The following is a 72,089-nucleotide window of genomic DNA, read 5'->3' on the forward strand; positions in this document are numbered from 1 at the left end:
GTTTAAATGGGTCACTAAATAACAAACTGGTCAAGATATTGAATTGGTTTAGAGGATGACCGAGTATTATGGAGGAGATTATGGGAAAGTGAACGTTGAAAGTTGTCTCTGAGACCTTTAAATCTGAACAAAATAAATCAAGAAATAAATAAAATTAAATGTATGTCAATTACCCATAGCGATAATCAGTAAAAATATTTCAAAAAAGGAAGCAAGTCAAGAATATTACGCAAATGAAATATGTTCATAAGATGTGTATAAATTTTAGCTTGCTCATCATAAAGCAAACCTAGATATGGTTAGTAAGCGATTTTCTTTTGAATATTCGGTTGTTCTTAATTTTGGTTTCTTATTTGTAATAGGTTGCTGGTTTTTGCTGTCTCATTTGGATTGTTGACGAACGGAGGTCTGAGGAACGGTCAGAATGTGGGAGATTGGTTCTGCATTGTTGGTCGGTATGTGTTTTAGGCATGCTTTATTGATTTAGAAGACCATCGTTGTTTCGTTTTTGTTGCAGTCTTGCATCATCGATTTAGAAGATTTGGATGTATGGCCTTTGGATTCTGTTTTCAATTTTGGTTTCGTGAATGTTAATTCATGAGTTATGTATGTATTTTTGTAGTTTATCGATCATAGAACGAAGGGATGAAGGAGGGTGCCTCAGAGGTTTTATGTCTTCTTATCAAGCTCTGTTACTAAATTTTATAAAGGGTAGAAGTGGCTAGAGGATCATGGGTATGAAAAAATACAGGTGAATACGATATATTTATATATGATACTTTGACCTTTATTAAACGAAAATTGAGCTTGGGTTTTTTTATCAGATTTTTTAACCTGATTATGCTCTTAATTGTGACCCACACAAAATGGTATATTTTAAACCAAATTATATTTTCACATCCTTTTCATGCTTATTTCTTAATCACGACCTGCAAGTGGTCGCGAACTATTTATTACATTCAGATCAGATATAGTAACTGAATGCATTACTGTTAGGAAGTTAGTCTGGTTGGGTAATGGGTCAAATTGGATTGGATGTGAAAATCGATTATTTTTTAGAATTTGGAAGATTCATTAGCTAATATTAGCCTAATTGCTACCATCTTGATTTTATGACTATATTTTACCCTGCTTTTGCCTTTTCTTAATAATAAATATATTAAAATGAAAATATTTAAAGTTATTTTACTTCAATTTGCAGGAGAGGAGAGAAACTTCGCATTCTAATCGCGATTATAAGGTTGACAATGTTGAGTTGAATGTTAAACGATCTGGTGATAGGGATTCTGATACTGGTGAAGATAATAGTAGTAGCAGGAATCATAGTTGGAGATAACAATACAACAATTGATTTCATAATTAAAGAACTGAGGTCTGCAAATTCTCTAAATCTTATAATCTGTTATTTATTTATCATTTTTTAAAGTTTTGTATTACTACTTAAGCAATTAAATTATTAATATTCTTTCACCTTTTATCTGTAATAAATTTATAATTAAAAAAAAGAAATTAACGTTGCAAAGGGACCCAAGCAAGCATCTTTCTTTTGGTTGTGTGGAATTTGATTGGGTTTGATAGGGTGGTTGGACCCATTAGGCTGCTAAGTTTTGATTCATTGAAACTTGCTGCAGCTATACAGCTACAATTTGTCTATGCACAAGGGCAATTTGTCTATACCAATTGCCAAATTTTAACGATACTTAAGCTTTTATGCATGTTATATATAAGTGTCAACTGGAGTTATGTAAGTTAAGTTGTTATTTTTGCAGCTGACCTTGGTGGTTGGAATCAAATTATTGTTAAGAAGCCGTTTGGTAAGGACTTGGCTTCTGCTGAAGAACACAGTTCTTAGATCAGAGAACTATTTGCTGAACCACAAATTTACCGTCTTGATCATTATTTACTTTAGTCTAAATGGGTTTGGGCCAGTTTCTGGTTGAACCCGCTAACCCGTTTAACTAAATGGGTCAGGTTATGGTCAACCCGATTGGGTTGGTGGGTTCACCCGTTTAACCCATTTATATTATATTATATTATATTTTTTACAATATGTTTTTTTTTTCATAAATTAAATTGACAGTTTATTTTACGTCATAATTATAACTTAGAATGAGAAATTGACATAAGATTTTATAATTTCAATGTAAGTTTTTTTAGTAAATTTTAATTTCAATATGTTAATTTTCTGGAAAAATTAATATATTGAAAAAGTACGGGTTGAACGGGTTGTGAATCTACAAATATTCGGGTTCATATGTATGACACAATTTTCGGGTTCGGATCGTGCTTGGACTCATCCAAAATTTTCGTTTTCAGCTTAGCTTAAATCCGCCAACCTGTGAACACGACCCGTTTATCATGTGGATTAGTTTTGGAAGTTTTGTGATTGTGATCAGGCGATCTTGAAAGATTTGTGAAATTAGTGGTTGTGTTGCTGATGAACACATGTATCTATTTGTATGCATTTAGATTCTCGATTTTGGGTGGAGGGGGTGAATAGGTAGCGGAAATCTTGAAGATTTACGTGATTAGGGTTTTGGGTTGCTTGATTCATTATATTTTATATTATACCTTAAAAGGTATTTTGCTCAGGGCACGACTCAAAACGGACCGTGGATCGAATGGCAGTCGTGGAGACAGACCATGGATCTAACAGCGTAGGAATAACCGGCGAGGGAAGGGAAGTTTTAATCGGAACTCTAACGGCACTTGCAAGGCATGCAGTGGCATCAAATGTGATTTCGCAGGTTTTAATTCATGGCATGAGGGCTCAGGGAACGTCTTAGCTACCATGGGATAACGGTTCTACCACTTTTTTTTCTTTTGTAATTTGAATTTTGAACTTTTAATATTTGTTTTATTAGTTCAATAGCATGTCATAAATCTGATCCATTCTTTAGGTTGCACTTCCAATGGAGACAAACAACTACATGAATGATTTAAAGGTTTTGGAGTAGATGTTGTGTAAGGTTCATGCTTTATGGCTTCTTTTTCTTTGGATTCGAGGACCTGTTGAAGTTTTATAAGCAAGCTATCTGAGAGTTTATTAATACATGGTTCATGCTTTATGGCTTCTTTTTCTTTGGATTCAAGGACCTGTTGAAGTTTTATAAGCAAGCGAGAGGCTCTATGAAGTGGAGAAAGGTTCTCTAATCCATTATTCTAACGGTCGTGTGGTGCATTTGGTGAAGTCAAAACAATGTTATCTTCCACCATAAACAACCTAAGGTGGAGAGTTTAAAGTAGGAAATTAGAGTTTTGGCGTACCTATGGGTTAAACATCAGTCAAAAGCCGTTGGTTTATCATGGGAAAACTGACGAAATTTCGTATTAATTTTTTGGGTCCATGATGTTGTTTGTTGTCTGGTTGTTTTTGGACGTGGATTAGCACAATGCTAATCTGCTTTTTTTTTAATAAAATTTGATTTGTTGGCTGTTTAAAAAAGGAAATATATATCAATTATCTTCTTTTAACGTGTTTAAAAGTTTTGTTGTGGAAAGTTTGATGTGGAAAGTTTTTGTTATGTTTTTACTTAGGTCATGTGTGGCTTCATGTACAATTGTATTAAATACTCGGTTTAGGTAGTATTGGGTCAGGTTTGGTAATCGGGTTTCGGTTAAAAAAGGTAAAAACATAAGTGCCTTTATTTCTTTGAGATTATGGTAAAAAAAAAGTGGTTTGGCTCAACTCATTTCTTCATAAGTGCTTTGGCTTAACCGGTACCATATCGCATAGCATAGGGGTGCACATGTAAAGAAAAGGAAGGAGGCGCCCCATGGAAAAAAAAGTGTTATTTTACGGCAAATAACGTTTGAAAACATGTCTTTTAATTTCAACATTGGTACCGCACAGTATCGACACCAAATTTTAACTTATTTATTTAAACACTTAATAATGTTTGAAAACATGTCTTTTAATTTATTTAATGACATAATTAGATTATAAATTGATTTTTTCTGCCTAGGAAGTTCCCGCGTTATAAAGATTCACAACTACATGGTATATTTTTATTTATTAATATGTATATGTATATTTATTTTTTAGATATAAAGATTCACAAGTCGTGAGTATTCACGGGTTATAACCTAGTCTAATTCTATAACTGATACATGCAGAAGAAGGATATCAATTCAACAGATGAGGTAAGGTGATGAGGATAGAGAAAAAAAGCATATTGTAGAGGTTTCACAAGATTGTGGTTCACGATCGATTCCTCTACGATTTGTTTGTTATTGGGTTTATTACAATATGAAATTTACAACATGTGATGTATGATGTGACTAGTGTAAGATTGCAAGATGGGCACAAAGCCGTTGATCTCTCCTACTTTAAGACTTTGTGCTAGATACGTCTATTCTTGAAACTCAAGTAGGCAGGTCTCTATCTCTCTAAGTCGCTCCATGTATACATGTATAGTATTTGTATACCTATATGCATATATACGCTAAACAATAGTATTTTGAAATGAATCAATATTGTGTATTTTATTGTATAAAATTCTTAAACATCTTGGATGTTAAATAAAGGTTGAAGCAAATTGATGGGATTCTCTATGCTTTTTAGTATGCATATATAATACCTAAGACTTTGGTTTGGGAAATATGGGTTGCTGATGTGAGAAAGCTTGAAGTTAAAATGGCTTTGTTGGTCAATTTTACTGTCTTTGCCTAAACCCATCTATCTTTAGATGTATGATTTAGTAATTTAGAAGCTTTCTCGTTCTTATCAAATCCTTGGTGGGGTGGAAATTCCTAACACTTTAGAATAAATAATAAAATACTTGTATCATTATATCATTGATACGTCCGTTCACCGGACGGGTATAGAACTATTTACAATGACACAATTGACTCTGTACATAATTAAGTTGTACAATCAATCGACATTAACGGCTACCATGATGCAACCAACTTAGACAGAGCCACACGAGAAGACCCACCATCACTCATTGCAATCGCGGCCTGCTCTTTTCTCGTCTTCGCCACCTCCCTAATAACAATACCTTCCTCCCCCTCCATCAACTCTCTAACCCGCTTCTCCACCTCCATCGCAGTCACCAACCCACCTTCTGACTCATCCATAGGTAGCGCCAACTTCATTTCATCCCTCAACACCACCCTATTGAACCTTTGTTCTGCATACAATGGCCACGCTACCATCGGAACCCCAGCACATACCGCTTCTAAGATCGAGTTCCACCCGCAGTGTGTCACAAACCCACCCACAGACTTGTGGTTGAGTATAGCCACTTGCGGCGCCCACTTCTTCACAACGAGCCCTCTATCTTTTGTACGCTCCAAGAAACCTTCTGGAAGAAGTAAATCCAAGTCTGGCTCTGGCAGTGGCAGAAACCGGTCTTCAACTCTGTCTGACGGTGGGCTTCTAACCACCCATAGAAATCGAACTCCACTCATCTCCAGCCCTTTTGCAATCTCCTTTAACTGCTCACTAGAAAACACACCCAAACTCCCAAAACACAAATACACAACACTTCCACTTGGTTGCAAATCAAGCCAACCAAAGCACTCATGAGAACCGTCACCAGCACTCGCCACCAACGGTCCCACGCAGTAGATAGGTGGCGTAGGCCGATCTGGAACACAAACTCCATTATTTATTGCTGTAATCGCTTTTGTCTCCAGCGAATCAAACGTATTAATTATGATTCCAGCTGATTTCGGAAACAACTCGCATGTTGCCACAAAAGCCGAATAATGGATAGTAGTTCTATCAAGAAGTGGAGCAATCATATCCGAAGATGGTATTGGAGGCAGGCCGGGCGAATGGATGAGTGTATGCATATCTTTAAAACTTTCAGTAGTGGTTTTATCAAGTGTCGGCATGTATAGGAACTGTGCAAGGCAGCATGCACCTGAAGTAAAGAAGTAGTAAACAGGCAGGTTAAAATTCTCAGCCACAGGGATCACCGGCATGCAAAAATGGTCTATAACGAACGCAGAGATTTTAGAAGATAAAGAAATTGATTGAAGAGCGTGATCGACATTAGGGTTGCTACGTTGAATAAGCTCAAAGATGATGGCTTCCATTATAGGGAAAAGAAGGGGGTCAAGAGGGATGTCAGGGAGGTGGTGGAAAGTGATGGCGGGGAAGGTGGCGGAGATGTGACGGACATAGGCGGCGGTGGAGCCGGTGTTGAAAGATGGGATGAGAGTGAGGACAATGATAGAGAAAGAAGGGTGGTGTTTGGTGATAAGTTTTCCGAGCTCCACCATTGAGATTAGGTGGCCCATAGCGGGAGATGGGTACAAAACTATAGTCCCCATTTTTGTGATTGCTTAAGAGAGAAATTATTGAATTAATGGAGTGATGAAGTTATAAGGTGAGGTTATGAAAACAAGTAAACAACAGCAATGCCGGCGTACAACCCAAGAAGCCACGGATTTTTTCTAATAACAAGCAACCAAACGGGTGATATATTGAATTGTCCGCATCTTTTCATAACCCCAATTTTTTGCATATACGTGAAAAAATAGATAAAATGTATTAGCTTTTAATTAGCACCCTTTTTTATTGGATAAATGTCTAAAATGTAATTTAGATCCAATCACAACTTCCTCGAGAAATTACTTTTCTTTTTTACTACCAAGAAAGACTTTATTCTCTAAGGGGGTAGCGGTAGTCATCACTCATCACTCAATCACAACTTACAATCAAGTTCTACCATGTCATCAATCATTATTCTATCGTTAGGGATGAATTTTAGTGGAAATGCGCATCACTCACCACAACACCCAACAATTTCCCTCAAATAATTAAAACAATCACTCGTTAACAATACAACACGTTTTATGTTTAACGCGTGATACAATTGAATGGCGGTGGTGTTTGGGATTCTATCACTCATTATAAAAAATCATCACGGGCTAAAACCCAACCACCCGGGTGGCTTAATAACTGTTGACAAAGTGACCTTAACACGAAGAAAGACTTTATGCTCTAATAATCATTTTTCTGTTGACAAAGTGGCCATATCTAGTTCCGCTCATGCGTTTTATTTAAACATACGCATCCTTATATAAAAAAATAGAGAAAAGAGAGAAAAAAACACAAATGACACCAAAAGGTCTTTACCGTAGAGGTATCAAGGTCTATTAAAGGTATTTCCACTTATTATGGTGGATGATGAGGTAACACCCACCAACTCATAGCATCACCATTTGCACCACTAAAACTATTTGGGGTCGTTTTCATCATCATGATACTCACTAAATCAATCTCAAGAATAGTAAAATAAAGGTAGGGTTTTAGGAGAGTAAGATGTAGACAGCCTTACCTTTACCATGTAAGAATAGAGAAGCTGCTTACAGTGAGACCCCCGGCTCGATAGTAGTTTTGCATTAAGCCTTGGACGTAAGGCACATAACAATCAGCATGTACCCTTTTGTCTTTCAGCTATCAACGCCACCACATGATACATGATTAACCATCCTCAGCTTTTAACGTCATTTTCATGAAATTAGTAAAATAACGTTAAAATTAGTGCACTTTCACTTTTGCCCCCTGATGGCCCACACATATATACATTATATGCACTTTCACTTTTGCAACACGAAAACTTTTGGGTCGTAGTAAAATTTCCAAACGTCGCTAGGCCACAACATGAAACCCATAAACATCGTCAGGCCGGCCACGACACAAGCTCAAGCCGTAACATAAGGCTCTGACACAAGCCCAAGTAGGGTTAGGGCGACCCTTCAGTAACATCACAAACACATAACAAAACTTGGAAAGAAATCATGACACGGGCCTAAACAGCGACACGGAGGTAAGGTCATGGCATGGGGCAGAATACCACAACATTAGCTAAGGTCATGGCACGGGACAGAATACCACGACATAGAGTCAACTTGTGCCTTGGGTCAAAATACTGCAACAGAGTGTCAGGTCGCGACTAGCACCCATGATTATATTCATATGGAGCCACCTTTTTTATAGTCAAATTTACTCGCAACCAAAGGTTAAAATTTTCATAGCATGTCAGATTACTAGGTTGAAACGGGGGAAAGGTTTCACATATTTATAAAATCACAGATTCACTCGTTCCGCAGGTGAGCAAGTCATAGATCCCATGTCATATTCATATATCATAACACAATAAATTAAAAATAGGAATGAGTGTTGCAATTTGGGGTGTGCTTGGATTCGCATATTGGAATTTGATTAGAAGAATATTAAGTCATAATGATCAATTGTACCAGATTTTCACAAAATCACAAATTATAGGTTCATCATTCACAACCTCAAAAATGTTGTTGCGTTTGAATATGTACGAGATGAGCGATTTGTTACGTCTGCTTTTGGAGGCAATGATGTACGAATGAACAAGATGGGAAACATGGTAGGCGTGAGGCCTCTAATTGTTCAATAACTAGTGAAGGAGATTCAAGATTGAACGAGATGATGGATTTTGATGAACGAGTTGGTCACATATGGGCATACAACGTGTAGCATGCGTTGTTGTGAAGGACCGAATGAGTAAATCCTAAAGTTGGGATGCATTTAAAATAAATAATATATAAAACCTGAAAAACCGGCCCTTTGTGCTTTGAAGTCTTGAAATCATAAATGTGAGAGAGTGATTCTGATAGTGACATGTGATATTTTTTTTTTTAAATCATTTGTAATAATAGAGATATTTATTATTTTCGAAATAATCATAAACCATTGTTAGTGATTTAAATTTTTTTGTACAAACTAAACCGATAATGCAATTGGTTCAGCCGACTTACTCAACCACACCGGTCCGGCTTTCCGTTTCCTAAAATGGTACTTAGCTCGGTGTATAATCTTCATTAAAATTTTTTGAAAACGAACCTTAAACACACTAACATAAGACATCATGAATCCAACCTTAGAAAAGTGAAATGAAATATGATAATATAATAGTTTAATATGTGGAAAAGACTACGAAAAGATAGTCGTTCTATGTTTTATTTTATTCTATTTTTCTAAAATCCATTTGTGCTTTGATAATTATAATTTCTTTTCATCAATGGTTAATTTAGGTGTCGCTCTGTAGAAGATGTCAACATTATTGTGTACTTAGTCAAAGAAATATTTTATTAATAATAAAACAATATGTATGTATGTGTATTGGAATTTAAAATCTTATATAAACCTTAAGACAAAATAATAAAACAAATTCCTAACATAAAATTAATGATAAAAAAATAAGTATATATGTGTATTGGAAATTTAAAATCTTTTGTATAAACCCTTGAGACAAAATAATAAAACAAATTTCTATCATAAAAAAAGAGAGACGGAAAGGAAACCATGCATGAAACAAAAGAATTTGGATAAATTTAAATCTAACTAATGGAAAGGTTAACGGTCTGTTCAATGTACATGACTAGATCCAAATTTTGGACCATTAAATCATCAAAATCAAAACGTAAATCGAACCTATTAGACTTGATGCATTGACGAACTTGCGTTGCTTTGGTTGGTTTCAACGGTTTACGAACACCCACAGGTTTGGCTTGATTATACTCTGATGAGTTGTTTCTCCAATTCCAAAATAACAACCAAAAACTTACCTTGTTATTACAGGGGTGAACTAGCTCTCTACTGGTTCATTGATGATCACTAAAAATTTAGCACTTTGAATTGTTTACCAATGTGTCTAATTCGCATCACGAAGGCCAAAAATTTATCTTTTTATGATAACTTGAGTTGTATTTCTAATTCATCGTGATTAGAAACTTACCTCGGCATAGGTTGGATCCATATTTTTAAGGTTCTTAATATTAATACATGGCAAAAACTTATTTACACATAGTGTATACGGACCGTATACAGTTATACGGCCCGTATAGAATGAAATAAAACTAACAAAGTCTGTGCCATCAGACTTTGTCAATTTTTTTCATTCCATACGGGCCGTATAACTGTATACGGCCCGTATAATAATTTGCCTAGTCGTATACAATGTATACGAACTTTGTTAGTTTTATTTCATTCTATACGGGCCGTATAACTGTATACGGCCCGTATAATAATTTGCCTAGTCGTATACAATGTATACGAACGATGTATACGGGCCGTATAACTGTATACGGCCTGTATGAAAAGAAAATTAGATTTTACCCAAAGTATTTAATGGATTTAAGGTGTCAATCACACGAGACATTTTATAATCGTTAGGTGGTCAAATCTTTCTAAAAGTAGAAAAAAATAAAACTTTAACAAGTAACAAAGATTGAAGAACAAAAAAACGTGTCGTATAACTGTAATAAAAAGGAAGGGTGGGGCATTTGATGAGAGTTGTAAGGAGAAGCGTTTTAATCACTTGTTTTCAACGGGGATGTAATGCAATGATTCTGCTAGTGGTCGGGCTTACAACGCTGATATGAACAAAACCAACTGCTTTGTCTTGAGTCGTCGGGAAAACTTTTTCCTCGGGAGGGTGAGTAGTATGAGTCTGAGTCCACTGTGGTTCGTGAATGTTTCGAATCATCATAGAAGACGTGTCGGGTTCTGCTAGAAGAGTATCAGGATTTTGTTGGTTTGTTTCCAGGTAGGGTTTAGAATGTTTGAAGTATTCTTGGTTCAATACCAACTCTTCTGAAAGACAAGAATACAACGTTCATGTATCACAAGGAATGACCGATCTAAGGCAGAGAACCTGATTTAGATACACAAATTCATCACCAGTTTCTACAGCACAAGCACATACACAATTTGTTGGAAGAACCCGACACGTCTTCTGCTAGTTACTCTTTTCTTCGATTTCAACAAATCTTTCAAGGTCTTAAGTGATGGACAATTGGTTAAAAGATGTAGAAGAGTTTATGTAGAGATCTTTACGTACAAATTTGCATCATCCTTACGGTTACAAATGAAGTATTAAAAGATGTTAGTTTCTTGACAATATGGTTTCTCGACAAATGAAGTATTATCTGTCCTTGCTGCCTCTTCGGTTGGTAAAAGACATAGGATGGTTTCTAATACAGGCTCTTTTAGAGAAGCATTGGGATTTAAGGGTTTATGAGTAAAAGATGGTAGTTTCTTGACAGTATGGTTTCTCGACAAATGAAGTATTATCTGTCCTTGCTGTCTCTTCGGTTGGTAAAAGACATAGGATGGTTTCTAATACAGGCTCTTTGTCAGTTGTGTACCCTTCAATCTTCTTGAGTATTTTTCTAACTTTATGCTTGCATCCACCACAGTGAATATTAACTTCGAGTGAAAGAGTTTGGAAACCGGACGGAATCTACGAAGAAACTGTTGGAATTTGTGGATTTCGGTTGGTTCAGAAACTTAACAAGAGAAGTAACTAAAAAAATACAATTGATTTCTCTTCCGGTTACCAGGCCTATCATCTCCGTCTACGTTTGGTTTCCTCAACGAAAAACCATCAGCCATTATCACATGTCGACTGTTGAAAGTTTGAACTGATTATTTGTTATCAGGTGAGTTTCTGCTTATAGTTCTCTCTCGGCACTTTTATATTTAATCTGATTTCTTGAAGTTAAACAACATGAATTTATAATGGCCAATAATCCATTCATAATCTTCGACGACGTCACTACGGTTTTTTCTCTTCCGGTTACCAGGCCTATCATCTCCGTCTACGTTTGGTTTCCTCAACGAAGAACCATCAGCCATTATCAGCACTTTTTCCTTTGGTTTCTAGTTGATTTTGAGGGTGATGGTTTTGAATTGATTCCTTCGCTCAAGTTTCAACTACTGGAGTGAAATATTTGTTGGAATTTGTAGATCAACAGAAATAACTGAATACAACCGGTAAAATCACACACTATATAAAGTGTAAACTTATCGTGTGTTGTAGTTTGGAAAGATGACCGAATAGAGATCTGAATCAAGATTTACGTCAGATGTCCAAGTTTGATCACATTTGACATTGTTCTTCGCCTTTTGGATCGTTGTAATAGATTAAACAGAGTAAACCATTTTTTACCATGTTTATACGGGCCGTATACTATTATACGGCCCGTATACACCATGTGAAAAACTTTTTACCGATCGTATACTATGTATACGATGATTGTATATGGGCCGTATATTGTTATACGGCCTGTATACTATGGGTAAAAAATGGTAAAAATTGGTTTATTCTCTTTAATCTATTAGAACGATCCTTGTAATCATCAACCGGCTTTGAACGACTGTAGAACACTCGTAATCCTTAACCGGCTTTGAAACCGGGCGGAATCTACGAAGAAACTGTTGGAATTTGTGGATTCCGGGTGAATAGTTTTTAGTAGATACCTTTGGCTGCTTTCATTTGAATATGAAGATGAAGATGAAGAAACGAGGGTTTATTCTCTTTAATCTATTAGAACGATCCTGATTCTGATTTAAACAATGAAATTTGTGGATCAACAGAAATAACTCGCCATTCTCTTGTACCTGTATACGTTGATTGTGGATTTAACTTGCAAGAATTGGGTCCGTCGCTTGATAGAAGATACATATCGTCCGTTCAAGTTGAGCTTCCTGATGCAATTTGTTGGAATTTGTGGATTTCGGTTGGTTCAGATCTCGGAAGTACTGAAGAACAGAAATAACAGCTACGGTTTCATCAACCGGTTTTTTGACAAATCATCTGTTTCCTGAATCTGAATCTGAAAGTTAACTAGACCCCTCAAGTTGTCATTCATAACAACTAAGCGTCTGAAGAAGAGTATGTTGATATAGAGAGTTGATGCAATTTTACAAGCATTTTATCGTATGTTGTAATTTTAATGAAGCAATAAAGATTGAATATGCAAACCGCATCCGTCTTCTGTGATGATTCGAAACATTCCGAATAACTAGCAGAACCCGACACGTCTTCTGTGATGATTCGAAACATTCTGAATAACTAGCAGAACCCGACACATCTTCAGAACCAATTGTCCATCACTTAAGAACTTGAAAAGATTTGTTGAAATCGAAGAAAAGAGTAACTAGCAGAAGACGTGTCGGGTTCTTCCAACAAATTGTGTATGTGCTTGTGATGTACAAACCGGTCGGGTTCTTCCAAAGTTGTTGATCTTTGAGTGGTGATTTACTCCCGAACAAACCATGCCCACCTTGACCAGAATAGATAAGCGTATCACTTGATCCACTTACATTCGAATGACGCTAAGAATCCACAACGCTTATGGCCAGATTCTTTCCTTTAATCTTGGCAAAATCAATGCCTGCTTGTTTTATTATCACGAAAGTACTGAACAACCGAGATAACAGCTCCGGTATTTATCACCAACTCAACTTTAGTAGTGTTTGTTTGAGAACCTGATTCAGATACACAACGATCTCTTTGCTTCGTCCACTAGAACTATTTGTGTATGCATTCTTTTGGTAGTTAACAACGCAACTTAGAAAAAAATCTGAAAAAAATTAATCATATCGATTGCTATAACAGAATGGATGTGACACACACAGATAGATAAGCTGTCACAGTTGTCAAGACTGTTTGTCGGGTTTCCAATGCTCACATAGAGTGATAAACAACGCTGATACAAACGCATGTGTTTCGAATTAGGATTTGTTCGTGGTTTAATGAAGTTACACGTAACATCTAGTTATATTCAGATTTAAACAATGCCCGCCTAAACTGAGATAACGGACATCCATCAAGCTCAAAAAGAAAACTTGTGTTTCCCATAGTCACAAAAGATTGCGGTTTGTATTTCGCATAGCCACCGTTTACGTAGTAAAAAACGGTTGCGGTTTGTATTTCGCATAGCCACCGTTTCCATAGTAAAAAACGTTTGGGTTTGCACATTCAATCTTCAATACTTCATTAAAATACCACTAGTAGAAGAACTCGACACGTCTTCATGTTACGGAGAATGTTCTAGAAATTGAAGGAAAAGGAAAAGATTTGTTGAAATCGAATTTGACAACTATGACAGCTTATTAAAAGTAGCAATCACCTCCAGTCATTTCCTGGTCAAATCACACACTATAAAGTTTAAAGTTATCATGTATTGTAGTTTGGAAAGATGACCGAATAGAGATCTGAATAACAAACTGTGGAGAACTTGTTTGTGTCGGGTTCTTCTGCTAGTTACTCGATCAACGGACTGATCGGTAACGTTACTCTACTTGTGCTCCGATTTAAGCGACGTGTTCCGATCAACGTTGTTTAAAGGTGATGAAGAGTTTAGAAACCCTAGAATGATGGTGTTTTTACGGGGAAAAACGTGATACTTGAAAAACATCCATATATACGGTCCGTATACAGTTATACGGCCCGTATACATTTGGTAAACACAAAAAAAACCTCCCAAATAAATCCATTGAGCCGTATAGTTTTTATAAATCGTATACACATGTATACGGCTCGTATAACTATATACGGGCAGTATATAGTAAAATCAAAAAAACATTCTCTACGCATTTCCCTATTCAAAAACATTCTATATGGGCCATATATTTTGTATACGGCCCGTAGTGTAAAGGGATGTGAAAATAAGATATATGGGGTGTGAGAACAAGGCACCCCATTTTTAATTCACTCCATGATCAAACTCGATTCGAAAAGTAAACCAAAAGTCGTACGCCACCTGCTTCGTTCTTGGCCAACAGTGGTGGAATCGCGATCGATGATGGACGTGTTTTAGTAGTAACTTTCAGGTGATACTTTTAACACTTTTATCATTTTTTTTAAATGTTATTTTTTTACCAAATTATTTTATTCATCAAAAAACTTGTCAAGTTACATTAAAACAGAAGGTAGACGGGCAAAAAGCTGCGCCGCTTCTGAATTGCAAATCCTAACCTTCCAAAGACAAATCCCCGCCCCCTAGGATTGAACAATTGTTGTGGATGACCTGTTGGACCCTAGTCAAGAAGTGGATAACTTCTGGCAGTGTAGTATTGTTTAGATGACCTACTGATAAGATTTATAAATTGATAAGATTTTTAACTAAACACACTTAATAGGCAAGATGACCTATTGCAACGTAGTATAGTTTAGGTAACAACCACGTATCAATCAAAGGACACAACTTCTCTACTCAACTCTTGTAGACAATTGGCCAACTTTAGGATAATAAAGTGGAAGTTGTTTTAAAAGGTGAAGTAAAAAGAAAGAGTAAACTGCCATTTTGGTCCTTGTGGTTTGGTTAGTTTTGCCACTTTAGTCCAAATCTCAAAGTTTTTGTATCTGGGTCCCTGTGGTTTCATTTTTATTGACATTTTGGTCCAAAAGTAAAATCATGACATATTTCTTAAATTAAACCATCAAGTTTTGTCCTTTTGCACATGAGCAAAATGGTCATTTTGTCATAATATATATAAATAAAATAAAATAACTCTGCACACCCCTTTCTCTCTCTGTCTCTCTAAACCCCTCTCTCTCCCATAAAAGTATTTTACAGTCCATCACTCGTTCTCTAGCTACCAAATATATGCAATACAATAACAATTATTATCCCCTCCGTTGAAAGCAGACAATCGGTAACCACCACCATAACTGGTTACCAACCGTCTCCGGTGACCACCACCATCTCCGACCAAAAGTCACTTTATGGAAAGTAAGTGGCCTTCACTAATATGCAGTTCCTGTATATTAAATCAAATATCATAGGCCTTTATCTCCTTAACTTTTAAAAATGATAAAATATTCCAAAACAGAGGAATGAGTTCTTCAGATTTGTTTCTTTAAAAAGTTTCAATTTTGTTAGTTTTTGGTACATATTTGAAATTTGTTCTAATGTAGGGAGATGATTGATCAAGGAAACAATAATGTGTGTGGAAATTAAAATGAAATATATACAATGAATCCTATGGAGATCAGAGTGCTTCCAATGTATGTTCCTTCTGGATTGATGGATACAGTCTCACAGGCCGATTGCGTTCTCACCCACCTCCCGATTAGAAGGAAACAACAAGAGATTTGTATCCTTTCAGTCCGTCGGGCTTATCGTTCGATTGGGGGTTATGAGTTGCAGCAGTGGTGATGGTGCCGGAAAAGTGATCGGAAAGAGCTTGGTGGAGTGTTTGGAGAAGATGATGGATTGGGAGTTTAGGTTTGGGGAAGATGAATCTCTGTTGTTTTTATATGCAGTTTATTTAATTTACTTATTTTAATTAATAATATGTTATAATAAAAATTAAAATGACTATTTTGCCCTTGAAAAAAGGACAAAATAGCTGAATTTTAAAAGACAAATATAACTTATTTTCACTGTTGGACCAAAATGGCAATAAAACTGAAACCACAGGGACTTAGATGCAAAAGATTTGAGTTTTGGACTAAAGTGGCAAAAGTGAACAAACCACAGGGACCAAAATGGCAGTTTACTCAAAAAGAAAAGATAAAAGTATGTTAGAAATCTATTGTGGTAAACAAGGGTTTCCCTTGGATTGAATTCTCTTGTTAATATTAAAATTTTGTAGTGACTTAATTAGTGTTGAAAAACATTAGGGTGAACGACATCTTTCAGAGTTATAGGTGTGAAAAGAAAGATTTAATGGTAACTATTCTGGCAACCTAATGGATCGCTAGCAGGCTTTCGCAAATGCTAAATAAGTTTCCATTTGGGTGTCTTCGGACGACTAGGGCTTAGGCTGGCATTCTCTTGATTGGCTTGGCTCGTGGTCATGTTACTTAAGTCATACAACCCTTTGCAAAGTGTAGGGTGTACCCAACAACCGTCGGGTCTATTCAACGAAGTGTATGATTTCTTATTTATCTTTTTACAGATAAAATGGATAGAGGCTCCTAGTCAGGTTACCTTGTTTTGGTTACTGTGAAACTAGTTTAACGACATATTTTCTTTTTTTTTTCCTTTTAAAACAAGAAATAGTTTGTATCCTCAACCGAAACTCATGGTCGTGGTCAGGATCCATCGAGGCAAACAAAACGAACTAGTGATGTTACCAAACACACAAAGAAGTCATCCTGGTTAGGATCACGCTACTTTGCATATTACCCAACCCCCTTCTTAACTGAACTTAACATTTGGCCCAAATGGAAAATGGAAAATGGAACTAGTGCTTTACTAGAAGCCGCCTAAAGGTTCTTCTGAAATACTAAACCTGTCACCTGGATCTGGTTCAATACCATTAGATTTGATAGGGTACTAGAAGCCGTAAGCACTCCTAATAGAAAAGTTATGTTTGTTCACTTAGTTAGTTAGTTAGTTAGAAGTTAGATTTGGTATCACAAAGAATAAACAAATCATGAACTAGCAAAGAAATAGACACACTAAATAGCTAAAAAAAAAAGTATTAAAATCAATAAGGTTCAACAAATCAAAGAGGGAGAGGACAATAGATGATTACAACTATTTGAAGATGGCAACACTTGACTCGTGGTGAGTACAGACTCATGGAATTCTTAAAAAACCTAAGAGAAAGTGTCTATAAAGTGGTAATCAACCCTCGAAAATACATAATAGATAAACTACACTACTAGTGCCATTTTATTAACATGGATTCGAGATGAACATTGGAGAACTATCCCTATAGAGGGTTTGACCGGCATTAGGGGCCTCCCAGATGGCACACTTGGAAGTAAACTTGAAGTTGTTATTTATATAAGTTGTAGGCAGTGGGTGTGCACAGTCGTGCACAAGTACATGCACATCGTGCGTTGTACTTTTTGCTAGCGGAATCGTCAAAGCTTAGGTACTTTGTCAGGAATCTTGGTACATGCACGAGTATGCTGGTATGGAGCACGACCATGTAGGTGGAAAGGTGCCCAAACAGAATCTCTAGCTGTTTTACTCTGTCTCTTTTGCCTTTTCTACATTTTTCTTTAGTGGAGCATGGTCGTGCTTGTTGATGTGCACGATCAGGCCTTTTCTTCAACTTACTTGCTTTTTGTCTTTTTTTTTTCTTTTTTTCTTTTCTTGCTTTTGAAAGCTAGTTGGGATTGCATGGGCGTGTTAGAGGTCGTGCATGGCCATGCATGGCAGGCAGATTGTTGGGTTTCTTTCATTCTTTGTCGTTTTTTTACTTATTTTGTTCAAGAAGTCTAAAAACCTGCATTTATTAAAAACATAAAAGAAGGCTCTCGGTATCCACACATCCCCTCTTTTTATTTGCACATCCCTAACCCTACAGGAAGTGTATTGGGCTATACGGTTCCTCTGGGTCAAAGCGTATTGATCTATACGCTTCCTGTACGTGTACTTAAAGTACAACTTTTCAGACACTTTTCATGCAATGATTATGGGAAGAGGAACCGTATAGCCCTATACACTTCCTATAGATTTTTTTTCAAAAGCAGCATATGGCTCTTATCATCTTTTTTTTTTTTTGAACGGAAAGGAACGAGTGTCAACCACCGTGACACCGGGCGCTGTGGCCAAGGTCGACTACTCAACCGCCACCAGCCTCTTGGCTCTCCCAAATACGCAGAAACCCGACCTCTACCCGTCCGAAGGAATGGCAGTGGAATAATCGGTAAAACCTCGCCTCCCATCCAAGACCAACCATATTGTCCTATACGCTTCCTATACTTTACTTACTTTACTGACATGGGAAACGTATTGCCCTATACGCTTCATATACTTTACTGACAACGGAACCATATTGCCTTGTACACTTCCTGTTGGGGGCACTTTTAAGATCTTTTAAGTTATGAACTGCGTGTATGTCATAGCGAGGTGGTACATCGTACCAATAGGAATCGTGTTGCCTTATACGATTCCTATTGGTGTCGCATTTAGGGTGTGTTTGGTATGGGGTAATAGAATGGATGGGGTAATGGAATGAACGAGGGAATGCAATGGATCATTACCATTCCATTTCGTGTTTGGTTACCATATGAGAATGAAATAAATTATTACCGTGCATTGTTTGGTAAGCAAGAAAAACAAGGGAATAAAATATGCGGTGAGTGGTGGTGGTGGTCGGTGGCGGTGATTGTGGCTGGTGAGAGGTGGCGGTGGTGGGTGGTGGCGGCGACGAGTAGCGGTGGTGGGCGCGGCAGCGGTGGCCGTCAGTGGTTCTTGGTGGCACCTGAGGCAATAGTGGGTGGCAACGACGGTGGTGGTGGGTGGCGGTGACGGTGGTGGTTGGTGGTGGGGTGGTAGCTAGGTGGTGGGGCGGCGGCGGTGGGTGGTGGCAGCGGCGAGTGGCAATGGCGGTGGTGGTGGTGTGTGGTAGCGGCGACGAGTGGCAATGGAGGCGGTGGTGGATGTCGGCGGTGGTTGGTAGCGGAGTGGTGGCGACAGTGGTGACCGTCGAGGTGGCGACGGAGTCGGTGGCGGGTTGCGGCGACTGGTGGGTGGCGGCAGCGGTGGGTGGTGGCGACAGCGGCAAGTTGTGGCTGTAGTGGTGGGTGGTGGCGGCGACAGTGACGATGGGTGGAGATGACAGCAGTGGGTGGTGACAGGGGATCGATATTGCTCCAAAAACTATTATACATCCCTCAATACGAAAGCATGTTGATCGATACATGTGGATCGATATACTCGTGGATCGATTGGCAATACAGCTCCTCTGCATTGGAGTTCGACCCGCATACATTCTGATTTTAAACTTTCTTATTAAGTTGTGTATATCTCGTAGAATGCACACACTCTGTAGGTTTTGTATATCTCGTATTGCCCCAAAAACTATTGTACATCCCTTGAGATATTTGTTGTGTTTTGATTCTGAAAATGTTTTTAATGTTGTTGAATCAATTGAATTACGGCTATATAGACCAATACGCTTCCTAGTTTTTGCGAGAATACACTCATCCCCGAAAGTTTGGATATATAACGGATTTCTGGTCCGATAGGAATTGTATTGCCCAATACACTTCGTATGGAATTAATTCGTCCACCAACGAAACCCTATGGGAAGTGTAATGCCCTATACACTTTCTGATGGGTCCCTATGGGAATCGTATTGCTCTATACGCTTCCTATTGAGGTCGCTTTTCAGACATTTTCAGTTCTGAACTACCTGCATGTTAGAGCATATTGGTTCATCGTATCAATATGAAGTGTATTGCCCTATACGCTTCCCTATTGGGTCCCTATGGGAAGTGTATTGCCCAATACGCTTCCTATTGATTTAATTCATCTACCAACCAAAATCATATGGGAAGCGTATTGCCCAATACACTTCCCATTGATTTAATTCGTTCACCAACCAAAGCTTTATAGGAAGCGTATTGCTGAATACACTTCCTGGTAACTGTAAGGAATCGTATTGTCCAATACGCTTCCTATTGGCCTCACTTTTTAGTCCTTTTCACTTTTCAGTACTTTTCTGTGTCTGAAATGCCTGCATGACAGAGAGTGTCGGGGTCAGTGTACGAATGGGAAGCGTATTGGCCTATACGGTTCCTATTGGTGTGGCATTTATTGCTTTTGAACCCTATAAGAAGCGTATTGGGCTATACACTTCATATTAAGGGATGTACACTAGTTTTTGGGGGGTGTCTAGATACCATGACCCTAAAAGAAACGATTTTAATAGTGTCTCCTCATTATAATGCCTCAATAGTAACAAAAGAATGGGGATGGTCATGCGAGAAAAATATGTATAAATGATGACACATACCTTTCAAAAAAAATAATGACACATAAATCGGCAGCTTCACTTAATTCAAAAAATCGAGAGGCAGGAACAAGTGACTGTGATTTTTAAGAACAAGGATTGTGATTGAATTGAAATTACTTTGATACCAATTATTGCCTATAAACTTGAATATCGACGATGAATAACAAAATTATAAAACTAAAATTGATATTGAATGATTAGGTATTTAAAGTTTTGTGTTTACATGTCCATCACTATATAGCCTTCCCGCATCACTTAATAGAGCAACACAACCGTACGTATATATAAAGTTATTAAGTTTACATAATACACAATGACACTCTAACCACTTTACAATGACACAATTAACTTTGAACATAGTTATCACATACTTACCATTTTGACCTATAAATTTAATTTGGTATATGATCGTTGATTATTTCCATCACGCATAGCAATTCTCCAAACCATCTAGAAAATCAAATTATACAAACATAACCAAGTTCTTATGGCAGTTCCATAATTTGACAAGTGTACTATATAGGATTAACCTAAGTTGTACAATCAATCCACATTTAACGGCTACCATGATGCAACTAACTTAGACAAAGCCACCCGAGAAGACCCACCATCACTCACTGCCATCGCGGCCTCCTCTTTTCTCGCCTTTGCCACCTCCCTAACAACCTTACCTTCCTCCCCATCCATCAACTCTCTAACCCGCTTCTCCACCTCCATCGCGGTCACCAACCCACCTTCTGACTCATCCATAGGTAGCACCAACTTCATCTCATCCCTCAACACCACCCTATTGAACCTTTGTTCTGCGTACAGTGGCCACCCCACCATCGGAACTCCAGCACATATGGCTTCCAAAACCGAGTTCCACCCGCAGTGTGTCACAAACCCGCCCACAGACTTGTGGTTGAGAACAGCCACTTGCGGCGCCCATTTCTTCACCACGAGCCCTCTATCTCTAGTACGCTGCAAAAAACCTTCTGGAAGAAGTACATCCAAGTCCGGGTCCGGCAGTGGCAGAAACCGGTCTTCTTCTTTGTTTGACGGCGGGCTTCTAACCACCCAAAGAAACCGAACTCCACTCATCTCCAGCCCCGTGGCAATCTCCTTCAACTGCTCGCTCGAAAACAATCCCAAACTCCCAAAACACAAATACACAACACTTCCACTCGGTTGTAAATCCAGCCAATTCAAACACTCGTCCAAACCATCACCACCACTCGCCACCAACGGTCCCACGCAGTAGATAGGTGGCGTAGGCCCATCCGGGACACAAACTCCCTCGTTTATGGCTTTAATCGCTTTCGGCTCCAGCGACTCAAACGTGTTGATTATGATTCCAGCTGATTTCGGAAATAGGTCGCATGTTGCCACAAAAGCCGAATAATGGATAGTAGTTCTATCAAGAAGTGGGCCAATCATATCCGAAGATGGTATCGGAGGCAGACCGGGCGAATGGATGAGTGTATGCATATCTTTAAAACTTTCAGTGGTAGTTTTATCAAGTGTCGGCATGTAAAGGAATTGTGCAAGGCAACATGCACCTGAAGCAAAGAAGTAGTAAACAGGCAGGTTAAAATTCGCAGCCACAGGGATCACAGGCATGCAAAAAGGGTCGATAACGAAGGCGGTGATGTTAGAAGATAAAGAAATCGATTGAAGAGCTCGATCGACGTTTGGGTTGCTAAGTCGAATAAGCTCAAAGATGATGGCTTCCATAGAGGGGAATTGTAGTGGGTCAATAGGGATATCAGGGAGGTGGTGGAAGGTAATGGTGGGGAAGGTGGCGGAGATGTGGCGGACATAGTCCGCGGTGGTGCCGGTGTTGAAGGAGGGGATGAGAGTGAGGACCACGATAGAGAAGGAAGGGTAGTGTTTGGTGATGAGTTTTCCGAGCTCGACCATTGAGATGAGGTGGCCCATAGCGGGACATGGGTACAAAACTATTGTTGCCATTTTTTGAGACTGTTTAATGAGAAATAATTGAGTTAAATGATGTTATAAGGTGAGGTTTCGGAAAGAACAACAATGGCGGCGAACAACACAAGAAGCCACGAATTTTTTTAACAACAAGCAACCAAATGGGTCAGGGTCCGCATCTTTTTATTTAAGGTATTGTAGCCATCACGGAATAACAACTTTATAACCATATCTAGTTCCGCACATGCGTTGAATTTAAACTTAAGCGTCCTTACATAAATAAAGAAAAAGAAAAACACACCTGACACCAAAAGTTCTTTACCATAGTGGTATCAAGGTCTATTTAAAGCCATTTCTACTTGTTATGGTGGATGATGAGGTAAGATCCCCATGACTCGGTAACATCTGTTAGAGAATAATATTAAGCTAGAATAAGTTTTATTATATTAGTCATATAGTATAGTTTTATAGCATTATTATTATTTATATTCATAAAACCTAAGTATTAGCGGTTACCCTAACAATACCCTCATGTATATATGTATTCGTCTGTACATTCGGTGAATTCACCAATTCAAATCAAGAACACAGATATCAATTCATTTCTTCATACAAATCCTTATCATACTTCTGTAAATCTAACAAAGTGGTATCAGAGCCACCGATCCACAACTTAGAGCGAATATCATCCGAAAAAACTTCACTGCAGTTAAAATCCCTAGATTGTTTTTCCGATGACGACACATGGAGGAATTCAAACTCAAATTCCGAAACTCCTAGGACAAAACTATTATCACTGGCATATTCAGATGAAGGTGTTACTAGAATCACAAGATTTATGGTCAATAGTGGACGAAGGTTATGCAGAAATTGCCCCGAATGCATCCGAAAATGATCAGAACAGTTACAAAGAAAAGATTAAAAGGGATAAGAAGGCATTACATATCATCTTTCAAGCGGTGAACGAAACAGTTTTCGAACGGATCGCTACGTGTCAGAAATCCAAAGACGCATGGGATGTTCTTCGAGGCCTACAGGGGTGAAAATAGAGTCAAAACGGTAAAATTACAAACCCTACGATGTGAATTTGATTCGTTAAGGATGAAAGAAAATGAATCGATAGAAGATTATGTAAATCGAACGACCATAATAGTAAATCAATTAAGGTTAAATGAAGAGAAAATAGAGGAACAGCGTATTGTAGAAAAGATTTTGCGAAGTTTAACAAGAAAATATGAAGCAGTAGTAGTGGCCATAGAAGAATCCAAAGATTTAAACACGATTACAGATGAATTATTGGGAATTCTACAATCACATGAACTCCGACTAAAACAGTATGATGATGTGCCAATAGAACAAGCATTTCAAATTCAAGGAAATAATTATGAAAGATCTAGATCATCTAGGACAGAATATTCGAGTAGAGGACGTGGTAGAGGACGAGGAAGATACAATAATTCCATCCGATGTTATAATTGCCAAAAACTAGGGCATGTGGCTAGATTCTGTAATAAGAAAGATGACGATGAGAAAGTGAATAGTGCATTAATGCACAAAGATTATGCGGAGGAAGAAAGCGAAGAAACCATGTTTATGATCTTTAATGTAGAGGAAGTGACTAAAAACGAGTGCTGGTATCTGGATAGTGGGTGCAGTAATCACATGACGGGTGATAAGAATCTATTCATCAATCTAAATGAATCAGAGAGAAGAGAAGTAAGAACCGGAGATGACAAACGACTCGAAGTCCTGGGCTGTGGAGACGTGACCATCAAGGTTAAAGGTCAAGAAAAACGAGTTCCGAATGTATTTTATGTGGCAGGACTAAAGCACAACTTATTAAGCGTCGGACAGTTAGTTCAGAAAGGATATGAAGTAAAATTTAACAATCAAGGATGTATGATCAAAGACTCCACCGGGACATACATCGGAACAGTGAAAATGACTGGAAACAAAATGTTTCCATTAAACCTAAACAAGGATGTAATATCCCGAGTATGCAACGTGACGACAACTGATCCATCAACATTATGGCACAGACAATATGGGCACTTAAACTTAGATACCTTATGTGATATGGGAGCAAATGAAACTGTGAAAGGCTTACCGAGATTAGTTAGAACTCAAAATGTTTGTGAAGGTTGCATCTTTGGCAAACACGCAAGAAAGCCATTCTCAAGACAAGCATCATGGCATGCAAGTAAACCGCTCCAACTTATTCACACAGACATATGTGGACCCATGAGAACCCAATCGATAGGAGGCTGCGGGTACTTCATCACTTTCATAGATGACTATACCAGAAAGACATGGATCTATTTCTTGAAGCTCAAGTCAGAGGCATTAAACCGTTTTAAATTCTTTAAAACTCACGTGGAAAATCAAGCAAATCTTACAATAAAGAGCATTCGATCAGACAGAGGAGGGGAATACTGTAGTCAAGAGTTTCAAAAATTTCTTAAGGAAAATGGCATACACCATCAACTTACCACGAGTTACACTCCACAACAAAATGGAGTGGCCGAGAGGAAAAATCGAACACTCATGGAGTTAGGTAGGAGCATGTTAAAAATGAAGAACTTAACACATATATACTCGGCTGAAGCAGTTGCGTGTGCAACATATTTATTGAATAGAGCAGTTACAAAGAGTGCACCAAAAATAACGCCACAGGAAGCCTGGAGTGGAAGAAAACCTAATGTGGAACATTTAAGGGTCTTCGGTTGTGTTGCATATGTTCATGTACCAAAAATTCAAAGAGGCAAACTAGACGACAAAACAGAGAAGGCTATATTCATGGGATACAGCGAGAATAGTAAGGCATATAAATTATACAACCCAGTATCAAACAAAATGATCATAAGCAGGGATGTAATATTCAATTAAGACCAACACTAGATTATGAACGAAAATAGAAAGGAGACACCGTCATATCTAGAGATCCGAAATGATGAGGACAACAGTCCACCTGTGGTCGAAGATGATCAAGAGATTTCAGTAGAAGTAACCTCAAGTAATCAAGATATAAACATGAGTAGTCAAAGTATTTCTACTGTTTTAGAATCAAACGAACAAAGTGTTGAACAAAATGGTGAGGACAGCAATGAGGAAAGCTTAAACAGTCATGATGGATCAGAATCTTCATCATCTGAAAATGAAGTTATAAGAACCAAAAGTGTCACCGATGTATATCAAAGATCACAGGCTTTAACGGAGACTCAAGTTAAAGACTTGTACAGGAAAGATCAATCAAATGTTGGTAGTTCAACTCATTTTGTTCTATTCACAGATGCTGACCCTTCCACCTACAACGAAGCATGTAAGGAGGCAAAATGGAAAGAGGCTATGGATATGGAAATGGAGTCAATAATCAAGAACGATACCTGGGAACTAGTAGATCCACCTAAAGGTAAAACTCCTATCGGCATGAAGTGGATATACAAGACCAAATATGATGAACATGGGAACATAAGCAAACACAAAGCCCGTCTAGTAGTGAAAGGTTACAAACAAAAACATGGAGTCGATTATCAAGATGTCTTTACCCCAGTCATTAGGTTTGACACAGTTAGACTCATTTTGGCATTGGCTGCACACTATGGATGGTATTTGCACCAAATGGATGTGAAGACGGCTTTTCTTAATGGCACGCTGACAGAACAAGTATTTGCTGAACAACCAGAAGGGTATGTAGCAAAAGGAGAGGAAAAGAAAGTATGTAGGCTCAAGAAAGCATTGTATGGATTGAAGCAGGCTCCAAGAGCATGGTACAGTAGAATAGAAGGTTATTTTACATCATGTGGTTTTAAGAAATGTGCACATGAACATACCTTATTCATCAAGATTCATAAAGATGTAAACATTGTAATATGTCTCTACGTAGACGATTTAATCATAGCCGGCAACTCTTTAAGCATGATTCTGGAATTTAAGGAGTCTATGAAGAGAGAGTTTGAATGACAGATATGGGCTTTCTACATTATTTTCTTGGTATGGAAGTGACTTACAGAAGTGGTGATATTATACTCTCACAACGAAAATATGCAAGAAGTTTACTTGATAAATTCAAGATGATAAATTGTAAAGCAGTCTCCACACCAATGGAATATGGCATAAGGTTATCTAAACAGGATCCTGAGGAAGAAATGGATTCAAATCTATACAGAGGCATGATAGGAAGTCTCATGTACCTAACAAATACAAGATCGGACATCATGTTTGCCGTAAACAAACTAAGTCAATTCATGGAGCAACCAAAACGGAACCACTGGGAAGTTGGGAAGAGAATCTTAAGATATATAAAAGGTAGTTTAAATCACGGGCTCATTTACTCAAAAGGAAGCAAAGGAACCTTAATTGGTTTTAGCGACAGCGACTACGCTGGAAGTATAGACGATAGCAAAAGCACTTCTGGATATCTTTTTCATTTAGGTTCAGGAGCTATAGCATGGCAATCAAAGAAACAAAAGGTAGTGGCTTTATCATCAACGGAAGCAGGGTATATTGCACTCTCCATGGCTGGATGTCAAGCGTTATGGCTCAAGGGAATTCTAAAGGAATTACAGGAAAATGTTGACCATCCTCTCACCGTATTCTGTGACAATAAATCTACAATCTGTTTGGCCAAAGATCCAGTATATCATGGAAAGAGCAAGAACATAAGAGTGAAATATCATTTTATCCGAGATTTAGTAAAAAGCAATGTATTAGAAGTTCTGTTTTGTCCAACTAAGCATCAGGTTGCAGACATACTTACCAAAGCTCTTCAGCAGAAAGACTATGTGCATATGAAGAATCTTATGAACGTTGCATCATTCTAGCTTACGGGAGGGTGTTAGAGAATAATATTAAGCTAGAATAAGTTTTATTATATTAGTCATATAGTATAGTTTTATAGCATTATTATTATTTATATTCATAAAACCTAAGTATTAGCGGTTACCCTAACAATACCCTCATGTATATATGTATTCGTCTGTACATTCGGTGAATTCACCAATTCAAATCAAGAACACAGATATCAATTCATTTCTTCGTACAAATCCTTATCATACTTCTGTAAATCTAACAACATCACCACTCGTTACACAAAAAGCATTGGGGGCATAACAAAACGACGAAACATCGCTAGGCCACGACATGAAACCCTTAAGCGTCGTCGGTTGAGACAAAAGCTCAAGCTGTGACATAAGGCTCCGACACAAGCTTCAGCAGGGTCCGGGCGACACTTCAATATCATCACATATAACAAGAATTGTACATAACCTTGACAAAGGCCCAAATAGCGACACAACTGTAACGTTGTGGCTTGGGACATAATATCGCGACACATGCCAGGCTGTGGGTCAAGATTAGTGATAGACTAAGAAGTATGATGCATCTTCAAAACTTAGAAATATTCATGAGAGCATAACGAGTGTAGGGAATGATAGAAGCACTTTATTGGTTGTTAATGAATATCATCTAGACACAAGGCGACAAATGACATCGTCAGACCCTGGGCCATGAACAACGACGTAATGGTAAGCATTGGCGTACAATATTTGAAGTCCAATGTCAACTATAGCGGAAAAAGTGCATTAAAATTGCCTAAAACCCTTTGAACTAAGAGCAAAGGGATGCTTTGTAGAAGGAAGCCCATACTAAGAAGCTTGACCCTATGCTTCCAAGAATAGCACCTCAAGCCGGCCCAACGTTTTTAGAGGCCCTAAGCGAATTACAAAGACGGGGCCCTTGTAAGACTTGAACCTAAAAAAATATCAATAAGCAATAGCAAATCACAAAATCAAGTCGTAAAATCGCGAATATCAAATCGCAACATTGTTTTTTTATGGTTACTCAATCGCAAATCGCACGATCGGTTGCGATCGATTACCTATAATTTCTCCCCCAATTGCCATTCATGTCGGTTGCAGTTAGCAATGTCAAGACATTTTACTTGTTCGGGTCATTATGTCTTTACATGTGTGTTTGTTCATTTAGGCTAAATACACATGTAATATATGACAAAAATCTGAGGCCCCTACTTTTTGGAGGCCCTAGGCCTTTGTCTAGTAAGGCATTCAACACTACAAATACCACCCTTGATCACGTAAGGTAAAAAGCATCACTTTCTCTTCTCTCTACTCGTAGACTTAACATCCTTTGTTCCTTCTTATTCTCCAAACATACATACTTATTTTCACACCAGAGTGTAATATGGGAAGAAATCTCTTCTGCCTCCGACGAGGTTCATAGTGTTATTTGTTTTGTAGCTTGTGAGTTTCAGAAGAGAAATGAAGTCAGATCACCAACAAGACGTATCTATACCGGACGAGGTACTCTCGTGCATTGCTCCAAGACTTTTGCCTCGAGGTGATTAGTCTTGTAACAAAACTAAGTGGACAAGGTTGTAGAATTAATAATAATATTGAGTAAAATGCACGGATAGTCCCTGTGGTTTTGCAAAATAACACCTATAGTCCCCAACTTTTGGAAATTACACCAGCGCTCCCTGTGGTTTGACAGTTTGTTACTCAGATAGTCCCTGGAGTGAATGTGCGCTAGTTTTCTCCGTTAAGTGTATATGAAATGACAAAATTACCCTTCATTTTCTTCAACCTATAAAATCAAAAGCACGGCCACACCACCTACTTCGGCCACCACCACCCTCCCCACTAAAGCACTGCCACACCACCTACTTCGGCCACCACTGCCACTCCGATATAAACCCACGCCAAGAAACCACCACAAACTATTGTCGCCATGAGATCACCACCACCAGAAACGAATTTGTAACTGAAAACCCAACATTGTTGATTTTGACGGTGGTTTATGAACGTCGATTTCAGTCGCGTGTTGCTTGTTTCTGATTCAATTTCAAACCGGGGTGGTATGGTGATGTGTTGCGATGGAGATGGCAACACGAATTTGTAACCCAGATGGATATCATCATCTACTATATTGCCGTCTTTTAATTTTTACTGCTAAAAAATTCACATCGACATCTCACACCCACAAACCCGGTTCGTCATTTTCTAATTAATGCCACAAAATTGGGTTTCATGGATTTTCCGGCGACTACTCAATTTGTTTCATGGAGTTCAAGATTTGTTCTACCCATATTACTCTACAAATTTTGATTTGTTTTTTAGGTGAATCCAGAGATTGCATATGATTTCAGAAATTTCACTATTTAGTTTCTTTCTATAGTGATCTGTGATCAGAAGAAACTTGCTTTTTACTTGTGAAATTGAATTTTATATGAATTCTTCCAATATCCTTTTCATCGAACTATGATATGAAACCATATTTCAATATGGGTTTGCAGATGAATGTGATGGTGGTGTGGGTTTTGTAGGTGAATAAGGTGGGTTCACACTTTTAATAATCTATATTGTTTTTTTTTTTTTTTTATAGGGAGGGGTAAATAAGTAATTTCAGATGGACTTAACAGAGAAAACTAACCTCCATCCACTTTAGGGACTATCCGAGTAACAAACTGTCGTACCACAGGGACCACCGGTGTAATTTCCAAAAGTTAAGGACTATAGATATTATTTTATAAAACCACAGAAACCATCCGTCCATTTTACTCTAATAGTATTAGAAGGTGTGTATTTTACTCGTTCAAAAAACATGACTCGTTTTTCAAAGAATTTATATTACCACAGATAGAAGTTACTTCATGATATTATAATTTATTTAGTAAAATAGTTTATCATCTGCACAAAAAGAAGTTAATAACATAAATATAATATTAACGTGTGTGAGTGATATTATATATATAGCAGAAGATAAAGGGTTGTATCCTGTTTGAGATATATCTTAACGTCCCTAATCTTTGTAAGGATTAACTATCACTACATTATACTACTCTATGTATCTCCCTTAGGTTTAGTGTTCCTTCAACAAATATAGAGCGTTAAGGCATTAATATTATCTTTGTTGGTCCAAATGGTCCCCAATCGTAATCATTCTTGATTCGTATGATTCGTTGTCCACGCAACAGTTGTTTCATACGACTCTAATGTCTAGAGACCGTCGGTTCGGATGGTGATGCCCCAGATGACTCTTGGTCCGGATGACCTTTATCTAAAGCATGCATAGTAATGTTATGACCCCGAGATCTATGGACGTAGTTTTTAAAAGGCTTAGTTTTGCTATTCAAAAAGGGGTAGCGACGCAACTTGTAGCCCGTTTACCAACTATCTCGATGTAAATTATTATTCTTTAAAAGTTTATTGATTATTGTTGTTTGTTAGTCTTCCAGACTATCTTGATCCGGTATTCTTGTAACATGCTTTAGAATTGAGTTGTTGTTTCATATATTAAGTTAAATATATAGGATACAATAACTAGCGAAATAGATAAAATTAAACGAGCCAAACAGTAACAACAAAAACAACAATAAATAATAATAATAACAACAAAATAACAACTACTACTGTACTTAGTGGGTCCATAGACAACTTTTATAATCGGACCTTCAACACCCTAGTCTAAGCCATGACATTATGAACCCGACCTTAAACATTATTAAAATACAAGTTAAAGTTACTGTGACGTTACAGTAACTTTTTTTCCTCTTTGATTTTCGTCTTTTCTTACTAACTAAACTATTATTTTGGATCCTACGGTTCCCCTAAAATCCTACTTTAGTCTAAATTGTTTTTTCTCCTCTATGTCTCTTAATTTTTTGCCACTTTTGTCCATCCCTCTAACTCTGTAAAAAAAGTCAAGAGTAAACTGCCATTTTGGTCTCTGTGGTTTGGCCAGTTTTGCCACTTTAGTCCAAATCTCAAACTTATTACATCTGGGGCCCTGTGGTTTGCATTTTGTTGCCATTTTAGTCCAAAACTCAAATCAGGTCAGATTTAAAAAAAAAAAAAAAAAAAAAAAAAAAAAAAAAAACCTGGTTTTTGTCCTTTTCCTCAGGGGCATTTTGGTCTTTTTCTAACTAAATATTAATTAAATCTTTATCTATTTATAAGTTATTCTCTCTCTCTCTCTCTAAACAAAATCTGACTCTCTCTCTCTCTCTAAACTTGTTCTTGATAACCAAACATAATCATCAAAACCCAGATCAAACAAGTTCAGTGTGCATTCTCTCTCTCTCTCTAAACAAAATCTGACTCTCTCTCTTCTCTCTCTCAATAACTCGATCCAGATCCAGGATGAATCTCTCTCTCTAAACAAAATCTGACTCTCTCTCCTATCTCTCTCAATAACTCGATCCAGATCCAGGATGAACAACAACAAAACATCCGTCGCCGCTGAGGAACAACCGTCGCCGCCTGAGGAACAACCGTCGCTGCCTTTGTCTTCGCCGGAACTGAATGAGAGAGAGTCAGATTTTGTGGTGAGTGTGTTGATGGAGGTTGTACTGACGGTGGATTTACGGTGATGGATGGTGAAGGTGATCGGAGATGACGGTGGTAGATGGTGGTTCAGATCTGCCGGTTTTGATGGAGGTAGTGATCGGAGATGATGTTGGAGAAGGTGATCGGAGATGATGGTGGTGGTGTTGCGACGGTGTTGACGGTGGTTGTTGGTTGACGGTGTTGACGGTGGTTGTTGGTGGATGAATTTGGGGGAAATGGATCTGAGTTTATTGGGTTTATTGATTAATGTAGGAAGTCAAAATGGGTTTATTGGGTTTATTGATTAATGTTTATTGTTTAATTAAAAATGTTAATAATAATTCCAAAATGAGCAAAATACCCCTCCACAACAGGACAAAAAAGGGTCAGTAAATCAGTAAAAAATCAGACATTTTGAGTTTTGGACTAAAATGACAACAAAATGCAAACCACAGGGCCCCAGATGTAATAAGTTTGAGATTTGGACTAAAGTGGCAAAACTGGCCAAACCACAGAGACCAAAATGGCAATTTACTCAAAAGTCAATTAACTAAGAGATATTTTGGTCAAATCTACATCTTTCTTTTTTTTTTTTTTGTCATTTTCATCCAAAAATCATTTTACATGTTTCTTTTCTTTTTATACATACACTTTTATTTTTTATATATTATATATACAAATACATATACACAATTAAAAAACCATCTCTCCTCTCTCCATCTCTCTCTAGAAAACCACCACCACCACACCTCCACCTCCATTGCCGCCACCTCAACAACCGCCATTAACCCTTGTTCTAAACGACATTCTACAGACTAGTCCCATTTCCCCTGTATTTTTAAAAACCCCACAAAGAATCGACAAACACGTTGACCCAAACAAAGGAAAACCAAGGTCTTCTCACTTATCCCCACACGATTAGCTCATTTTCAAACCCTAGTTAACCATTCATCCCAAATTAATAAAAGGGCACCTCCGCCACTTCAATAACCACTCTTATACGAACCGTCGTCATTACAGAATCCACTGTCATTACCGTTGTGCGGACCATGGCCATAACCATAAGCATCACCAACGCCTCTACGACCTCCGTTGACGCAACCATCGCGAAAGACCTATCACCACCAGATCCATTTACAAAGGTAACATTAACAACTTGTTGTCGATTGTTCTTTTCAACAAATGAAGTTGTAATCCTTGTCGTCATGAAAGCGGATACAACTCTTGTGAACTCTGCGTCTGCCAATCATTGTCGAATTTCATGAAAAGATTCTTAATCTGCTTCAAGGCTATTATCTTTAGTTATATTAGCTACAAGAAAGTTGATTTAGCCCTCAATCTGTAAGATAGAGAAAGATATGTGTAAAAAGAGGTGTAGATTCGAAAATTGTTAATGACGGTGGTTGGTGGTGGTGAGGTGGGGGTGGCGGCAATTGAGTTGGACGTGTGGTGGTGGTGGTGTTCTAGTGAGAGAGATGGAGAGAAGATAGGTTTTTTTTAAATGTGTGTATATATATATAGGGAGAAGATCATGCGAGAACGCGAGAACCAATGTGACACACCAAAAATGCCTAAAAATAGCTAAAAATCACACAAAAAAAAAATTAATATTTTTATATAAAGATCGCTACTTTTCGAAGCCAAAAAAAAAAAAATTTTTGCCATTAAAAGTAGCGATTTAAGCATAAAAAATATTTAAAAAAAATAGATTTTTTTTTATTTTTTAGATTTTTTTAGGTTTTTTAGGGGTTTAGTTTTTAGCATTTTAGCTTGTGGGGGGGTTTAGGTTTTTTTTTTTTTTTTTTTTTGAGGAGTGGGGGGGGGGGGGGGTGTTTAGGTTTTTTTTAGGTTTTTTGTGGGTTTTAGTTTTTAGCATTTAGCTTTGGGGGGGTTAGGTTTTTTAGCTATTTTAGGTTGTTTTCACATTGTTTCTCAATGTTCTCACAATAAGGGTGGTTCTCGCATGAGCCCCTCCCTATATATATATATGTGTGTGTGAAAAATAAAACGAAAACTCATTTGAGTTGAGAAAACTCAAGAAAAACGTATGTAACTTTTTTATTTTTTTTCTAAAAAAACAGGGAATGTAACATAAATGTACTTGAACATTTTTATAAAAAAATGTAAAAAGCGCATGCTATTTTTTTTTTTTTTGTAAAATGTTCAAAATTTGTATATTACATTTTTTCTGGACATATATATTATGTAACATGAAATTTTTAATATTTTTTTAGAAAATAAACTACTCGGCGCTTTTTTGTTTTTCTTTTATAAAAATGTTCAAATATATGTATGTTACTTTTCCTAATTTTTTTAGAAAAATAAAATAAAAATATTATATGGGGTTTCTACAAAGGTTTTTTGAGTTTCTCAACTCAAGTGGGTTTTTGTTTTATCCTTCCCCTCCCCCCCACACACACACGCATATATATATATATATATATATATATATATATATATATATATATATATATATATATATATATAGGGAGGGGCTCATGCGAGAACCACCGTTATTGTTGTGAGAACCTTAAGAACCAATGTGAACACAACCTAAAATAGCTAAAAAAACCTAACCCCCACCCCCACCCCCAAAACCTAAACCCCCCACCCCCCCCCCAAAAAAAACCTAAACCCCCCTCCCCCACCCCCACCCCCCAAAAAACTAAACCCCCCCCCCCACCACCCCCCCCCCAAGCTAAAATGCTAAAAACTAACCCCCCAAAAAACCTAAAAAAATCAAAAACAAATCTAAAAAATTTTTTTTGAATTTTTTATGTTAAAATCGCTACTTTTAGAGACCAAAAAAAAAATTTAAAAAAAAAATTTTTTTTTCTTCGAAAAGTAGCGATTTTTTTATAAAAAATATTAAAAAATTCAAAAAAAAAATTGTGTGATTTTTAGCTATTTTTAGGCATTTTTGGTGTGTTCACATTGGTTCCCGCGGTTCTCACAATAAGAGGTGGTTCTCGCATGATCTTCTCCCTATATATATATATATATATATATATATATATAGGGCATGGATCTACAGAAAACTTATTTCTACTAAGAAAACCTAGGAAACCCAATCTAGACCATTGATCATGATCATCCAATGGCTCATAAAATTTGAAGCATTTTTGAATTAGATTAAATAGAGTGGTAAAGTCAAAACGGTACTTCAAGGGCATATGGGTAAAATTACCTATGATATTATTACATTTTATATATTATATTCATATTGATTAGACATGCATGATATGAAAAGGAGAGAGAAGCACAATTACCTATAACCAATACTCCCCTTTCTCTCTTTCTCTCTCAGACCTTCCTTTCTCTCTCAGACCTTCCCTTTCTCTCTTTCTCTCTCAGACCTTCCTTCTACCCCATAACCCACCGTCGGATAAGAAAGAAACAGGAGAGAGAAAAAAGCTGGAGAAGAAAGAAGCCGGAGAAGAAAGAACTATAAGTTTGATTCGCCGGAGAAGAACTATAGCCGGAGAAGAAAGAAGCCGGAGAAAGAACTATAAGTTTGATTCGCCGGAGAAGAAAGAAGCCGGACAAGAACTATAAGACATGTTTGATTCGGAGAAGAACTATAGCCGGAGAAGAAAGAAGCCGGAGAAAGAACTATAAGTTTGATTCGCCGGAGAAGAAAGAAGCCGGAGAAAGAACTATAAGTTTGATTCGCAAGTAAGTTTGATTCGGTGTTTTATATTCTTATGTTTTTTGAACGCCCGAAATGTAGGTTTAAGACATGTTTTTTTTCTTTTGAATGCCCGAAATGTTGGGTTTTCTGCTTTCTCCGATCAATCGGTGTTTTGGTCCGATCGGGGTGGGGTTTTTGTTTTGAATGTGTTAATGTTGGTCCGATCGGGATGGGGTTTTTGTTTTGAAAGTGTTAATGTTGGTCCGATCGGGATGGGTTTTTTTTAAAGTGTTAATGTTGGTCCGATCGGTCTCAAAAGCATATAAAATATATTAGCGTAACATGTGTTAAACCTGTCTGATATTAGGGTACAAGTCAACGGAATCAAAAGCATATAAACATATTAACGTAACATGTGTTAACCCTTCTTATTAAGTTACCATGTGTTAAACCTCCCTGATTAGGTAAACATATTAGTGTAACATGTGTTAGACCTGTCTCATTTTTATCAAATGATGTAACATGTGTTAAACCTGTCTTATTACTATGTGTTAAACCTCTCCTATTAGGTAAACATGTTAGTGTAACATGTGTTACACCTGTCTTATTTTTATCAAATTATGTACCATGTGTTAAACCTGTATTATTTTTATCAGATTAGATAACATGTGTTACATATGTTAGATGGAGAAACCAGTGAAGAATGGGAACAAGAAGTCGATGAAGGGCAGGTGGTGGGTACCTTTGACGTTGCACAGAAGTTACCCTCTGGTGTAACATATGTTACAAACATGTGTTACGCATGTTCAACCCCTTTGTTACCAAAAATCGGGGCTGCACATATGTAAGACATGTTTGTAACTTATGTTACACTAGAGGGTAACACATGATTGATCACTTTTGGATCATTTGTATATATTTAAGTCTGTATAAACCTACAACATCGAAACCCCCAAAAAGGTTACACATGTTATGACAGAATGGGAAATGTGTAGCAGCGTTTAATACTGTTGTTTCACTCTATAGTGTGTAACATGTGTGACATGGCGTTTGTCAGCAAAACATATAACTTGTAAGGTGATACGGTTGTATCTTTAAAACATGTTTACCTATAAATACTTACATGTTACAAGTTGTATCTTTAAAACATGTTTAAACTGGAAACACTTACAAAATATAAAGCAGAGTTACACAAGATGTAACATGTGTAAACTGGAAACACAACATTTCGGTGTAACACATGTTACATGTTGTATCTTAAAAAACATGTTTACCTATAAGTACTTAAAAAATATAAAGCATAGTAGGAACACAACTTTTAAGGATGTTACAAACGTTGTAGATAAGATGTTACATGTGCACACACAATTAACATGTGTAACATGGCGACAAGTGTCATGTGTGATCTTTTTTTTGTTACCCTAGGGTGCTAAACGTATTACAACGTTCATAACGCACGTAAACTTATACTAACATCCATCCCTATGTCCACATATGATCTAGAACATACTCCACATTACCATCTTTACGAGTCTTCTAATGGCACTAAATTGTGGACACCGGATGTCAACGAGCAATATCATCCTATTAATGTTAAATCATATGTCACACTGAAAGAACTTCTTGCCATGTATAAGACTTATGACCAATAAGCTGGGTTCAATGTAAAAAATATACGTTAATGCAGTTTTTTTATCTACTAATAACATTGTTAATAACAACTCTAGGTACATATGTAACATGAAGTGTATCGTTTGTCCCTTTAATTTGTTACGCTAGTCTCATATACTTATAGTTACATATATTACTTGTTTGTTCATTGATATGACATTTTGGATGACGTAATGTTGTTACATATGTAATTTTACTAAGTTTAAATTGACACCAAAGGGACTGACATATGTAACATATGTTACACTATGGGGCAACAAATGTAACACATGTATAGCCATCTTACACATGTTACATATAGGTGTTACATGTGTTACAACGTCAAGGTTACACATGTTACATATAGTTGTTGCATCCCAAAAAAAATTGCCGTCACATCAACATCCGTATTCATCCAAAAATGGGCATACTAACAATGAAAATGAAAATAAAAATGAATTTTATATCAATAGTTGTAATGCTTCTAAAAAATGGTCTTCACAACAACATCCATCTTCACAACACATAGCAGCCAACCAAAAAACACACCATCGTCACCACGAAAACCTGATGATGCGCTGTAATCCTTCGGCGGGCTTCGCTTCTTGATAACCATCTTCATCTTGAACACAAAACATTTTTTCACCTGTGAACAAAATAAGTACATCAATATTAGTTTCTATAGTTAAAACTTATTAATCTCCTATGTAACATGTGTAACGTGGCTATACATGTGTTACCTCTCTAGTGTAACACATGTTACAAACATGTGTTACATATGTGCAACCCCCCTTTGTGTCCAAAAAAGGGTTGGGGTAACTACAAGTAACTTGGGTAACGTTTACTGCATATGTAGCTAATTATCCCACCAAAAAAACACGACTTTTTATTTGTAAAATAAACGAGATATTCCGAATAAATTATGAAGTTTATACATTTTAACATTTAACAACCAATCTTAAAAAAACGTTTTAACATTTAAACTTACTATTACATTAAGTAAAAACCTTTTGTAACACGTAAAAAACCTAACACGTGTTGCATTGGATGTATCTTCAAGCTGAAGATGGGATTATAAAAGGAAAATGCAAAACACTAAAAAAGTTGTAACACGTGTTACAACGGTTGTTTTAAGAACTTTCAAATAAACAAGTGTTGCAAAGTGGATGTTTTTAAATAACTGTTTAAATCAACGTAATAGAGATGTGTAAGTAGGTAATTTTCTTTTGTAACACGTGTTACATTGGATGTATCTTTACGTTGAGGATGGGATTATAAAAAGGAAAATGCACAGTTGAGTAAAAAGATGTAACACGTGTTACAACGGTTGTTCTAAGAACTTTCAAATAAACAAGTGTTACACCGTGGATGTTTTAAAAAAACTGTTTTCATCCATTTGTAATAGAGACGTGCAAGTAGGTAAAAACCTGTTGTAACACGTGTTACATATGTGCAGCCCCGATTTTTTGTAACAAAGAGGTTGAACATATGTAACACATGTTTGTAACATGTGTTACACTGGAGGGTAACTTCTGTACAACATCAAAGGTACCCACCACTTGCCCTTCATCGACTTCTTGTTCCCATTCTTCATCGGTTTCTCCATCTACCTTCTTTCGTTATCGTTCTGTTTCTTTATCGTTCTGCTTTCGCTTATTAGCCAGCCTACCCGTCATGGACCTGGTCATTCTCCTCACTCTTGCAAATACAACAGCCATAGTAAATACATAATAACACAAGTAATATTTCCGGAGTTATTTAACACAACAAACAGGTACGAGATAGGTAACACATGTTACCTGAAACTGTATTCTGCACCGAAACTACACAATCGTCAACAACTATCTTCTTTTCGTCAAGCAACGCCCTCACTACAAAGTGTTACCTGAAACTGTATTCTGCACCAAAACTACACAATCACACTCTCTGATGCACTCAGGACGTTGCATTTTTTCTGCACACACCTTTCCACCCTACGCCTTCACATTTTAACAAAAAATGCCCACATTCAGCTAATCCGACACTAAAAACACAATCTCAATACTAAATCTAACAACATTACCAAACCAAACCGCTTAAACAGAGAAAAAATAACATTTGAACAGTCCTAAACAAACAATAATCACAAATTAAAAAAGACTGAAAAAAAAACCAAAGAATCCAAACCAAATGACACCTAACCGAGTATAAAACCAGAGAATCCAAACCAAAATAAAACAAGAGAATCCAAAAAGACTGAACCATACTTGGACTGGATCACTAACCGGAAACCTGAACCGAGTCCCGATCTGCGGCTGACTCGAATCTGAACTGAGCTAAAATCAGAATCCCCACTCCGGTTGCTTGTAACACCGTCGTCGGCACCGACGGTTCGTCGGAGAACCTCCATCGCTGTAGACGAAGGCTTGTAATCAGAATCCCCACTCCGGTTGCCTGTAACACCGTCGTCGGCACCGACGGTTCGTCGGAGAACCTCCACCGCTATAGACGACGGCTTGTCCGTCGTCCATCGTCGTCTTCTTCTCTCTCTTAAATCTCTCTCTCTACCTCCTGAACTCTCTCACACACACTTGTGTGTGTTCTTGGTGTTTATTTTGAAACATGGAGAGAGAGATAGAATGAATGATGATGATGATGGTGAATTTACAGAAGAAGAAGAAGAAGAAAGAGATAGAATGATATATTTTGAATTCTAAAAGAAGAAGAAAGAAGAAAGAGGGAGAATGAAATGATGGGTAATAAATGACTTGATGGGATGGGGGAGAGAGTGAAATGATGGCTTGAACAAATGACTAATTTGCCCTTTAAACATGTGTTTAAAGATATGATGTGGATCAATCTTGACCACACAATTCAGGTTTCCTAAGTTTTCTAGATTAAATGGGTTTTCCATAGATACTTACACTATATATATATATATATATATATATATATATATATATATATATATATATATATATATATATGGTAATGCTAGACAAAAAAACCCTCAAAATTTTAGGAAACTCTGGAAACTCAAATCTCCCCCCATTTTTACCCAACCTCCCGACATTTTTTTTTTTTTTGAAAAAAATAACAAATGTAATATACATGTTTTAAAGTGTTTTGGGCCAAAAAAAACAAAAAAGCGCCGAAGGGATGTTTTAAAAAAAAATAAACAAATTTCAGCAATGTCCGGTTGCCTAACATGTGTTAGGCACAAAAGACAGAAACTTGCTGATTTTTTTTTAAATCATTCCTTCGACGCTTTTTTGATTTTTTTGGCCCAAAACTCTTAAAAACATGTATATTACATGTGTTATTTTTTAAAAAAAAATGTTGGGAGGTTGGGTTTTCTACGGTTTTCTATATATATAGGGTTTTCTATATAGCCCTACCCTATATATATATATATATATATATATATATATATATATATATATATATATATATATATATATATATATATATATATATATATATATATATATATATATATAGGTTTAGGATCCTGTACAAAGTGCATAATTTGTAAGAAGTGTAAGAAATATTCTTGGAATGACAAGTGTCCATCCTCTTAATTAATTCAAAAGGGTAGAATTGTAATTGTACATTTTTGTCATTTAATTGAATTTCAACATAACTGATCCAAAAATAACCGTCCATGAGATTGTTTAGGGATTTGAACGAATTTTAAAATTTCCTGCAAGATACAATACGATTGTGTTCTACGTATCTTTCAATCATCATTAATTATAAATACAGGTACATAAAGGCTTATCAAATCGATATACACAATACAGTTGTTTAACGTCTGCGACTTTTGTCGATTCTGGTGTTTTATATCAATTTCAATGGAGTCCGGCGATGCAGGTTCATGTGTATCATAGTGTTTTAATCTCTTAATAGTTAGCATGTTCCGATATTTAGTATTATTTGTTCCTCGTTTTGTTGTTTAGTATGTCGTTTTTACAGGACATTACTCTGGTTTGATTTTGTGTGTATGTAGTGTTTTATACATTTAGTTGTTTAGGGTATTGTTCTTTTAATGTTTTTTTCTTGATCACGTTTTGTTTATTATTATTTTAGATTTTTAGTTTTGTAGTGTTATATGCATGATCCGTAGTGTTTTATAGTGTAGTGGTATATGCAAGATCAATTATCTGTTTTATACTTTTTTAGATGGGTAGTGTTATATACATGATCAATATTCTGTTCACACATCTTATTTTCCTTTCATAGTGTTTTATACATTGAATTGTTTACCTTTGTTTTAGTAAGTTTTTTTGTAGTGTGTTATAGTGTCATATGTAAGAACAATAGGGTTAGATTCTATTCACACATCTGAATCCCCATTCATAGTGTTTTATAAATTTAATTGTATGTTCTAGTCCTGTTCTAGTGTTTTATCATTAAGAAAGTTATTTATTTTTTTTATCAGATGCATAGTGTTTGTATCCACAATGTATAGTGTTATATTATGTACAGGAATATTAATTTATTTTCATAGTGTTTTTCCCGACACAAATACTGTTTTATTCCGTACAGATAGTGTTATTTCTTAATATAGTGTTTATTATCAATGTTTTTATAAAAGACTGATTTGTCGTTTTTTCGTTGTAGATATTCCTACATACCAGCCCGTTGGTAATGTTCAGGTGTCCCCAAATTCTGGAAGGAGGACATTTATTCCAGATGTTGATGATTTGGTTAAACCTCAGATGCATATGACGTTTGATTCGCTGGAAAATGCTTTTCTTTTTTACCAAAGATATGCTAAGGCGGGAGGTTTCACAGCTAGGAAGGGTACTCAATACGAGCCTCGAAAGGGTGTAATACTTAATAAATGGTTCGTATGCTCAAAAGAGGGTACTAAACCCTTAAAGGCGATTGACTCGACTCAGGAAGCTGGTAGTTCTAATGTTAACTCGAAGTCTAAGATTACTCGCAGGGTTCCTTCTATAAGGACCGAATGTGAAGCGTGCATTCGGGTTAAGTTAATAACTCCGGATAATCTTTACGTGGTTTATTACTTCGAGGAGTCGCATAATCACTCATTTGTTGCTGAAGATGACAGGTACTTGCTTCCTGAAAACAGATCTATGAATTACGTACAGGAAGAAGCCGTGAATGCTTTGAGTGCCATAAACGTTGGTCCAGTTAGAGCGTTTAACATTATGAGGACTCTTTATGGAGGTTTCGATAAGGTAGGCGCAACTAAAGTTGACTTCAAGAACTTCAAGAGAGACTTAAATAGGTATATAGCTGAGTACGATGCTGACATGGTTATCAAACGCCTAAGAAGGAAGAAAGAATTTATGCCCAATTTCTCTATGGAATACCTTACAACTGCCGAGGGCGTTTTACGTGCGTTGTTCTGGGCCGATGGTGATACAAAGAGAAATTTTAATATTTTTGGGGATGTTGTGTCGTTCGATGCTACTTATCGTCGTAACAAGTTCGTATCCTTCCTTTGTTTCTAGATACATTACATCCATAATAGATATATATCATAGTGTTTTATCAGCATGATAATGTCTTTATAGTGTTTTGGTATATGCATGAAAAGACTCGTAACTTTTATCTCAAACTAATAGTGTTTTAGTTTGCAAATATTTAAAAATGTATGTTGTTTCATGTTTTTAAACTTGTATGGATTTTACAATATCAAATCAGTAATCACTCCCGTTTTTTTTTTGTGTAGGTACAATATGATGTTTGTACCTTTTACCGGCGTTGACAATCGCTATCGTAATGTTACCTTGGGTGCTGCTATTATAGGGGATGAAACTGCCAAAACATATAGCTGGTTGCTCAACGCATTTCGGCAGGCGTTTGGGCGCGCACCACCTGTGATTGTAACTGATCAAGACCCAGCGATGAGGAAAGCTATTCAAGATACATGGCCTGAAAGTAGGCACAGGCTTTGCATGTGGCATATAATGGAGAAACTCACTACCAAGGTTTATTAAATACCAAAATTATGTTTTACGACGTTATTTGTTTTAATGGAATTGGTTTTTTGATTTTTTGTACCTTTTTATATATGAATATGTCTCTTTTTGTTTATTGATGTCGTTTTACTTTTATATAATGTTTTATCAGGTTATATCATGTATTTTTTGTATATTTAATTTTTTGATTGTTGAATCGTTGTTTTTTAGGTTGGCGCCAACCTATGCAATAGCACTGATTTTAAGAAGAGGTTGTGTGATATTGTTTGGACCGATGTCTTACTGCCAGAACAGTTTGAAAATGAATGGGGTGTTATATTGGCTGATTTTGATTTGCTGAATCATGAATGGTTACAGTCAATGTATCAGATTAGGGATACATGAATGTATCAGATTAGGGATACATGGATCCCTGCGTATTATCGCGATCAACACATGTCTGGGCTGATGCGTACCTCATCACGTTCGGAGAGTGAGAACCATTTCTTTGGGCAGTTTTGCAACCCGAATTGTACCCTTCTTGAATTCTTGGGGCATTTTGATTCTGCAATCGAAGCCCAAAGACACGAGCACAGGAAGAATGATCACGATACTAGGCACACGAACCCCCCAATATTTGCAAAAGAGTTTGTCTTAGAGCAACAGGCGGCAAACATATACACACGGACAATTTTCTTTGATGCGCAACTTGAAATTCAGACAGCCATTCACAAGTGTGCTGTTGGAAAATGGGAGGATAGAGAGGATAACTTTGTGAACTTCTTTGTGAAGGACTTTTCTCAAGCGTGTACTACATTTTTTCACGTAACTATAGGATGTAACGATTGTTTGTTTATAATTTTTCTTTGTTCATGGTGTTTTATCTTATAGTTTTGATTGAGTATATATTTTTGTTCTCAATTTTTTTTTGTTTTTATGTATTAGGTCATGATGCGGCAGCTAGACATGACCGTTAGTTGCTCATGCAATAGGTATGAACAGTTTGGGCTTCTGTGTGCGCATATTTTTTGCGTTTGCGGCTTCTTGATATCAGGCAGTTCCCTGAAAGGTACATAATGCGACGGTGGACAAGGGAAGCTGTTCCTAACAGTGCGCCGGGAGCGATATTGGGGATTAGTGAAAGTGATGATCGGTACCAGCAAGTTAATGGTGTTGTAAGGGAGATAATAAGGTCAGCTGAGTCTCTTATTAACAGGTTGGTTTATAACTTTGATGCGTTGTGCGCTTTTAGGGACCATGTTGTCCAGTATCAATCGACCGCTGATCAGGCAGTCGTAAACGCTCCCCCTAGGAGTCGTCGCGATAGGTTTGCTGAAATAACTGGATACACGCAAGAAACACCTGTAACTGTTCGTATGCCGAAAACCGTTAGATTTAAAGGTATGGGCAAACCTTCCAGAATGAAGAGTAATCGTGAAATTGCCATTATTCAATCTGCGAAGAAAAAAAAGGGTCGCGAATGTGGTAATTGCAAACGTCGGGGGCATAATAGACGTACCTGCTCGTTCCCGGCAAGGGAAAATGCCGACGACTCCTCAGAAAGTGATGAAGCGGATCTTGAAGGAGACGACGAAGAGGAGCTAGAAGATGTGGCGGGTGAAGGAGACGACGAAGAGGAGCTAGAAGATGAAGAGCAAGAGTAGTTAATTACTAATTTATGCAAACTTTGAGTTTTATTTCTATTTTTTTATGACGTTTAATTTTTTTGTTGGATTCCTTGTGTTTGACGTTGTTATTTCTTAAGGACCAGGTCGTTTATCATATTTTATAATTATAGTGTTTTATAATTGATTTGTAGTGTTATATTATAGGTTCTATAATTAGTTTAAAGTCTGACATTTACTTATAGTGTTTTATCTATAATTATAGTGTTAAATGCAGTAATAGTGACCTGCAGTATGGTGTTTTTGTCATATACAGTTAGTTTAAAGTCTGTCATTTTCTTATAGTGTTTTAACTATAATTATAGTGTTATATATTTTTTGAATTTGTACGTTTGTCAATATGAATAGAAATTGTAATTTTTTTTTAATTGACATACATGAATTCCTTGGTTTATAATATAGTGTTTTATATTTAAATGTAGTGTTTTATCATTGTTTAAACTATGACAACAATAATCAGGTGAATCAAACACTTAATTGCTGTCACATTATTAATGCAATGTTTTGTAATGATATATAGTGTTTTATAATTGATTTGTAGTGTTTTATTATAGGATCTATAATTAGTTTAAAGTCTGACATTTACCTATAGTGTTTTATCTATAATTATAGTGTTAATTGCAGTATTAGGGACCTGCAGTATGTTGCTATTGTCATATACAATTAGTTTAAAGTCCGTTATTTACTTATAAATGCAGTGTTTTGTAATGAAATATAGTGTTATATTAACGAAATAGACCACTACCATCACTTTTTTACAGTGTTTGTACCAGACAAAATGAAACCAGTCTAATTATAACGTGTATCAAAACATTTCAGAACCATGCCATCAGGCTAATATCTAAAATAAGACATGTATCAAAACATTGTCAGTTGTAACGAAACTATGTGCTATTCTTCTGACAATCGTAACTCGATCCTGTCCTTTGCAGTCTTAGCATTTTCCAGTCTTTCATGTTGACTCTTATTTGCGTACTCATGTACTTCTTTCTCCATTTTAGACCGCATTGAGTTTATGTCACTTAACAAGATTTTTGATAAGTACTTTATTCGCAAGTCACATAGTTCTATCGATTGGTCTTTCAACACCTCCCCCGTGATGTCTCGCTCTGGCGATAGCCCGCAGTTGCATTCGTGCACACTTGTCCCTAGTGAACAGAAATGCAAACCAATTTAGCGTACATGCCAGTGTCAACTTTAATAATAAAACTATAATTACAATAACACCTTTAAAAGTCTCCATATGACGCATGACGAATATTCCACAATTTGTTCCGTTATACAATGTTTGCCACGGGAACTTCAGACTAACCGGTGATGTTGATCGCAGTTTTTTAGCAATTGCAGGAGAGTGGTTTTTCACATACGAGCAGAATGCATTGACCTGTGAAATTTATGACGTCAAATGGGGTTTTTTAAAAGTTATACATATTGTATGTCAACTAATATTTTTAATGGTAGTGTTCTTACAACTTTTTCTACGTAGCCGCTGTATCGTATGTTGATAGGGACATCACCCTCGATATTGTCGATCACTAATATTTGTGATTGTGCTAGATTGAAGAACACTAGTATATAGTGTGTATTATACAGCACCGGCACGAATACCATTTGGAAGTTTCTGATGTCCATGCTATCTGCTTGGCCTAGTATTGTTTCCATCCGGCTACCGAACATCGACCTTCTGTATTCATCGGTCCCTTTAAAATCGCCTGCCACCTGTTTCATAATAAATAACAGATTTTAGTTTATATAAGCTACTTTGTCCGTTTGTTATTTCGACGATATTCCAATAACTGGGTTATAAGCTGGGGGGTGTAGTGTTATAAGCTGTTTTATATGTATAAAGGCATAATATTTAGTTTCATATAAGCTGTTTATATGTATAAGCTGTTTTATATGTTTGATTGCAGCATATAGTGTTATAAGTATTTTTTTTTAATTTAAGTTTAGTATTGTGGTGTTATCAACTGGTCTACATTATCAAGTAGTATTCTATAAGGTGTGAAAAGTGTCTTACCAACATTCCGGCATTGCAAAACAGCCTCGCGGGGGTACCCGGTGCCCGTAACCGCTCCTCGTGGTTAAGGACTGCGGCCCATGCTGATATAATATCTGCATCCAAGCACAAGGAAGGGTACATCGTCTCAAACGAGCCTCTCAAAATCGAGACACCTCCTGGGCAATCGAATATAATATCCCTACGTGATAACATGAAACTCAATCGTTAATTAACAAGCAAATTCGTTCAATTATTTAATTTTTTTTTGTTGTTGTCGATGCCTACCATTTGTTTCCCGTTGCGCTGAGTATACAGCTAGCCAATGCAGATTCCAATTGTTCTCGTTTATCTGTTAACGAAACCACACGCTGCACGTACGGTGACCTGAAAACATCTGGAAGATTGGTGTTTCTTTTTGGCCTTTGGAGTTTATATTGCAGTAAGGCGTTTCCTTCCTGTTCAGTGTCTGGAATACTTGAAGTTGTTGCGACGTTGTCCAGTTCACTTTGCAAGTTTACTGGTTGGATCCCCTCAACTTTCGATTGTGTGCCTGGGTGTCATATGGATTGTATTGCAGATATCAGTTCATCTATTTCTGCGCAAACTGATGAAGTCATGGGCGAGAAAGGAGATTGATTACCTTGTGTCAACAGTCCAGTGTTTTTGACAGGTGTGGGGGTTTTTTCTGACACAACATCGCCTTCCTCATTATCCGCAATGTCCTTTAGATGTTTGCGGACCGTCACAATCCATGACGTTTTCCTACTCAATATCTTTTCACTGTTGGGGTGCAAACGTAAAGCTTCCCTCATTGCATTTTGTATCTTCTCAACGCAATCTTCAAATTCCTTAAGTGCATCATCCAGATTTGTCGCCATATCCTGCTAACCAAATTATAAAGTGTTATCCAAAACGTTGTCAGATGTATATAAGTATAAATAGGTCTGATATTGCACCAAACGTTAAAAAGGTTATCAAGTCATGTACCTCTTCACTATCTTTTTCTTCTTGTGAGTAGACGGGCGGCGTCCCATACTGTGATACCATTGGGATCCGAAACTCGCCGTCTGCCCCAACTTGACATACAAACGGCAGCTCCTGTGTACTTGGCTGTGACAACAGATAATTTTTGCAATGTTTATATATTCCCAGATGGTTGTCGTCCCCTTCATCGTACAGTCCGTATTCTTCGTTGCCCCCATCCTTGTTGTCATCCGCACGTTTTTCTGCTGCCGTTTCAACTATTTTAGCGCTGGTTGATGCTGATTTTTTGTCTTCAGGTATCTTCTTAACCTTTTTACTCATCGGCTTTTCTTCATCTACATGAATTTTAGGTATCATTTGGGTGTTATGCTTTATGTGAGAATCCCAAAGTATGTCATCAAGCTTTCCGAGCACTTCGTCGAGCATCCCGTCATCTATCAATTCAATCGGATGACATCCCTTCTTATTACGCTTCAAATCATCCCTTTGGTCGTACGCGTATGCAGCCTGCACATATAAGCATTAAATTATAAGGATTATGTAGACATGTTTAATACTATTTGACTGTAGTGTTTTACGTAGTCAACTGATGCAGTGTCTTATTATGATGGTACTGTTTAATATGATATGGAATATTGTATTCAAAACAGACTTGTTTGTATTATAATACACGTGACTGTAGTGTTATACACTGTAACATAGTGTATTACTGTTTGACTGTAGTGTTTTACTTAGTCAACTGATGCAGTCTCTTAATATGATGGTACTGTTTAATATGATATGGAATATTGTATTTAGGGATGGCAAAAATACCCGAGCCCGACGGGTATACCCGAAACCCGACACAAATGGGACGGGTATACCCGATACCCGATGGGTATTGGGCTGGGTATGGGATTAGTTTTAAAAAATTTCGCGGGTATGGGTCGGGTATGGGATTAGGTGATACCCGACCCGATTACCCGAAACCACATACCCGTTTACCCGAACTATATACCCGATCATATACCCGAAGTTTTTAGTTTATATTTTTATTTTCCGTTAACCCTTATCTGTTAGTGATTTATTTTAGTATGTTCATAACGTGAAAAAATAAATTTTCTTTTAGGATATGTATTTAATAATAGTATTTATATTTTGTATGTTGTGAAGTGTATACATATAAGTGTATAAATATTATAAAGTTATTATTAATTTATAATAAAACTTATATGTATGTAATATATATTTTTAATTTATAATAGTTGTTGCATAAATAAAATTATATAATAACTATAATAGTAAAAAATGTATTTGGAAATCTCAATGTATATCTTTTAACAAACTATGGGTATACCCGATACCCGCGGGTATACCCGGTACCCGACGGGTAATTACCCGACAAATACCCGACGGGTATTGGGTCGGGTATGGGACACGATTTTACAATCGGGTATAGGTATGGGATTACCAATACCCGACCCGAACCCGACCCATTGCCATCCCTAATTGTATTCAAAATAGACTTGTTTGTACTATAATACATGTGACTGTAGTGTTATACACTGTAACATAGTGTATTACTGTTTTAATAGACTTTAATGGTTTTGTATGAAATGGTAGCTGATGTAACCAATTTTATGTTGTTACATAAATTTTTTTGTGGTGTTTATGCACGTAGTGTTTTAACTTTCATATCATAAACAATAGAGTAGAGTCACATACCGCTAGTAACACAATCGGGCCTCTAAAAGCGTCATTCCTCTTCCGGTTCCATGCATTCGTCGTCCGATCTAAACAGGTTATCATGTAGCTGCTCCAATCAAAGCGCGATATATTTTTCATTTGGGTCCACGCACCCCAAGAATCGCTGGTTAACTGTGTTGCATGCGCTTATCTCCCCAAGTATAGTATTATATAACACCAACCAGTTCAATTCAAATGCCCGGCCACTTGAAGTGTCTGTTACCATCATGTCCTTTAGCCCGACTGGCGACACCTTAGTGTTATCATTGAACTGATCCCTCCATTCTTTCACAACCGGATTGCTGTCCCTCGCCCTTTCTTTTTCTACAATCTTTATACCCCCGTTTGGTATTCCGAATATTATATTCACCAACTTTGATGTGATCCGTAAACGGGTATCTCCAAAGTTCAACACTCCTGCAGCGTCGTCATAGTTGCTTGCCAGCCAATATGCTAGCCGCGTCGGCACATGATGTATGTTGAAATTCAGCAATGCACCGAATCCCATTTCTATGACCTTCTTTTTTGTGGTTTATTCAAGCTGTTAACCAATATAACAAGATTATCCGGAGACGTCTTCAGTTTAATTTTTGGCCCGGTAAAGGGCTCATATTTTTTCGATGGAAATGATGCTGGTGGTCTCGTCGACTTCCTCCTAGTCACTGTTGACTTACGTCTTTTTCCATCGCATGGATGTTGGTGGTCAACATTGTCGCGGACTTCCTGTGAATTGGCAGCTGTAACCCATATACAGCTCATCAGTTAGACTATATTCCCAATGAAACGAAAAGTGTTTTTTGGTTACAGTTTTTGTGTGCAAAGTTACCTGATTGATCTGTCGTTGGTGGTTGCGTCACGAAGTCGTCGTCCTCGGCCGTGACACGGTGTGTTTTTTCAGCTGCAGTATGGTGTTTATTTGGAACTAATAAAAACGGTTAGATGATGTTACATTATGATCCATATCATACGAAAAACACCAACATTTAATTTGAGTTATTCAAATTCTTACCTTCCGCGAACTGTACCGGAAGCGGCGTTTGGAAGTCGTCATCGCTGTTTGCATCGGGTGCTGCTCTAGCTGCAATCCGAACACATTTTGTTACTTTAAACCAGCAAATTCAATAAAATTAAAGTGTCGTAATTTTTGTTGGTCAGACTTGGTGCAAGAATTCCGACAAAACGTCATAGTGCATAACAAATTATTAAAAGTAAAGTGTACACAAATTGTTTTTTACATGCGTAGTTATTTTTTTTTACATATACCTTTTTGCATTTCGTTATCATTATCCGAATCGCTCAACTGGATGCTTTGTCCAATTGTGTTATGGAATCCCTTTCCCATTTTGATTTTTGGTATTCGGCCGCTTCTCCGGACTAAAATTAAATCCTTTTTACAATTAGTTATCGAACCAGGAATTTTCAAATTATATGAAATGAATTCACAATCAGACGTGTAGTGTTTTATTCTATACAAATAATAAGACTAGTGGTGTTATATGCAATAAACTACTCAACTTACTCTATCTACATATAACCCTGTCCCAACATTAGAGGTGTAGTGTTTTATGCACTATTGTTATTCAAAACCACCATTTAATTTTAACATTGTGACAGAAACAGAAGTGTTCTATGCAAATAAAGTGTATTTTTGCACTAAAGTATGCACTAAAGTATTCATTAACTTCAGAAGTGTAGTGTGTTATGCAATACTCTCACCATCTACAACCATTTCCATATAACACTCTACCAACAACAGAATTGTGGTGTTTTATGGAAAAAATTATTCAGAAGTGTAGTGTGTTATGCAATACTGTCATCATCTACAACCATTTACATACTTGTAGTGTTTTATGCATTTAAAGTGTTTTATGCAAATTAAGTGTATTTTTGCACTAAGGTATGCACTAAAGCATTCATTAACATCAGAAGTGTAGTGTTTTATGCAATAAAGTGTTTTTATACAATGCAGTGATGAAAAGCCACCAACTTCATCAGAAATATAGTGTCTTATGCAACATAGTGATTAGAAGACACCGCGATGTTGATATAACACCATGGCAGAATCAGCCTTGTAGTGATTTACATTTCTTTCATATGACACTATATTTCTTTCATAAGACACTATATTTCTAAAACCCCCTTTATTCTTTCATAGGACACTATATTTATAAAACCCCCATTTAAAACTCCCTGCAGTAATCAAAACAGAGAAGACACCCACTAAAACCCCCTTTATTCTTTCATAGGATACTATATTTCTAAAACCCCATTTTTAAAACACCCTGCATTAATCAAAACAGAGAAGCCACAGAACAGACCGATTTACAATTCGACCACTTTTAAAACAAACTGAAGTCTACTGATTATACTACACTATTAACTCATTTACATAACATATTACTCCCAATAAATCCTTTATAAAACCCTAAAGTACTAAACCGTTTTTTACCAACATCAAACACTTCAATAAACACCGTTTGACAACCATGCCATTTACCGAACATCAAATCGCTAATAAAACACTAACCTGGTTTCGATAGGGATAATTCTCGCTTCCTCTTCAAACCTGCTGGCTTCATAGTTCCTTTTTTTGGGTCCATAGAACACTCGTTGATCCTTGATTCTCCTGTTAATAGAACACCATTGTCATCTGATTAGTGAAAAATAAAACACTTTACGTTCAACTGGATTTTGACGACGAGCCCTTCTCCGTTTACCTATAAAACCTTTCTATGCATCTTGCAATGTAGTTTGTTAGACGGAAAATATCCGGAAAGTATAAAACTATTGCTTTGACGGGAACGTCGCTTGTTTTTAGGAGATTGATAGGGGGTTTTGGTTGTGTAGGATACGGTTACCATATTTGAAAGAATGGAAAAGACAATATTGCCCTTCAATTTTACATCAGGCCCTTCTAATTAAAACACAATTTACATTTTAATACCCTATTGATCTCAACCATTAGATCAAAAATCCAATGGTTTAAAACACTTCTTACACTTTAGACACTTTTTACCATATCCCTACCCTATATATATATATATATATATATATATATATATATATATATATATAGGGGAAGGTTCAAATGAAAACCACTAGTTATTGTGAAAACTCGAAAACTAATTAAAAAAAGCCAAAAAAACATACAAAAAATTTTTTTTTTAATTTTTTTTGCAATCAAAATTTCGCAGGTTTTTTAATATAAAAAAATTTCAAAAAAAAAAATTTTGTGTAGTGCACATGTGTAATACTGCACATATGTATGTGTACTACACATGTGTATTACTACACATGTGCACTACACAAAATTTTTTTTTTTTTTTTTGAAAAAATTTTTTTTTTATATATAAAAACTAGCGATTTTTATAAAAAAAAATTGAAAAAAAAAATTTGTGTGTTTTTAGGCTTTTTTTAGTTAGTTTTCGAGTTTTCACAATAAAAGTGGTTTTCATTTGAACCATCCCCTATATATATATATATATATAGGGGAGGGTTATTTTGAGAACGCAAAATATTGCGAGAACCGTGAAAACGAATGAGAAAATCAATCAAAACCAATTTTTTTAATACAATCCTCATTGTAATTAAAATACAACATCAAAAAAAGAATTTACAACATCAAATAATTCATTTCTCCTTTCAAAATCACTCTTTTTAAATTTTTTACACATTTGTAAATATAACAGATTTACACATGTGTAAATGGCAAACTTACACATGTGTAAATTTTCTTTATTTACGAATTCACGTAAATTTAAACGTGTAAATTAAATTTCTAACATTGTATTCGAATAATAATGATAAGTGTAGAAAAAAATTGAATTTGAATTGTTTTTGACCAAGTTCTCGCGGTTTTTTCGTTTGTTCTCATGGTTCTCACAATATTTAGCGTTCTCATTTAAACCCTCCCCTATATATATATATATATATATATATATATATATATATATATATATATATTGGAAGGTTCAAATGAGAAGAATTTTTTTGTAAGAAGAAAAAAGAATAAATTTCAACCAATAAGAATGTTTCATTTTACTTTATTTAATATTTGCATTTAGTTTTAATGTAAGGGTATTTTTGTAAACTTACATAGATCATTAATTTCTAGTCTTCCTTTTTAATAGCTAACTATATTAAATTTGTAACTTATTTCAAAATATATATTTTTTAAAAAAATAAAAAAAAATTAGTTTAGAGTGTAGGACAAATTACAACGTGTGTAGGATAAATTATGAGTTGTGTAGGATAAATTCAAGTATGTGTAGGATAATTTTCGACATGTGTAGCATAACTTTTTATGTGTGTAGGCAATGAAAATTAGTGTAGAGAATAATAGTCTTTATGAGTAATTAATTACTTAAAGATTGTAATAAATAAGATGAAAGAATAACTACTTAATATTTTACAATTGTACCCTTTGTTCTTTTTTCTTCTCAATTAATTTTTCTTCTAAAATGAACCCCCTATATATATATATATATATATATATATATATATATATATATATAGGGTTAGGTTAACGTACAAATGCCCTTATCGTACATTACGTACGCTACAATCTCAGCCGTCCGATCATCTTCCCGCATTGAATCCGCATGTTGTTTTTTTTGTAACAATTTCGCATGTTGGTTTTTTAACATGCGATTTCAACAAAATTACCACATGCGAAATTGTTATAAAAAAACAACATGCTATTTCATCAAAATTACCACATGCGAAATTGGTACAAAAAAACAACATGCGAATTCATCAAAAATTATCACATGCGAAATTGTTATAAAAAAACATGCTATTTCATCAAAATTATCACATGCAAAATTGGTACAAAAAAAACAACATGTGAATTCATCAAAAATTATCACATGCGAAATTGTTATAAAAAAAGCAACATGCGATTTTAAAATGCGGGAAGATGATCTGACGGCTGAGATTGAAGTGTACGTAATGTACGATAAGCAATATTGTACAGTACTCTTTACCTATATATATACATATATATATATAGGGTAGGGTTCTAGAGTGAACACCCTCCTAAGAGTGAACTGTATGAACTGATCTGGACCCTTGATTTTCATCATCTTGAGATTTTAAATGAATGTCATGATGGTAAGTAGTCGGTTAATTTTTACTATTTAATTAAATGGAAAAGGGTATATTAGTCATTCCAATCTCTACAATCTTCTAAACCCATAATTGTTTCCTTTATTGAAAACAATATCAATTCCCTCGATTCTCGCATATATCAGTTAACCAAAAAATCATTGTTCTAATTTATAAAAATCCTTATTCTCTCTCTCCCTCTCTCTCTAAGAGCAACTCGACTATGATTCTGATGCAGATGAACATCATCCTTCTACCATGTTTCTACTTCTGGTGGCTAATCAAGGTAGATAATAATGCATATAGTGGTTTCTTCTTGCTATGTTTTGTGTTCGATTGTGTATCCTTCTACCGTGTTTCTACTTCTGGTGGCTAATCAAGGTATATAATAATGCATATAGTGGTTTCTTCTTGCTCTGTTTTGTGTCCGATTGTGTATAGATTTCATTGTTTTCCCCCTTTTGTTTCATGTAAAATCTAGGGTTTGTAGTTCATAGTTTGTTAAAAAAAAAAAAAAAAACTTAAATTGCTCAATATAGTGTGTATAAGTTGCTGGATTTTAGTGTGATGTGGTCGTTTTTGTATAGATTAATATTCGATTAAAACAATGTTCGGTTTAAATGTTATGCTTGAATGGATTAAATGCATATATCTACTATGTTCTTTACAGGTCTCTTGACCTCGGTGGTGTTTTACGTCTGTGTATAAAGTATGTGCTTCAACCGATTAAGTACACAATTATACTTTTGGGTATTAGAATCCTATACACAAGTGTAAAGACTATTTTCATATTCTTATTCTTGACACTATGCCATGTACGCTTAATGCACTGTGTATTGAATCATGTGCATCGGTAACTGTACAAATTTTTGTACACAGGTGTACAGTTTCTTGTACACAGGTGTACAAATTTTTGTACACAGGGCTTGTATTGAATGTACGTTTTTTTTCTAATATACTGGTGTATTAGGGTTATCATTTAAGTTGTGTAGAGTTTAATTTTTGCAAAAACTTGTTTGGATCATTTTGATGTGAACTGGTTTGGTATACACATGTGTACATTAGAATTACCGGTGTACACATGTGTATGTTCAAGTTGTACACATGTTTATTGTGTACCGTACACAGGCTAACACAAACACCATACAGTATAACGTACTTTAAATTTTTATTTTTCTGCAGAAAGACGTTGTCGCAAAGTACTTGAAATCAGTTAATCATCCGAAGTGGCGGGACTTTGATAAGGCATTGGTATGCGATTGTTTGAAATTCGGTTGATTGTGGTGTTTTGCTATGCAACAAATGGAGACTTGGTTCGGGGTAACAACAAAAATATGGGATAGTAGACTTGATTCAGATGAAAACAAGCACCGTGATCAAATACTAAAAGAAGCACTAGCATACGACAAGGCGAATAGGACTTTTGAATAGTAGATTTTGTGGTAGACATTAATATGTGTAAGGCACTAGTTGATGACACAAAAATGGTTGCTTTATTTATAAGTGGTTAGACGTTTTGTTGATGTTGTTACTTTGAATTTTATTTGGATAAGTAAAAATGTTTTTTGGTTTGTGTTTTTTTATTTGGGTTTTGTTTGCGATTTATGTAACCTGTGTATGACGCTTTCCTGGGAATTTTAGGTCCATGCTCACACAAAGTGTAGGTATGTTTACACTTGTGTATTGAAACTGATACAATTGTGTATTGATCGTAAACTCGTTGAGTTGTGCACGTGTTTTATATGTGTATATGTGTGTGTGGAAAATAAAGTGATAAATCAGTTTGTTTAAGAAACATTGTTGTAATTACATTGTATAAAAGATGAAATACATATGTTAGTTTCTCTCTTTGAAGTTCCCAAACACGTACAAAAGCCTGCTAGTTGTGCGTATTCCTCATACATTGCAATTGTGCGTATTCCTCATACATTGCAATTTCTTCCTCTATTGTTCTAAATCTAGCTTTTAGAAACGGTTTGAAATTGGGTGGCACAGTTGGTGCCCAATATCTAGTCCCATTAGGACTTTCATATACGTTACTTGCAACCGATTCTACACGTTTAGAGTAAAAAGTAAGTTAAACAAAATATTGTAATTATATGCACATTAGAATGATTAATATAGCAGCCAATAAACGCATTTGTTGTAAATATAGGTATGCATGTGTAAAAATCGATGTGTACAATTAGTGGATGATTTTTAAACATCCCACTTTTCAAGTTTAAGATTGATATGGATCTTTTAATGTTTAAATATCATATAAAATGATGGTTTCCACTACATTTTGATTTTGATATGTAATTATGGAAGATAGACTAGATATTAATAAATTAAAAAGGACAAGGTGGCTCATATAGAAAATTCTAATACTTTCTGATTTAAATAGAGTTTATAGGTAATAATGTAATATTGCATACGTAAGAATCTAAAAAGATCATAACAATTATAACAATTATATTTCTAGTGTATGAGGGACCCGTTGGAAAATGACAGCTGAATTTGAAATTCAAATTCGGATTGGATGCTGATTTGGATTAATAACAAAAATGAATTAATATTAATTAAATGTGATTAGGATATTGTTAAAATTTAAAAGATATTTTGAAATCACAAGAATATAGGTTGGTGTAACTGATTTGGATTAATAACAATAATGAATTAATATTAATTAAAATGTGTAATTACAATCTTATCCCTTATCATCTTAAACAAAATCAAGTGCCAAGATTAGTTCACACAATTCGCTTTCAAGAAGTTGTTCACACTTGAACCTAATCCTATATATATATATATATATATATATATATATAGAGGAGGAGGAGTTAGGTAGAAAATGGATTTTTCCTAGAAAGTCTAGGAAGCAATCAGAATGCGACACGTGGCATTGAAGGATTTTAACTAGAAGGGCAATTATGTACTTTCACAATCTATTTTTATTTTAGGAAATTATCTTCAATAACTAACTATCCATAATGAAACCGATTTGCTCCATAAATTTCGGAATTTTTTGTTTACGATTTCTGATCTCACTTAATATGAATCATTCCTTCATTTTCTTGCTCACAAAATTCATCGTTGATCATATTTTTATACGGAGGGAAAAATCATGGCATCTGGAATCTATCTGCATGTTCTTGGTACTGTGTTTTAACAGTTTGTTCTTGGTGATGTGTTTTAACAGCAAGCAGATTCATATAGCTGTGTTTTATTATTCAGATTCATACAGTTGTGTTTTAACAGCAAGCAGATTCATACAGTTGTGTTTTAGCAGCAAGCAGATTCATACAATTGTGTTTTAGCATTCAGATTCATACAGTTGTGTTTTAACAGCAAGCAGATTCATACAGTTGTGTTTTAATAGCAAGCAGATTCATACAGTTGTGTTTTAGCATTCAGATTTATACAGTTGTGTTTTAACAGCAAGCAGATTCATACGCTGTGTTTTACCATCCATGCTGGTAATGCTGGAGGATTTCTTGACGCTGTGTTTTAACAGCAAGCAGATTAGCAAGCAGATTAATACAATGTGTTTCTTCATTAAGGATAGAAGGAAGAGAGAGAGAGAGAGAAAGCGAGAGAGAGAGAGAGAGAGAGAGAGAGAGAGAAAATCGCAAGAAATGTGGGGTGGTTATGGAATGACAATTCTTTTCATATTTAAAACAAGATAAATGACATATCTACCCCTGATTAATTAAATAATCCTATTTTTAAGAAACACATATTACCAAAATGCCACCAAGATGATCTCAACCATTAAACGCACCCATTAGATGGCCCAGATCGCTTCCTAGACTTTCTAGGAGAAACACAATTTTCGTAGGATCCCCACTCTCTCTCTCTCTCTCTCTCTCTCTTTCTCTCTCTCTCTCTCTCTCTCTCTCTCTCTATATATATATATATATATATATATATATATATATATATAGGATTAGGTTCAAGAGTGAACACTAGTGTGGCTTGCGAATTGAGTGAACTAATCCTGGCCATACACGTGTGTAGATCAATGGCCAGGATTTGATGTTGAAATACACTAGTGTATTTTACGATTTGATGATGAGATCCTGGCCATACACGTGTGTAGATCAATGGTCAAGATTTGTTCACTCAGTTCGCAAATACACTAGTGCTCACTCTAGAACCCCACCCTATATATGATTAGGTTCAAGAGTGAACACTAGTGTAGCTTGCGAACTGAGTGAACTAATCCTGGCCATACACGTGTGTCGATAAATGGCCAGGATTTGATGTTGAAATACACTAGTGTATTTTACGATTTGATGATGAGATCCTGGCCATACACGTGTGTAAATCAATGGCCAGGATTTGTTCACTCATTTCACAAATACACCAGTGTTCACTCTAGAACCCCACCCTCTATATATATATATATATATATATATATACATATACTGAGGATCGCTAAAATGAAAACCACCTCTAGTTGTAAAAACCATGGGAACCACTTTCTAGCCTTTGGATCAACAAAATGAATGGATGAGATTAAAAGTAACAAAACTTAATATTAAATAGATTTTGTCTTATTATGTCTTTATTATTTTAATCCAAAAGGGTATTTAAGTAAACTAATTCTTTTTTGTCTTTTTGCCTTTATTATTTTTTATTACTTTTTTGTTTTATTATATTACTTTTTAGTTTTATTATATTACTTTTTATTATTTTAAAAGATTTTTTTAGTAAAAACAATTTAAATTCAAATTTTTTAACAAAATACAATTTTTTTTGCGGGCCGGTTTTTGCACGCCGGGTTTTTTCAACCGTCGTTTTTACGCGCCGTTTTTTACCGCCGTTTTTTTTACGCCGTTTTTTTAACGCGCCGTTTTTTAACGCCGTTTTTTACGCGCCGTTTTTAACGCCGTTTTTTAACACGCCGTTTTAGCGTCCCGTTTTCATGTCCCGTTTTTACGCGCCGTTCATACGGCCCGTTTTACGCGCCGTTTTTTACGTTAACGTTTTTTTTTACATTTTACGCGCCAATTTTTACGTTAACGTTATTTTACGTTTTACACGTCGGTTTTTTACGTTTTACGCCCAGGTTTTTTACGTTTTACGCCTCGGTTTTTTACGTTTTACGTGTCGGTTTTTTACGTTTTACGTGTCGGTTTTTTACGTTTTACGTCCCGGTTTTTACGTTTTACGCGTAGGTTTTTTACGTTTTACGTGTCGGTTTTTTACGTTTTACGCCCCGGTTTTTTACGTTTTACGCGTCGGTTTTTTACGTTTTACGCGTCGGTTTTTTACGTTTTACGTGTCGGTTTTTTACGTTTTACGCCCCGGGTTTTTTACGTTAACGTTTTTTTTACATTTTACGCACCAATTTTTACGTTAATGTTATTTTACGTTTTACACGTCGGTTTTTTACGTTTTACGCCCCGGTTTTTTACGTTTTACGCGTCGGTTTTTTACGTTTTACGCGTCGGTTTTTTAAGTTTTACGTGTTGGTTTTTTATGTTTTACGCCCCGGGTTTTTTACGTTAACGTTTTTTTCGGTTTTACGTTTTATGTAAAACATTTTACGTTTTACGTTAAACTTTTTATGTTTTTAAATTTTACGTTTTATGTAAAACTTTTTAAGTTTTAAGTTTTACGTTAAACTTTTTGACGTTTTACTTTTTTTAAGTTTTACGTTAAACTTTTTACGTTTTACGTAAAAGTTTGCGGTTGAACTTTTTTTTCACAAAAACTTTTTTACACGAAAACTTGTTTACGCAAAGACGAACGCACCCATAAATCGCAAAGTCGGTAGGTGTCTCGGATAGATTTTTATCGTCATCGACGGGGGAAAGAATATGAAAAACCAACAACAACAAAAAAACAAAAGTGTATCTCGAAAAAAAAGGGTTTGGCTCAGATTTTTTCCGATAATTAAAACGCTGCAAAGTGGGGTTGCGGGTTCAAAGATCTACCCTCCACCATCGTTGCCGAGCCATCGTCATCAAAAATCTAGTTTTTTTTTTTTTTTGCATCATCGCCACCCCCAAAAAACCCACATACCAAATCATAACAAATATTAAGATCAAAATCCCCAACAGATCAAAACAAGATCAAAAATACCAAACATACCAAAATACCATCGGTATCATCATCATCATTCAAGAACACATGTGGAGAACACAGGCCAAGAAATCACCAGAAAAATCAACTTAAACCCAGAAAAAAAGAAGAACACAGGCCAAAAAAAAATACCAGAGAAATCATCAACTCGTCGGGAGGAGACCAGGGCCTCCGTCGCTCACGGCGGCGCTGCCGCCGGCCCACCACCTAGCTGTCGAACCGTCGAAAACCGTCTTCCTATGATTTCTCCACCTTTCACCGCCACCATCGCCTCCGAAAAACCGTCGAAAACCCAAATCCAGCACCACCTCTACCCACCACCCACCACCGGTTGTACTACCGGCACCGCCTCTGCCCACCACCCACCACCTGGTTTGCCCATTCTAACAGATCAAAACAAAAACCAGATGGAACATCAAAATACACAAGATCCATAACTCAAAACAAGATTAAAAAAATCAAAAACATGATATCAACCACCAGAATCTAGTAATTCACAAAAAACGGAGCTCATCATGACATCAACCACCGCACAAAACGGGTCGGGTCTCAGATCTAGTTGAACAAAATGACTTGATCCCTTCACCCAAATGCTTATCCTGTTGGTCAAGTTGTGGCTATCATCTTCCACGGGGAAACGAGATCGGATAAGAAAGGGGGCGGCGAATGGGGGCGGTGGTGATGGTTTTCTCCGGCGGTTAGGTTTTTAAGGAGGGCGGCGGTTTGGTTTTTAAGGAGGGCGGCGGTTATGGTTTTCTCCGGCGGTTAGATTTTCTACGGCGAGTTCATCTCTGGTTTTTGAAGAGATGAGAGAGAGATGAATATTGAAGCTCTATGAATTTTGGTGTTGAAGCTCTGGTAATTTTGAAGAGATAGGAGAGAAGGTGTTATGTGTATTTTGAAGAGAGAGGAGAGAATTTAATTAATTGAAGTGACAAGAGAGAGAGAGAGTTGAAAGAGTTAAAGTAGACAGTAGATTAGACATTGGGTAAATGACCAAAATACCCCATGTTCTAATTGGTGGAGAGGGGTTCTCGCGCTTCTTACAACTGGGAGTGGTTTCTATTTTAGCGGCTCTCTATACATACATACATACATACATACATATATAGGGGAAGGCTATAGAGAAAACCCACTTGAGTTGTGTAAACTCAAGAAACATTTCTAAAAAAATAGGAAATGTAATATACATATATTTAAATATTTTTAAAAAAAGAAACACAAAAAAACATTGAGTAGTTTTTTTTTTAAAAAAGATGTTACAAATTTCAGGTTACGTAATATATATATCCAACAAAAAAATGTAACATACAAATTTTCAACATTTAAAAAAAAACTAGTAAGCGTTTTTTTCATTTTTTTTCTTAAATAGGTTCGTGTACATTTATATTACATTCCCTATTTTTTTAGAAAAAAATAAAAATGTTACATAGGATTTATTTGAGTTTTCTCAACTCACATGGGTTTTGATTTTATATATATATATATATATATATATATATATATATATATATATATATATATATATAAAATTAAAAAAAATGTAAATTGGTTTTTGGTTGAAAATACCAAAAAGAAAAAGAAACCCCTTAGTTAACTGAGTTTTTTTCACGGAGTTAGAAGGTTGGACAAAAGTGGCAAAAAAATACAAATTTCAGGGATCAAGGGGAGAAAAAAAAATACTATTTTAACTAAAGTGAAATTTTAGGTCAAACCATATGAACTTAGATGGAAATTTACTCTTTTTACCGAAGCCCCTCAACTTTCAATTTTTACATTTACACCCCTGTTACTTTTTAAAAACTTTATGAAATATTATTTTGACTCCCTCGAGTTTTAAGTGCATATTTTTATATATGTACGATATAAATCCTACTTGTTTACGTTTCATCGTTAATTTTGTCGAGCCAAATATAATACGTTTTCGTGCATATTTTTATGTACTTTACAGTTGAGCTACATTTTGACGTAAATGTTGTTCGAAAAGGAGTCGGGTCAAATATAATACGTTTTCATTAGACGCTATAAATTCGAATTGCTTTACGTTTCGACACCGCCCCAACGTAGTATCATCTTTTAACCTAAAAAACACTGTTTTCTTACGTTTCGGCGTAATTCTTTTAGGAAATAAGTCGGGTTAAATATAAAAGGTTTTCGTGATATGAATCGTTTTTGCGCTTATTTTTATGTATGTTTTCAGTTGGTGTACATTTTGATGTAAATTTTGTTCGAAAACGAGTCAGGTCAAATATAATACGTTTTTATTAGACAATATAGATACGTGTATTTTATGTTCCAACGCCGCCGAAACGCACGGGAAAAATTTACTATATGTGAAAATGTCTATAAAAAGATGGTTAATTTTAAGTATATTTTATTCTATTCATTGTTATAATTTCTTTTTTATCATTGGCGTCAACATTATTATTGTGTACTCAATAAAAAAAAGTAGACTATAAATAAAAAAACTATATATATATATATATATATATATATATAGGAAGGTTAACGTACATTACGGCTTAACGTACATCACGTACGACAGGTAATTACACACGTTCATTTTAGAATCACGCACGTTACAACTTAAAAATCCAAAATCACGCATGTTGAAACACAATAATCACGCATATAGAAAACATTAATCATGCATGTTATAGAACAAATCACGCACGTTGTCGTACGTGAAGTACTTTAAGTCGTAATGTACGATATACTTTTTCTATATATATATATGAAATTTAGAATCTTATATATATCTTTAAGAGATGTGTGTGTATATGAAATGTAGAATCTTATAGATACCATAAGACAAATAAATAAAACAATTACATGAAAAGAAAAATAGAGAAAGAAAGAAATTCTTAAAACAAAATATAAAGTTAAATGTAATATATTTAAGAGAGAGTAAAATGCATGGATAGTTCATATGGTTCGTCAAAGTAACACTTTTAGTCATTGGCTTTTAAAAAATACATTCATGTTTTCTATGGTTTGCTCGGTTATTACTCGGATAGTCTCTAAAGCGAATGGAGGTTAGTTTTCTAGTTAAGTCTATGTGAAATGACTAAATTACCCTTAATGACAAAATACAAAGAAATAAAAAAAATTAAAAAACACAAATTCCCTAGATTTATTCTTTATATATTAAACTAGTTGGTGCCCCGCCCGCGTTGTGGGGCGATGGCCGAATAATGAGCGAGTGTTAGTCAGCTCATTGACACGAAAAACAATTAAATCGAGTCAACTAATTAAAAGAAAATACTTTTATAGTATTGATAAAAAAAAAGTAAAACAATGGCAACATTGTAATTTTTAACTGAGGGAAAGTTGTATTTTTTGACCGGGGTAAAATCGTAATTTGACAAAAGCTAAAGTAATGACAGTAGTGTAAATTTGAACCTGGGGCAAAATTGTAAATTTTCACATGGGCAAATTCGTAATTTTTAACTTGGGGCAACAACGAAATATAAATTTGAACTAAGGGCACAATCATAACTTTCAGCTTGAGGTAAAAGCACAATTTTATTTTGAACCGGGGGCAAAATCGTAATTTTGAGTTGGGGCAAAAACATAATTTTATTTTGAACTGGGGAAAAACGTAATTTTGAATTGAGGACGAAATCACATTTTTTAAACGGGGAAAAATCACATTTTTCAACAGAGGGCAAAATCGTAATTTTTAAGTGGGGGCAAAAACAAAATTTTATTTTGAACCGGGGGCGGAAAGGTAATTCTGAGCTGAGGGCAAAACTACAATTTTATTTTGAATGGAAGGAAAAATCGTAATTTTGAGCTGGGGGCAAAGCGTAATTTTATTTTGAGCTGGGGGCAAAATCGTAATTTTAAAGAGGGACAAAAACGTGATTTTAGTATGGATATAAAATAATAAACTGGTTGGTCCAATGGGAGAGTGTCAGGCAAAGTCGTAATTTTGAATTTAGGGGAAGATTGTAATTTTGAGATGGGGACAAAAAGCGTAATTTTATTTTGAGCTATGACGAAAACATAATTTTAAAATGGATATAAAACAATAAACGTGTTGATCCAATAGAGGAGTACCAGGCAGCTGCCTGGCACTATTCCCCAGTTTGGTTTTTGTATATGTAGGAAATGTAGTTATTGAATTAAAAAAAAAAAAAAAAAAAAAAAAAAAAAAAAAGACTTCCCAAATCGCCGATGTAATCATTCACCAATAAGACTAACATCCCCGAAATTATGGTAGGCCCCTTCCGGTCGACACCTCTGGTCATCCGTATCAAACAATTAACAAAACAACATGCCTAACACCGCAAGTTTTTGCCTAATTAACATCACATGTGATAATTATGTATCAATTTCAAGTTCATTACTTACTCATGATTCAGCTCCATAATACTTATTCACCTCCAAAATCACCAACACTATGAGGATACCTTGTTGCAAACTGTGACAAACAAGGGACAACGAACAAGAATTACGCAATTCAGCTCCATTTTGACGTAAATGTTGTTCCAAAAGGAGTCGGGTCAAATATTATACGTTTTCATTAGACGTTATAAATTCGAGTTATGTTACGTTTCGACATAGCCCCAACGTGGTGTCATCCTTTAACCTAAAAACACTATTTTCTTACGGTTCGACCTAATTTTTTAGGAAATAAGTTGGGTCAAATATAAAACATTTCCGTGATATAAAACTTTTTTGCGCTTATTTTTATGTATGTTTTCAATTAATGTACATTTTGATGTAAATTTTGTTCGGAAACAAGTCAGTTCAAATATAATACGCTTTTATTAGACAATATAAATTTTACGTTCAGATGCCGCCCACGATGTGCGGGAAAAAATTACTAGTTATAGTTTAATATGTGGAAAAGTCTATAAAAGGTGGTCATTCTTAAGTGAATTCTCCTATATATTAATAAAAGAATGGGAATGAACAGTAACGAAGGGTTTTTTTGGGATTTAATACCAAACAGTAAATAGGTGTCTGTATACAAAGGGAACACATGTCTTGTCCAATAAATAAAGACTGTGTGTAACCTGTAAGAAAGAGAGAGAATGCAGCGTCGAAGGTGATGGAGCCGGCCACGGCGGCACGCGGCTGAGCTGTGGCGGATCCACGGCGGCGAGCAGGGTTTGTGACGGTACACGAGTAGAGAGCGACGAGGGATGTTAGATCGATGGTTGCCATAGCTCCGACAGTGATGACGGTCAAGCTGCTAGGGTTCCAACCAAGTTCTGGCAAGTTTCCGGTAAACCCTATTCTCTTGCATGTTCGCTATTTGGATAGATCGGTTATCAATGAACCTTAATCGGACGAGTTATGTTGATCTCACGAGTAGGTAACCTTCAGTGAGGTTCCGGCGAAGATTCGGTGTACGAACTTGAAGATGCATGTTCCTTTTTCGAGGAGATCAACAAACCCGAGGTTAGATCCCGTGATTTAGTGTTACTCTGTTTTAATTTATTGTATCTGATGATGGTTTTTTCCGGTCGCATCAGAGGTGTTGGCTTCTGGCGACGCAGAAGACGCCGGACAGTTGTGGTGCATGGTGGTGGTTGTTCGGTGACGTACATTAAAATTCAAGCCTATTTTTTATACATACGTGGTTTATCACATGCTTTGAAGCTATAATTTATATATCTTTCTCTTCGTCGATTGTTTCCAGACTTTGGAAAACCTCCGGTTCGTCATCTCTTTCATTAATTACATCTGTTATGCCATTGTTTAATTGTTAGGTCAGTACTTCCGATATTTGTTTGATGTTGGATTTTTTTTTATTTTGAATTTAGGTTTCAGATACGCTTGCACAAAAGCCTTAATTTATTTTTTAGCTTATAACTTTTAAAAATAACTTCTCAATATTTTTTATTACATGTAATTTTTAGTTGGAGACATTGCTTTGGAGACATCTGAAGGTATATGGATGCAATTTTTCCATTTATTCAAATGTATTAGAATGTAATGCTTATAGTGTTTGGTTTTCGGTTTGTTTGGTTGCTTTAGTGTTGTCATCAGTAGTATCCTTCCATACTATTATATATGAATTTTTGAATGTTTTAATGATCTTACATGTTTTGTTTTTCCTCTGTGTTATTGTGTTTGATGACAGTGGACTCTTCGAAAATGAGACCGATGTCGTCACAGTCAATACATTCGGGTAAGAACAATGTTAACTCATACTGTTCATATATCTATTTTAATTCACCGAAGTTGAAGGGCATGATTAATATATATGATTGTGCAAAAAGTACCCAATCTGATTATACTTTCGGACGTCAAGTAAAAACCTTTTTGGCATCGAAATAAAAATTATCTCATGTAGGTTAGAAGTTATGCATTTGGACCATTTAAGAAGAGTTAAATATATGTATTGTTTTGCTGTAAAATACTATGTATACATGCAAATGAATCAAATGATAGTGATTTTTTAGGGATGCTAATCGGTAGTGTTCATGTTTTGACGAGTCAGACCTGACTTGAACACGACATGGATTCGAATATCATGAATCAAATGATAGTGATTTTTTAGGGATGCTAATCGGTAGTGTTCGTGTGGTAGTATACTATAGGAAGTTGCAATCTTTTTATCTGGAGTAATCACCAACAAAGAGAGTACTAAAGTATATGCAACCTATGGTTATGCAGTTGAAAAGTCAGAAATGCTAAAACGTCATGACAAAGAAGGTAAAACCCGACTATGGGTTTAGACCATCAATTTTCTTATCAGAATGGTAAGCCAATTCAACCCTAAGTTAGGTTTGTTGCTGCTATTAAAGATGAAATCGATAATATTGATCAGGTACTCATTGTGATGGGATTTACAGTAGAAAGATAGAAAGAGCAGCTATACACACCTTCAAGGTATCATTTCATTTTTTTATATATATTCCAGTTATGTATGCTGGTTCAGTTCTGATGTACATCGAGTCAATTGCAGAATGTATCCATGTATGCTTTTGTATATATGTAGAATGTATCCATGTATATAGCCATCTCAAAATATATCCATGTAATTGGTTGGGGTCATATTGAATCTTCCATGTGCTTTGATTGTTTAGACATGCTTATAAGGTGTTTGATCAAATGCCTATGATTTTTTATATTATTTTGTTAATTTCTTCATAGGTTATCTATTGAATGTTTGAGATGAATGTATACATCTGTTTGGCTTGATGAATAACATCTTCAAGGTATCATTTCAGTTTTTCTATATGCTGGTTATGTATATTGGTTCAGTTCTAATGTACATCATGTAATACATTCCGTTTTCATCTTTTTATTCAACAGGCTTCAAAATAATTTAGTAAAGTTGAACTAATTTGAATGTTTTTGTTGTAAAATACTGCATATGAATCAAATTAGTTTAATTGTTCTATTTTGTTTTTTTATGTTTTTGATGGCTATGTATACAAATTAGTTTAACTGTTCTATTTTGTTTTATTATGTTTTTGATGGCTTTGTGCATCACGGGAGTTGGAAAGCTAGGTGGAAAGCGTAGCGCGGGAAATCCAGGCGCAACGCACCTATTTTAAAACGACTAGTTTTATTCTAAAATCCATTGTTATCGTTTTCTTTTTCATCATTGGTGTCAACATTATTGTAGTATACTTAATTAAAAAGGTAGACTATAATAATAAAACAATATGTGTGCATATATATATATATATATATATATATATATATATATATAGGCAAGGTGTAAAAAACAATATCCCTTAACGTACATTATGTACGATATAGTGAAATTGCATGTTATAAAATAGCATGTATGAAATCGCATGTGATAATTTTGATGAAATCGCATGTTGGTTTTTTGTAGCAATTTCGCATGTGATAATTTTGATGAAATCGCATGTTGGTTTTTTTGTAACAATTTCGCATGTGGTAATTTTGATGAAATCGCATGTTAAAAAACCAACATGCGAAATTGTTACAAAAAACCAACATGCGATTTCAATATAGGATGAAGATCTGACGGCTGAGATGATAGCGTACGTAATGTACGATAAGGGCATTTGTACGTTAACCTAACCCTATACATATATATATATATATATATATATATATATATATATATATATATATATATATATATATATATAGGGTGGGGTTCTAGAGTGAACACTAGTGTATTTGCGAACTGAGTGAACAAATTTTGGCCATTGATTTACCCATGGATGGCTAGGATTTCATCATTAAATCGTAAAATACACTAGTGTATTTCATCATCGAATCCAGGCCATTGATCTACACACATGTATGGCCAGAATTAGTTCGCTCAATTCACAAACTACACTAGTGTTCACTCTTGAACCTAATCCTATATATATATATATATATATATATATATATATATATATATATATATATAGGAAAAGTAGCGATTTTATAAAAAAATTATGTGTTTTTTAGATTTTTTAGGTATTTTTGGTTGTGTTCACACTGGTTCTCGCAGTTCTTGCAATAAAATGTGGTTCCTTACGGATCCTTCTCCTATATATATATATATATATATATAGGAGAAGGATCCGTAAGGAACCACCTTTTATTGCAAGAACTGCGAGAACCAGTGTGAACACAACCAAAAATACCTAAAAAATCTAAAAAACACATAATTTTTTTATAAAATCGCTACTTTTCGTTAATAAATTTTTTTTGATACTAAAAGTAGCAATTTTAATAAAAAATATTAAAAAAATGTTTTTTGTGTGTTTTTAGATTTTTTGGGGGTTTAAATTTATGATTTAGTTTTTTTAGCAGTTAGCTTGGGTGGGGGTTTAGGTTTTTGGGGGATGGGGGGAGGGGTTAGGTTTATTTAGGTTTTTTTTTTAGGGGGGGGGATTAGGTTTTTTTTGGGTTTTTTGTGATGTAGTGGGTTTATTTTGTTGTGTGCACATTGGTTCTCACGGTTCTCGCAAAAAATGTGGTTATCACATGAAACCATATATATATATATGTATATATACATATAGAGAGAGAGAGATAGAAATTTAGAATCTTATATATATACCTTTAAGAATAATAAATAAAACAAATACATGAAAGGAGAAAAAGGGAGAGAAAGTGTTGGACCTAAAAAGAACAGATAATATTCAAAAGCTAAAACATGATCAAGAAATAAATAAATGTTTGAACCAGATTCCTTCAAAAGATAGTGAATTTTGAACACCTAAATCAAAGCATCTCTTAAAGAATAGTTAACATTTGTTTAAAGCCTTCGAACCGCTGTTTATGAAAAAACAAGGTCTGTTGAAGTCCTAAAACCCGTTGAAGCAAATGTCTGATGAAGAAGACCAAACATCTGTCTGGCCAAACAGATGTTTGGAACAAAGCAACAGAGGATAGTTTAACACATGTTTCCAACGTACAGTATTTCCTTTTTAACAGTGTTTAGCATAGTAGTTGTTTGATTTGTACAGATATGCAACATTTGTGAAATCTTTTCTGTTAGGAATGTTGATGTCACTATCAGGGTGATGTCGCCTAATCACAAAAATAGCTTTCGTACTTAGTATAAATAGATCTCACATGTTAGAGATATAATTATCACTACACATCACCTTTTTCTTTTGTACGAACAAAATTGTTTAGTGATCAGTCTGAGTGGGAGTCAATAGAGTCAATCTTCTGTAAAACAATATTGTAATCATTTGATCATTAATGAAAAACAAATGTTGATGATGATTTCTCTGTTGTGATTGTCTATCTTTACTTGCCATACAAAATTGTTTTGATCTTGTTTGTTGATTAATCACAAACCTTGTAAACTCAGACTTAACAATTGGTATCAAAGCTTGGTCATGTTAAACTTGATTTCCAAATCAGTTTAACATACAAAGATCAGCTCATAATGATCTAATATTGTTCGTAGCTCAGAGTAGTAAAGTGTAGAACTCAAAAGTGTCTATCACATAATCTGTTTTTCTCTTAAAGAACCAAAGAAAATGGCACAAAATGATCAACATAACACCGACTTCAGTAATAAACCCCTATACTCGTCAGATCTGAAATCAACATATGGCAACGTAGGATGGGTCATATACTTGCTTAGCAAAACACAGGGTGTTGAAAGTCCGTTGTATTCGGACCTCACATTCCAATGGTACCTAGTGCCGAAAACCTGAATGTACATAAGCCAAAGAAGCCAGAAAATTACTCAGAGTAGGATTATCAAAAATTCAAGCTAGATGCCAAAGCCTTTAGCATTGTAGCTATGGCTTTGACAAATAATATCTATGCTAGCCTATTGCATTGTAACAGTGCCAAAGAGTTTTGGGATGCACTGAAAGAGCAGTTTGGTGGAACGGAGGATGTTATCGAGAATACTCGATTAATCCTTAACCAACAATACGAAACTTTCACTCATGTTAAGGGAGAAACATTGACACAGCAATTTGAACGTTTTTCATGTCTAATTAGTGAATTAAAGTTGGTTAACAAAGAATTTTCTAAGTCAACTTTAAGTAACCGATTTTTAATAGTAAGCTAAAATGTCATAGTCTGCAGCTTCTCCGACTGCATTTTTTAAGAAGATCATGAAAGAAAAAAAGTTGAGCTCAAAGTTATGCGAAAAGATATTGACATCCAACGAAAAAATTTGGAAGCTATGATGGGAAAGCTATAAAATAATTACCAGTTGGAGATCTAGAGGAGTAGAATGTTTCTGATTCTATTTATTATTGTAATTGACACTTTATGTTGACTATATTGTTATTTGAGTTCGGACAAACATGTTAAAGTACACTTTTTGATTATCAACGTTAGTTGTGTTATTATTTTTGGTGTAATTTTGATTGGATGCGCATATTAATTAGAAGCAATTGAATTTATGTTATAAAGTTGCATTTGGGTGTAGAAAAAGTTTCATTTAAATATAGAAAAAGTTGCATTTAAATATATAAAAGGTTGCATTTTTGTACCTAAACTATACTAAAAGTTGCATTTAAGTATTAAAAAAAGTTGCATTTTAAAGTAAAAAAAGTTACATTAGAATGTTAAAAGGATACATTAAAATAGTAAATGCAACACTTTCAAAAATGGTTGGATTAGACTTTAAAAAAGTTGCATTACGTCTAATGCAACCTTACCTAATTGGATGAAGATAGGTCAACATCCGATGATGAACCATATATGATGAAGATAGGTCAACATCCGATGATGAACCAATCTTGGATGATCATCAGGAGGCTCAATCAAATAATCCTCATATTCAAACAAGCTCATTGGATGTCACTCAAAGTGTCGCAGAACAAAAACTTAACAATTTAAAGTCGTTAGTCATTGTTTCGACATAAGTTATACCTCGGACTATATCTAATCATCCCTCGGAGAAAATTCTTGGGAATCTACAAAGTGGCGTACTAACGTGAAACCAAATCAATCAAGGGTTAAGTTGTTTATACTCGAAGGTTGCTGATTTTCATAATCGGTTGTCATACATATGTTTTAACTCTCAGATCGAACCAAAGAATTATAAAGAAGCATTAACAGAGGAGAGTTGGGTAAATGCTATGCAAAAAATTTGTTACAGTTTGAGAAGCTTGGGGTATGGAAACTTGTAGACCTACCAGATAATCATAAGAAAATCA

General features: G+C 35.6%; 4 protein-coding genes across 4 annotated transcripts; 2 read left to right on the forward strand and 2 right to left on the reverse strand.

Moving 5' to 3' along the window:
- Window positions 1–4,759: 4,759 nt before the first annotated feature.
- LOC110903930 (UDP-glycosyltransferase 88B1-like) lies at window positions 4,760–6,446 on the reverse strand. The gene has a single exon (XM_022149732.2). The coding sequence runs from the start codon at window positions 6,283–6,285 to the stop codon at window positions 4,894–4,896; it is 1,392 nt and encodes a 463-aa protein (XP_022005424.1). The 5' UTR covers window positions 6,286–6,446; the 3' UTR covers window positions 4,760–4,893.
- Window positions 6,447–20,743: 14,297 nt separating this feature from the next.
- LOC110903929 (UDP-glycosyltransferase 88A1-like) lies at window positions 20,744–22,595 on the reverse strand. The gene has a single exon (XM_022149731.2). It carries the CDS (start codon window positions 22,439–22,441, stop codon window positions 21,050–21,052), a length of 1,392 nt encoding a protein of 463 aa, XP_022005423.1. The 5' UTR covers window positions 22,442–22,595; the 3' UTR covers window positions 20,744–21,049.
- Window positions 22,596–31,812: 9,217 nt separating this feature from the next.
- Window positions 31,813–43,344, forward strand: LOC110907450 (protein FAR1-RELATED SEQUENCE 5-like). The gene is made up of 4 exons (XM_035977003.1): window positions 31,813–31,885; window positions 41,630–42,464; window positions 42,711–42,969; window positions 43,171–43,344. The coding sequence occupies exons 1-4, from the start codon at window positions 31,813–31,815 to the stop codon at window positions 43,342–43,344; spliced, it is 1,341 nt and encodes a 446-aa protein (XP_035832896.1).
- LOC110907449 (protein FAR-RED IMPAIRED RESPONSE 1-like) lies at window positions 43,345–44,603 on the forward strand. The gene is made up of 3 exons (XM_022152432.1): window positions 43,345–43,764; window positions 43,885–43,931; window positions 43,994–44,603. The coding sequence occupies exons 1-3, from the start codon at window positions 43,345–43,347 to the stop codon at window positions 44,601–44,603; spliced, it is 1,077 nt and encodes a 358-aa protein (XP_022008124.1).
- The last annotated feature ends 27,486 nt before the right edge of the window (window positions 44,604–72,089 follow it).

This window comes from Helianthus annuus, chromosome 9 (genome assembly GCF_002127325.2).
Source record: "Helianthus annuus cultivar XRQ/B chromosome 9, HanXRQr2.0-SUNRISE, whole genome shotgun sequence".
In the NCBI taxonomy this organism is placed as follows: domain Eukaryota; kingdom Viridiplantae; phylum Streptophyta; class Magnoliopsida; order Asterales; family Asteraceae; genus Helianthus; species Helianthus annuus.

What these genes read in the sequence shown, in the direction of transcription:
- LOC110903930 (XM_022149732.2), bottom strand. Translation starts at nt 6,285, where the DNA reads ATGGGGACTATAGTTTTGTACCCATCTCCCGCTATGGGCCACCTAATC.
- LOC110903929 (XM_022149731.2), bottom strand. Translation starts at nt 22,441, where the DNA reads ATGGCAACAATAGTTTTGTACCCATGTCCCGCTATGGGCCACCTCATC.
- LOC110907450 (XM_035977003.1), top strand. Translation starts at nt 31,813, where the DNA reads ATGACGGTGGTAGATGGTGGTTCAGATCTGCCGGTTTTGATGGAGGTA. An exon ending in GCTACTTATCGTCGTAACAA is followed by an intron (nt 42,465 to 42,710) that starts GTTCGTATCCTT and finishes TTTTTTGTGTAG; the next exon opens with GTACAATATGATGTTTGTAC. An exon ending in TGGAGAAACTCACTACCAAG is followed by an intron (nt 42,970 to 43,170) that starts GTTTATTAAATA and finishes GTTGTTTTTTAG; the next exon opens with GTTGGCGCCAACCTATGCAA.
- LOC110907449 (XM_022152432.1), top strand. Translation starts at nt 43,345, where the DNA reads ATGTATCAGATTAGGGATACATGGATCCCTGCGTATTATCGCGATCAA. An exon ending in CGTGTACTACATTTTTTCAC is followed by an intron (nt 43,765 to 43,884) that starts GTAACTATAGGA and finishes TTTATGTATTAG; the next exon opens with GTCATGATGCGGCAGCTAGA. An exon ending in GTTAGTTGCTCATGCAATAG is followed by an intron (nt 43,932 to 43,993) that starts GTATGAACAGTT and finishes TCTTGATATCAG; the next exon opens with GCAGTTCCCTGAAAGGTACA.